This window comes from Sinohyriopsis cumingii, chromosome 1, assembly GCF_028554795.1.
Source record: "Sinohyriopsis cumingii isolate HCF-2022 chromosome 1, ASM2855479v2, whole genome shotgun sequence".
Lineage (NCBI taxonomy): Eukaryota > Metazoa > Mollusca > Bivalvia > Unionida > Unionidae > Sinohyriopsis > Sinohyriopsis cumingii.
The window spans coordinates 64,158,952-64,231,040 of record NC_142961.1 but is presented as its reverse complement, the minus strand read 5'-3'; the positions used below and the strand labels follow the sequence as shown (position 1 = coordinate 64,231,040).

The 72,089-nt window shown below is 34.8% G+C and overlaps 3 protein-coding genes across 3 annotated transcripts in view; all 3 read left to right on the top strand.

Annotated features, from left to right (window-relative positions):
- LOC149807002 (DNA excision repair protein ERCC-8-like) overlaps positions 1–13,920 on the top strand; it is a 15,261-nt gene extending 1,341 nt beyond the window's left edge. The window contains exons 1-3 of the mRNA XM_089960552.1: positions 1–851; positions 1,832–1,926; positions 10,332–13,920. The exon at positions 1–851 is cut by the window's left edge and continues 1,341 nt beyond it. Of these exons, the coding sequence (XP_089816678.1) occupies positions 679–851; positions 1,832–1,926; positions 10,332–10,828 (765 nt within the window). The 5' untranslated portion in view covers positions 1–678 and the 3' untranslated portion in view covers positions 10,829–13,920. The remainder of the gene's footprint in view (positions 852–1,831; positions 1,927–10,331) is intronic.
- Positions 13,921–23,088: 9,168 nt separating this feature from the next.
- Positions 23,089–54,929, top strand: LOC149807001 (protein YIPF1-like). Its single transcript, XM_089960546.1, has 7 exons — positions 23,089–23,186; positions 26,147–26,308; positions 29,068–29,236; positions 30,454–30,567; positions 37,459–37,613; positions 41,581–41,763; positions 50,574–54,929. The coding sequence occupies exons 1-7, from the start codon at positions 23,157–23,159 to the stop codon at positions 50,754–50,756; spliced, it is 996 nt and encodes a 331-aa protein (XP_089816672.1). The 5' UTR covers positions 23,089–23,156; the 3' UTR covers positions 50,757–54,929.
- A 6,025-nt stretch (positions 54,930–60,954) lies between these two features.
- On the top strand, positions 60,955–71,596 carry LOC149807000 (mitochondrial import inner membrane translocase subunit Tim29-like). Its single transcript, XM_089960537.1, has 2 exons — positions 60,955–61,141; positions 65,572–71,596. The coding sequence occupies exons 1-2, from the start codon at positions 61,030–61,032 to the stop codon at positions 66,108–66,110; spliced, it is 651 nt and encodes a 216-aa protein (XP_089816663.1). The 5' UTR covers positions 60,955–61,029; the 3' UTR covers positions 66,111–71,596.
- The last annotated feature ends 493 nt before the right edge of the window (positions 71,597–72,089 follow it).

Here is a 72,089-nt window from a genome sequence, read left to right as displayed (position 1 = left end):
TAAACAAAACCCAAATTCCATACTTAACCTCTCAATTAAACCCACTGTCTCTGTCCAAAAGAAAATAGCAGATTCTTCAGTCTAAAGCATCAGATTAGTGACAAAGTTCCAGCCATATTATTAACATGAATGAAAAGAGCCATGAACCCAGTATTTATCCTCGATGGAACCCAACATGAAATATTAGCACTGGAAGAAAAAGTATTTCAAACATCTACTGGCTGTCACTTGGTCGAATAAGATTTAAATAATTAGACTGACAGAACTGAGACAATGGCTTTCAAGGTCTGTGTCTGTACAAGTATGCAATGAAGGTGTGAAAAGTTTTCTGTTAAGCCTAGTAAAATCAAAGCGGTGAAATTGCCTTTGTTCAGTTGTAGTTCTAAGATAATTTGTTAAATTAATAAAACAAAGATCCATTGAAAAACCATACAGATAACAAGATTGATACTTGGGACAAAGTTTGTTTCTCTTTGGTTTTGGTGTGATAAGACTGAAGCTAATCATAGATTACGCTTTCTAGTGCATTTTAGACAATATTTACCTGCTTCACTTTTGGCATTTTGTTTGTGCATAGACACTATTTGGACAGATTAGAAGTCATCCAGTAATGAAAGATTAAATTCTTTCCAGACAGCAGGTGAGTATGAGTTCACTGGGATTGTGTATAGCCATCACATGTCTCCAGTGGCAACAACCCACTGTCTTGTGGCTGTTGCCTGCCAAAGCTCTACAATCAGACTGGTAGACCTAAAGTCTGGTTCCGACAGTCATGCTCTCCAGGGACACACCAAACCTGTGGTTTGTGTCAAATGGTCCACACAAAAAGAGTTCTGCCTTGCATCTGGCAGGTAAGTACTTAGTAGTAAATAATGTAAAATTTCAATAGCATGCAATATTTCACAAATTAAGGAAGGAAATTGATCTGTGAAAATACAATTCAATACATATATGCAAAAAAATATGTATTTATGGTCTATTTCTCTCATGGATGCCTTGATAATAATAACAACCATGGCATAAATTAATATAATTATTTTTACAGTTGATGAATAATTGACCTAGTTGTAGATCCCTCCGGTGGCCTAGCGGGAAGTCGTGGGTTCAAACTCTGGCCAAGTCATACCAAAGACTTCTAAAAATGGTACTAACAGCTGCCTCGCTAGGCACTCAACATTAAGAGGTTAGTGTTAGGAATGGTTGGCCTGGTGTCAGGATAATGTGACTGGGCGGGACATCATGCTACATGTCTTCGGCATGATGCCCCAGTGCTAATCATCACTTTAATCTGCCCCACTGCAGACATTGTAGCGATATGACTGAATTTTTTAAAAGCTATGTTAATAATCTAAATCATACACATACACAGACCTAGATGTAAGTAGGTTAATGTAGTACACTCTAATCCACTGCATTGCCTGGAAATCGTTATCAATCTTTATCAGTTTTGTGTGTAATTTGATTTATCAATGATAAAAAGCTGGACTATGATATTGTAAAAAATAATTTACTATAGGTATTTTAAATTATTTTAAATACTAAAGGAAACAAGTGCTACTTTTTTGTGTAATTTTTTTTGCCTTGTGTCTAATTTAATATATTTAATTACATCAAAAAAATGTCCAAGTTTTAAGAGTAAATGTTTATCATTCTGTGACTTTTGATATTAAAAAAGATTAATTTTTACTAGGTGGGTTGATACTCCACAAATTGAGAATTTAGGAACACTACCTTTTGTGGTGACAAAATCCTGATGAGAGTGTGGAAGTTAGAGCCTGCTATGAAGCTTTACTGTTGCTATATTTTACCTGCGTATTGTATCACATTTCAGTGCAGACTCCAAGATCCTCTTTTGGGACATCAGGAGAGCCAAAGGGCCTCTTCTGGTCTTTGACCAGCATAATGGAGAAAATGTTGGGGACCAGGGTAAGTTGTAAAAACTTGTTTATTTAAAGTAGCTCATCCTTGCCAGTTTACTATCAGTAAACTAATTTTATTTAGATTATATCCACACTCATTTTGAAAAACATAGTTTGGAAAATAATGATCTAATTGTTGATTAAATTAACACAAAACCTGGCAGACACCTTAAGTTGATAGAGAGTTTGCTATGAATAAACTTATTTGATTTAGATCATATTTGTTTACATGTTCATTCCAGAAATGGAACATTTGGACCCAGTGACTGATTCCAGGTCGGAATGAGGTCTCATTTAGAGGAGAGAAAAATAATGGGTCATAGATATCCTTATGGGTTTCTTATTTACTTTGTAAAAAAAAAACACAGTATGTTTTATTACCTCAGTCGTTTGTTGAATATGATGGCAAAATAAAGTATTTAATAGCAGGAATACATTACCTGCTATTATTGCATTGCTGTATCTTTTCCTGGCCATAGTCTCCAGTTGAAGGACATTATTTCCTTCCTCTCATTAGTAATTGGAGGTTGAAATGCAATAAAGTATTTATATTGTTAAAAATAGTTTTTGCCCCACCCTTGACTACATTTTACAGTCCAAGGAGCACATATAATAAAGGTTGTATTTTACAGAACTTCCCCTTTAATTGTTACAGATTCAGATGTGTATAGACTTATAGGAAGGTTCATTATGATTGTATGGAAGTTTCTTATTTTTTAAAAATGTGTTATCCTTTTGACCAAGATGCCTAAGTTCTGACAGATGATGCTAAGATTTCTGATAAGGCATGTTTATGTGTGGGCATCTCTGTTTTAGGTTTTAGAACATGTCCTACTGTGGGCATACAAGTCTTACAATGGACATAAAATAAAGAGAGCTTCAAGTAGAAGGATAGTCATGATTGGCAAAAAATTCATGATGAAGTTTTATGACCAGTTATATTGAAGGAAAATGCTTGTTTACCTTCACATTAATACCAGAAATCAATATCAGATACAAAATATATTAAATATGTACCTCTGTTTAGGATGTTTGTAAGTGAAATATGTCAATTACCAACTTGTCATTCATAAAACAGAAATATAATGTTCAATGATGAGATCAAGACAGTCTGTGATTTTATTTGCTAAACTGATTGATTTGAAACATACAAAGACTTAATGGATAATGTTTATATGGCAGATGCTGCCAGAGTAGCTCAGATTATGCTTTTAGTCACTTTATGTAGTAAATAGTTGTGATTGTGTTATGAACTTTCATTTGTATCTGAGAAGTTGCTTTCATTTTCAAGAGATTAGTGTAAAATCTTATTTAAAGGGACATATCTTAATGATACTGATTTTCACAAAACCACCAAGATTTTACAATTACTAGCATACTTACAAACCTACACATTATTGAAGTATAAACAATTTCTTGAAGTAAATTATTATTTGAGTGAATGTCTACTTTAACTATGACAGCTCTTAAATACAATTGCTGGCAGTTAATACTCTTTCAAATGGATTTAAATTTGGATTAAGCTAATACATTTTGTCATTAGAGGAAAATATATTCTTTCAACCCAAGAAAATGTCATTCTCTTTTTTTTAAATTTTTAGTTCACATGATCAAAAGCTAAATGAGTTTATAGTGTAGTCCTGTCTGAAAGGTTCATTTGTGTCCCTGTGTGTGTGTGTGTGTGTGTGAGAGAGATTTTGGATTTTTAATGTCTGCAGTGTGGCAGTTTATAGTGATGTCTAGCACACAGGCATGTAACATCATGTCCCACCAAGTCATATTATTCTGACACCAGGCCAACCAATCCTAACAATAAGCTCTTAATGCTGAGCATCAAGCAAGGCAGGTGTTTAGTACCATTTTTATAAATCATTAGTATGACTCTGTGAACTGCAACCTCCCACTTCCAAGGCTGACACTCTAACCACTAGGCCAATGGAACTTGTCTGAGAGACATCTGTGCATATTAATAAGGTGTTCTTACATGCAATTGACTGAACATGTGAACTCTCTAGAAGTTTCCATTTTGAACAGATTGTGATTAGACTTGGTGCATAAGCATATATCACAGATATATTGGCTGATTTCTGTTATGAGTAACATCTGTACAAATTAATGAATCATTCTTACATTTTATTGGCTGAACACTGTAGATGCATTATTTTTAAAGGTGGCATTTGCCACCCTATAGACATGGCTTAGAGAGCAGGAAGTATTTTCTGCACAGAGGCATGCTTTACCAGAAATATAGCTCAGTTTCCTTAGCATACCCCCCTCTCTCTCTCTCTCTCTCTCTCTGCTTATTTACAATACTTTTGGAACATCAAGAGATTAGTCATTTCACATTGAAACTATGTTTTTTACATACTGCATATCAGCATATGGTATTGTACATGTAATTAATTGCCAGTTTGCCAGTTTAAGGAAAGTAAGGGAAGGTACCTGTGATAACGATTATTGAGGGTCACTGGTTTTGGGTTATGCAAGATACTTTCCCATGCAGAGAGAAAGTTAAGACATGATCATTTGGAATATTTCAGTTAAACAAGTTGTAAAAATTAACAATTAACTGACATTTCAGATTATCAAACATAGTTTTAAATAGATGGAAAATTGACTGAAAATCAAGATTTTGTCAGTCTTTCATTATACAGTCAAACCTGTCTTATCAATCACCTTATATAGCAATCACCTGGTCACAGTGGCCATTCTAACTTCCCCTGGCAAATGTACTATAAAAACACTGTTTGTAATGGTCACCTTTACCTTCTATAATCAGGTGCCTCTGGTGTCCAAACTAAATGGTGGTTTTTTGGTGACTTAAGTGGTCACTGGAGTGTATCTACTGTGGCTGATGGGTCTATGATAAACTAAACTTTTGCTTAAAGAGGAAAACATTGTTTAGACAAAGCAGTACCGTGTGAAATGATGTACTGACATTTCACATCTCACTTGCATTCACCATACTTCAGTCCATTGTCAGTGTAACTCAGAGGTGTCAATAGGTCAAAAGTGAACAAGTTTTGATTGTTAGGATAGAAAGTTAAAGCAGCTTTGGGGGTGGGGGTGGAGTGAGGGTAAAAAGTAGTTTTGTTTTTGCAGCAAAAATCGAAATCTACTTTTGTGCCAGTGTGACAAGTATAGTTTGATATATTCATCTATTTCCCAGTGAATTGTGTATAAAGGCAGGCAGTGGTTCAGTTAAACTGTCTTTTGGTCATGGCAAATTGAGCAATGAGCTAATTCTGACATTTTTTAAAAGTGTGAACAGCTGTTTCTCAGTCTAATTTATACAAACTTGTAAATCAAAGGGTCAGTCATTTGTTTTAGTCATACTTAAGCTGTAGCGAAATCAATGATTTGTCATAGATCACAAAATAAACTTATCAGTGATTATTTTAAGTCACTGATGATATAGTTTATTGGATGGATTAAAGGAAATAGGATACAGTAATCTTGTGGGGAATATGTATTTATATTTCGTGTGAGGTCAGAGTCACCTGGATTTGGGAATTTCACATTTTAGGAACACACTCAGTCTACAATGAGTCCAGAATACAATAAATTGTTACAACTTTGTGCAGACCTCATATCATGAATTGGTGTCTATTGAAACTTGAGTTTGACTCAGAAATGATCTTGCGGGAGACTTCTTAGGTTCAAGTGTCATTGGGTTCAACTCCTTTATTATTCAGGGGAAGAAAACATAACATGTAACAACGTTATGGGTCATTGGCATATATTTGTAATCATATAAAGAAAGAGCAAAAGAAGCAGACCTGAAATTACAAAAATTGAAAATGTTCTAGTCTAGCATAATATAAATCACATGTTGTTCATCTGTCGAGTCGACAAGGACTACTCTAGTCATCCGAGGGTTGGAGGGGCTGGTTCTGTTCTGTGTGTGCGCAGGTGGCTGATGAGGCTAATCCTTGCACTGAATGTTTATTTGCATTAGGGACAAGGTATGAATGGGACATCTCCAGGAGGATTGATGGCAAGTGCATTTCATGCTTGCCTCTTCAGCTCTGCTGCTGCTTTTCTGCTAGCTTTGCACAACTTCAAGCTTTTGTGCATGGAGGAACGCCAAGTGACTCTATCGCTTGCTGTTTGCTCCCAGGAATCAGGGTTTATGTTGAACGCTTTCAATGCAGCTTTCAGATTGTCTTTGAAGCATTTCTTCTGACCTCCGTGGGATCGCTGTCCTTGCTGTAGTTTGCCATAGAAGCCGGTGGTCTGGCATGCGTACAACATGTCCCACCCAGCATAGCTGGGACTGCATCAGGATGGTGTGGATGCTGGGGAGACCTGCTTGAGCGAGTACCTCAGTGTCTGGAACCTTGTGATGCCACTTGATGTTGAGGATTTTCCTGAGACTTGTTTTGTGAAAGTGGCTTAGCTTGGCATGGCATTGGTACACCGTCCATGTTTCACATACGTAAAGTAGTGTGGGGAGCACAACTGCCCTGTAGACCTTTAGTTTGGTCTGGATGCTGATGCCTCTTCTATTCCAGACATTGGCATACAGTCTGCCAAAAGTTGCGCTGGCTCTGGCAATGTGGAGGTTCACCTCGTCATCAGTAGTGACACTTTGTGACAGTGTGCTGTCAAGGTAGGTGAAGTGGTTCACTACATTGAGTTTTTGGCTGTTGATGGTGATGTCGGCCTCAACATAGGGCTTTCCAGAGGCCGGCTGATGCAGGACTTCATTTCATGGTACTGATGGTGACACTGAAGCTTGTGCAGGAGCTAGAGAACTTGTTAACACTGCATTGCAGGTCGGCTTCTGAGCCATCATTGAGGGCGCATTCATCAGCAAATAAGAATTCCCTGATGATGTCTGTCATAACCTTGGTTTTCGCTTGAAGCCTCCTGGGGTTGAACAGTTTTCCATCTGTACATTACCTGATGCCGACTTTAACATCTCTGTCTCTGAAAGCATTAGTCAGCATGGCAGAGAAGAATAGGCTGAACAGTGACAGTGGCAGAACACAACCTTGCTTGATGCCATTGGTTACTGGGAATAGCTCAGTTGTCTCTCAGTTGTCCTGGACTTGTGCCTGCATGCCATCATGGAAATGCTGCACTATGGATATAAATTTTCTTGGGCATCCATACTTGGCCATTACCTTCCACAAACCTCTGCTGCCAGTATCAAAGGTCTTTGTCAAATTGACATAGATGGAGAAAAGGTTGGCATTTTGCTCTTGACATTCCTCTTGTAGCTGCCTTGCAGCAAACACCATGTTGATGGTCCCATGTTTTTTCTGGATACCACCCTGACATTCTGGCAGGAGTCCCTGGTCAAGGTGCATAGTGAGGCGCTTCAGTAGGATTCTGGTGAATATCTTTCCTGCAATTGAGAGCAAGGATATACCCTGGTGGTTGTTGCAGGCCTGGCAGTTCCCTTTGCAATTATACAGGTGGATTATGGAAGCATCTTTGAATTCTTGGGTATCGTCTCTTGCTGCTACATCAGTAAAAACAGCTGGTGGAGCCTTTCTATCAGGGCTTGGATAGAGTCTGAACCAGGGGCTTTGCCACAGGAGAGCAGACGTATCACTTTCTGTGTCTTGAGCAATGTTGGAGGATCATCCAGTGCTTTGTTGATGAATAATTCGGGGAAATGACATGGTTTCATCATTGATGGATGAAGGGCGATTCAGGATTCTTCAGCCCATCATTGAAGAATCTTCTCTTTGTCAGTAATTAGTGTGTTCTCTTGGGTCCATGCAATTTGTTATGAGAAATGAGTAGAACAAATAACACAGACCCAGATCTTCTGGCACATTAAGCTTTAGCAGATCAAGGTCCATGGTGCTCACAGTTGGATCCAACTTCCATGTGCAATATTGTGTTTGAAGCAAAACAATTACGCTAATTAATGAGCTGTTTCAGTTTGTATTTAAGAGAAAATTGATGTTATGATCACTTTACAAGTAGTTCTCAAGCAAGCTGATAGTTACTCTGTGGATAAAATTAGTTTGCTAAATTATTTTCGCAAGGAAGGTAATAACAGTGATTTGGAGAAGGTAAATTTGTTTGAAAATGGAGAGATAAAACGTAAGACGGATACTGAGTGTGCGGTAGCTATTTCTGAGTGTGAACGAGGATTTAGTTCAATGAACTTAATCAAGACTTCTTTAAGGAATTCCTTAAACCAAAAGAGCTTAAAAATGCTAATAAACATTTCTGCAAATGTACCAGAGCTTGAGGACTTTGACCCAGACACAGCTATCAACTGCTGGTGCAGGTGGCAGACACATACATGGACATATTTTCAAGTTCATAAGCAAAAACATATATACATGAACCTGAAGAAGCCAAATGTATAACAACCAATGTTTTTGAAAAATTAAATTCTTTTAAGAAATAATTATGTTGTATATTTTTTCTTCTTCTACGGATTAAGTAAATACGTCTCATCAAATCTTGGCAAGTGATTAATATCTTAATCAGATTAATCAGATCTTAATCATAACTTAATAAGAAACTAATATAAAGCAACTTTTCTGCAGAGCCACTTTTGGGATACAACATTTGTACAATTCTGTGACATTCCCTACTGTTCTTGAGTACAAGAAATTTAATACCAAATGTTACATCAACTAGTGTCCATACATTTTAGCTGGTTTTCTCAGACAGTTTAAGTGTATCAACCCATTTTCAGGCCAGAGATTCCCAGTTGCAGTAAGAGATTGTTAGCTAATAGTCTGATTTTGTAGTATGTGAGGATATACGGAATCCTGAGGTGATTCAGAGCACCATTATTATATTGTGTGCTCAACACGTTAACTAATAGACTGATTTTGTGGTATGTGAGGAAATATGGAATCCTGAGGTGATTTAAAGCACCATTGTTATATTTTCTGCTCAACACATTAACTAATAGACTGACTTTGTGGTATGTGAAGAAATATGGAATACTGAGGTGATTCTGAGCACCATTGTTATATTGTGTGCTCAACACGTTAACTAATAGACTGATTTTATGGTATTTGAGGAAATATGGAATTCTGAGGTGATTCAGAGCACCATTGCTATATTGTGTGCTCAACACGTTAACTAATAGACTGATTTTGTGGTATTTGAGGAAATATGGAATTCTGAGGTGATTCACAGCACCATTGTTATATTGTGTGCTCAGCATGTTAACTAATAGACTGATTTTGTGGTATGTGAGGAACTACAGAATCCTGAGGTGATTCAGAGCACCATTGTTATATTGTTTGCTCAACACGTTAACTAATAGACTGATTTTGTGGTGTGTGAGGAAATATGGAATCCTGAGGTGATTCAGAGCACCATTGTTATATTGTGTGCTCAACACATTAACTAATAGACTGATTTTGTGGTATGTGAGGAAATATGGAATTCTGAGGAGATTCAGAGCACAATTATTATATTGTGATCAACATGGGTCTCTTCAACACCTGTTTGGTCTGATTCTGTGTTTACTGAGGAATGAAATATACATCAGTAGAAGCATCAGTCTCAGAGTCATATTTTGGACACAGACTCTGACTCAATCGTTTTATGCACATATTGCTCACCCATCAGACTTGTATGTTCCTCAGTGACCTGATTTGTACTCATTTGCTTCAAAAAATTGCATCATGTTGGTCTTACTTTATCATCATCTTCATTTGAAACAGACATATACAGGAACATCATATTTGAATGGAGTGTTTGTATTGTACCTTTTCCAAATGCTGCATTATGTAATCTCTGAGCCTATAGACAGTAACTTCACAAAGTTATTTATTTTTTCAGTCACTATTCACTGGGGTTGTTTATGTGCATGGCTTATTCAGCCTTGAAAAATCCTTGAAGAGAGGGGTTGCCTTGAAAGCTTCTTATTTACTAAAAACACATTGAATTTATGTGAAAGAATAAAAAGAGTTTCAACTGAATTAAATATACCACTTTTTACATTTTGAATTTTTCAAATTTATTTTATAAAATAAATTGTTCATGAAGTAAAGTGGGATAAAATTGTGTAGATCAAAAGACACTGGTTATTGCCAAAGGAATAGTGTTCCTTTGCTAATGTTGTGCCTCAACATTATATCTATGCAGTGATAAACATAGCAACATATGGAGAAAGTTTAATTTCCATGAGGTTAAATGGTCATGAAACTAAATTTCCAGAATTTGTTTTTAACCTTAATTTGATATTCCTAATAAAATACTTCATGTATATATTTTCCTAGCAGTTTTGAAGTTTCTTTTCCTTGCGATAAAATTGATGTCCTTAAAAAAGGTCGTAAAAGTCGGTGTTGCTTCAGAACAATTTTTTTCCTCTGTTTATGAATAAATGGTTTTATGATGAATATAACAAAAACTAAAATATCAATTTAAAAACAGTTTTTTGGAGTACATCCTTATATTTTTGTACTTTTTTTTTTACAGGGAAAACATCTCATTTAGGACTTATTAATGGAATGAAGTTCACAGCAGATGGATTGCATCTACTTTCCACAGGAACAGATGACAGAATTCGTCTTTGGAACACCACAACAGGGAAAAACACTCTAGTAAATTACAGGAAAACTAAAAATGACTGGAAAAGGGCAATTGAGCTTGGTATTACCACCAACTGTTCACCAGATCTCATCTTCATACCAAATGTTAGTAGCATTGAGGTTTACAACATGTACAGTGGGGAGCATATTAAAACTTTGAGGGGACATTATGCGCAAGTTAACTGTTGCATTTTTCACCCACATTACCAGGAACTTTACAGTGGAGGAAATGATAGAAACATTGTTGTGTGGATACCAAGTTGTGATTCTTGGGCTTATGATGACCATTTGAAATCCCAAAATGGAGAAAAGGATGATGACAAAAAGCTTGGTTATAAAAGAGTTGGTGCTACAGCTGATGCATGGAGTGATGATGAAAGTTGATATATAATTTGAGTGTGAGGTGTTTTTTCATATGACTATATTGTCTATGTGAGAAAGCTTGGAATATATAATTTATTCGATAGAATATCCACTCAAACCTCAATAAGTGCACATCTGTCTCTTTAAAAAAATGTATAGGGAGTGCACATTTTAATCACATTATGGCTTAAGGAATGGAAGCTGGTGCTTTACATCATGATTTTCAAATAATATATCATCATGTATGCCTGGTGTCCTCTCACTAATTCGAGTGTTAAATCAGTGCTAAAAATGGAGCTTGCATGTGCAATGTATTATCTGTAATGACCATATTGGGAGAGAGAAAATGCTCCCCCAATGACGAGGGTGCATAACATGGAGCTAACTGTTGTTCATATGCCTGAGTGTGATGTTTATGACATAGTTGCTATATGCTTATCACAGTAAGATTAACTTTACCAAATGTACATTAATTTGTTAAGGTCACAGCTTGGCTGTTATATTGAATTTGGTTTACTACTTCATGTACTGAAATTTACTCGTAAATATTGACCAGACTTACATTGAATACTTTCCAAAAGATATTGTGTGTCAAGGCTGTTCCACTAAAAAAAATACATGGGACCCAATGAAGGCACTTTTACAGTGGGGTACTCATCCATAGATGCAATTTAAAATTTCTGGTCATTTTAATATGAACTCTGTCACATCAAAGTACCCTGGCATATATTTTTTAAAAACTGCCTTCCCTGGGTACCATGTATGTTTAAATGGAACAGCCCTCAGATAGTTTTGTGGTTTCAAGTAGTTTGTGGTGTTCGATATTTAGATCAGATAAATAGTCTATTTTCTTTCCTCTGTGGAGTGAACATTTATTTGCTGTTGGTTACTTGCTTATAAGTTGGATCCAACTGTGAGCACCATGGACCTTGATCTGCTAAAGCTTAATTTGCCAGAAGATCTGGGTCTGTGTTATTTGTTCTACTGATTTCTCATAAAAAATTGCATGGACCCAAATCTACTGGAACATTTTGCGATGGCAGATATGGGTCCATGCTGTTTGCAGTTGGACATGACTTGTTAGCAAGTATAGATATGTCTTACCCTTGTAGTAGATATTCACAGGCCAATTTTTGTCAATTACATCTACTCATACAGATGCTCATTTTGAAAGGTAAGCTTTCTAAATGATGTCAGTTACAGCATATGTCAAGGACACTACCAGTTAAACATTATTACCATAAAAGGGACATATTTTTAGTCATTTTCACAGTTTTGAATCATGTAGTCCATTTAAAATGTTACCATGAAGTGAAAAATCAAAGACTGCATTATATGATTTTTCATTCCAGTTTATATTTATTTCATTATTTATTTGTGTGATTGATTTGTCAGTTGTTCATGTTAAATATAAAATATTTGTTTCATGTGTGTGATACATTCATAGTTTGTAAAACAAAGATGTAGTATTTGCCATTTGTATCAGTTGCATTAGGATTTGATTGTTTTATGTGACTGATATGTGTCATTTTTTATAATATGATGCAATAACTGTTTGTGGAATTATTTGAATTAAACATTGATTCCATTATGATGATGGTATCAACTCTTTCTTATGCATGAAATCTTGAAGCCATCACACTATATTCTGACTTTGTGGAGAGGTTTATACACAAATTGTGCTAAGGTTTAGATATATGAGAATATTATTTTTTATTGTCAACATGTTAATAGAAAATAAAGTATCAAACATGTACTGTGAATCATAACATTTCACTGCCATTAAATATTTGCTAATTTAAACAAATTTTAAGCATGTGCTGCCAGTCATCTATCCATCAGCACTTGCTTGTAAACATTCAAGAGGCTTCATTTCTAATCAGATTGTGATAGCATGTGATATACAGGCTGATATTGAAATCTCGGGAGTGACATTATGAGTGATATTCTTGCACATAGATTGGCTGTGCTTGTAACCAACCAAGAGGTCATAGTTTTATGACTCTGTGGTCTTATCCTGTGTCACAGAAAGAAGCAAAGTAAGTTTAGTAAAGACAAGTAATTTATTTAAGTTATAGAGTGAAAATTTAAGGGAAACTTTCAGCATTGTCATTTAAATCCCAAATAATCCTAAATGTCCTATCTCAATTCCCTAAGTATAGAATGTTCTGAATGAATTCACTAGTATTGATTGTACTGATGTATCAAAGTGATATAATCCAAAATGTCTTTTAATGAGTTATAGCACTTTTTAATTACAATGAATCATTTAAATAAATAATTATTCTCAAATTTACTAGAGTCATGCAGGCACAGACCTCAATCACAAACAAAAATTAAGCACACAATAATGATATACATAACATTATTTCCAATCAGATTTTAATATTTTTTGTTTAAATCATCAAGATAGGTTGGATGAAGATTGAGATGTACACATATTAGTTAGATCATCTAGCATCTAACTGAGTGAGTTTACCACACTAGACACTTCTTTTGTAAAAAAATTGTAATCACATGGTATATGGCTTTATGTCATGAGTATCTTGATCAGTTTAATTATGACTGGCATTCTTGCATATTGATCAGGTGATCTTCAAATTAGCTTCACTTATTACCCTTTGAAATGTCACATTGAGAGTTTGATCAAACTTAATCTGTATGCTTAGAATATCAAGATTGTGGACAAGTTTGATCATGGACAAGTTTGATTGTGGACAAGTTCTGTGCATATTGATGAGGCATTTGCATGTGATTCACTGAACTTGTCAGCAGTCAAGAGGATCATTTCTGAAAATTATGTAATTTACCCTAAGGCTTACAAGGCAAATATGTGATGGTGACAGCCTTAATCTTTCACATTACAATTGTGTGAATGAAATATTATGGATTTGAATTGACGTGGGCATGAGAGTGTTTCTTTTTTGTATTTAAATTGTTTTTGGGGGTTTTTTCCCTTTAAAACATGTCAGAAATTGTCTGATTTTTTAGAAAATGGCGTGCTAGTAAGAGGAATTAGTTGGGTTCAGAGCTGTTTTTGTTTTGCAAGTTATTCTAACATCTTACATTGTTTGGAATTTTTAATACTCAGAGACATTAAATAGTTTATACAACTGTTTTCCTTGGATTTTTATTTGCATCTGGATTGATGATTTGTAGTGGAATGCATATTGTTGTTGTTGTTGTTATAGGGTTTAATGCCATTTTTCAGCACATGATAGGCTATACATGGTGGCCAGTATTAATGGTGGAGGAAGAACCCAGGAAACCCCCCGGAAAGAACCACTGACCCACGAGAAACTACTGGCAGGAATGCATATTGACTTTATTTATCTTTGATTAAGCCCATGCTTTATTTAAATGTTTGCAAATATTTATTAAGGGTATCTGTTAAATTTAGACCAGCTCCAGTGATTTTCAAAAAATGTATGGCTGCAATAACTAACCTGTAGTGATTACTACTTACACGTTTGGTCATCACAGTATTCAGTTTTAACAGTTAAGGATTTTCAGTTGATTTTAAATAAAGTATTTTTCAACATTACAAAAATGAAAGGGAGGAAGGGACAAAAATGTAGGGTTTTAAATAAATTATTACATGTATCAAAAAATCTCGGTTTAATTCAGAATATAACAGGTACTCAAAACAAAAAGAATAATTTTAATAAAGTAATGCTGATATTTACTGAAATCAAAGCTTTGGTAATTAATGCAATTGCAGTAAGTGTTGAATTGGAATTTGATTATCACCTGTTATAAAACCTCTTCAAAATGTTCCTTAAAACATCAGTTTGAAACTTGCATGACAGTTGCCTTACAAGTAATCAGATAAAAGGAAAAGCAATGTCCTTTCTTTGGATTTATTTTGCAAATATTTTAGCATTACATACAGTTGTTACATTTTTATGATTTTGGAAATCTTGTTGTTCATCCGTCCATTTGGTACAAATGTCATTTCTGTTTTAGTTGTCCTCCATTTAGAGTTACCAAACTTTGTGGATGGCTTGCACATGGGGTAAAGAAGAACCCTGTTTATTTTGGGGCCAAAGGTTTAGGTCAGAGCTTGAAAAGAAAAATAATGGTTTCTGCACAGTTACTAGAGTCCTTCATTATCCATAGTTACCAAATTTTGAAGACAGCATGCAAATGGGTTAAGGAAAAACTCTATTTTGGGGTGCAAAGGTCAAGGTAAATTTTTCTTCACAATAACATTTGTTGCTAACATCAGATCTGGACCAAACTTTGGATGGATGCAATGTGAAAGAATCCTATTGTTTTGTGGTTCAAAGGTCAAGGTCATTGTGGCTGCAAGAATGGATTTTTCAGAATAATTTTTGTGCAAGAGTAAGTTTTTTGATCAAACTATTTTGGATGGCTTGCATTTTGGATAATAAAGAAACCTTTAGATTCTGGGGTTATAGTTCTTGCTCATGGTAAGTGAAATAAGGAATCAATAGTTTTTTGGACTTTGAATTTAGAGTGTTAAATGCCTACATAGGGGTGGGGTGGAGATGTAATGTGACTTTTTATGGTACTCTGTTTGTGTTTAGTTTAGGTTTGAGGGATGCATCTTGATGGCTTCTACACAGTTATCACAAATTCCAAATATTCAAAGCAAAAAGGGTCAGAAATCACATCAAGATTAAAGCTTGATGGCAAGTAAAAGGTGCGATAACAGTAGATATTTTTGAAACTTTACAAAAAGAAATTAGTGTGAAAAACTTGTTTTACAGCTAATAATGAATTGCTCCAAAAATGCATAAATAATACTCAAATTTATATAAGGATACTTGGATGGATGACACTCCTTTTGTAACTAATTTACAAGACTCTGAAGAAGAATCCACTGCAAGGATGAACTTATGATAAATGTTTGATAGTATTACAAAAATGAAAAATGGAACAAGTCCTTGATTATAGTGTAGCCTACTACAGACAATAAAGTTGCATCATTGGCTGTTGCAAACCTCATTAAATGACAAAACTGATTTCTATCAGACAGGCATATTGGTTATTGTACAAGACTTGCAAGACTTGTGACATCTGGCACTAAGCAGGAGGGATGACATTTTGAAAAAGTATTTTATTCTGCAAGTTGGTTAAATACAAAGCTTTGAAATGCTTAACTTGAGAGATTTATTTAAACACTGGAGTAAAAGCCAATACCTGAGGATCTTCAAAAAGGAATTATGCTGATGATTGAACTCTCTCATTATATAATAAACCCACTTCATTGGAAAGTGATCTTCATCTCCCAAATACATTTTAGTTTGAAAGTAAATTTGGATAAAACACAAACATTTTGGTCTGGAAGTTAGTTTGAGTGCTACCAGAAAGAAGTTTGTACTGCTATAATATTTTCTTTGATCAGAGGTAAGCGTGTAAACTATTGTATATATTGAAATGAAAGATAATGGCATACAAAACCCACTGAATATATGCTCTTTGTACCATCATTTATATGTAAGTAAAGTTATCTTCATTAAATCCTATTAACGTTTTACCTAATCCACCAAAATGTTTTATTCAAAAGGTTGAAAAAAATTGTTAGCTCTACTGGTTATAGATTTAAAGAACTTGTGTGTTTCATCTGGCATCCATGAGCATAATTTTGTTACTACTTCTCCAAAACTGGGGCCCCGAGTTGCTGAGTGGTCTGAAGCACTCACCATTATGGATCATTGCCATCTCACCTCTGTCTGCGTGGGTTCGAGTCTCAGGTTCGGCCAATGTGGATATGTGAGAAAGCTTGCCAGTAGCTTCTCGTGGGTCGGTGGGTCTTTCCAGGGTTTTTCCGGGTTCTTCCTCCACCATTAATACTGGTGTATGTATAGCCTATCTTGTGCTGAAAAATGGCATTAAACCTTACAACAACAATAACATCCTCCAAAACTACGGAGGGGGGGGTGACATCTAACTTTGTAAGTGCATTCGATCAAAGTCAAGTTGATCCTAAAACATCAGACACCCAATATGTCCATTGTGGCAGCCATCTTTAAGAATCTTGTTATTGCTGCTGCTTAACAGATGGCAATATCAACATGGGGTCTTCACAAAAAGATATGATGTCTAATCCTAAATTAAAATGGTGCCCCTCAGATATTCAGTTTGGCTGCCATGGCAGCAATCTTGAAAATCTTGTTATCTCTAGAATTGAAAGGTCATAATGACAGATTACTCTTAAGACTTCTTTTAATATCTAGTTGGTCCCAAATGAAAATGGTGCAAATCTAACTTCCATTATGACTGGCATGACAGCCATAGTAAAAGCCTTTTGATTGCTACTTTTGAAAGGATGTTCATATCAACATGGGATTTTGAGAACAAAAAAAATTGAATAGTTGGTCCAGAGTGAAATGACGTCTTTCTGACATCCAATATGGTCACCTTGGTAGCCATCTTGTAAATCTTGTTGTCAGTATTTCTCTTGAATAGATGATTATAATTACATGAAATTTGTGCTAAAATACTTTTTATGATGTTAAGTAAGAATGGTGCCAGTTGAACATAGGATATTTTCACTATTGTGGCCATCTTCAAATTCCCTTTATCACTATTCCATCAATATATATTGTCTTATTAATATGGGGTTATCACTAAAATGTCTTTTATAATCTCAGGTTGATCCAAAATAAAAACTGGTGTTGATCTGACGTCTAATACAGCCATTGATGTTCATCTGAATGGTTTCATATCACCATGGAGTTAGGACCGCTCCAGTGGCCTAGTGGTTAGTGCGTCTGCCTTGGAAGTGGAAAATTGTGGGTTCGATCCCCGGCCGAGTCATACCAAAGACTTATGAAAATGGTACTAACAGCTGCCTCACTAGGTGCTCAGCATTAAGAGTTTAGTGTTAGGACTGGTCCGTCTCGTGTCCGGATAATGTGACTGGGTGGGACATCATGCTACACGTCTGTGGTATGATGCCCCAGTGTTAGACATCACTATAAACTGTCACACTGCAGACATCATAGTGATATGACTGAAAAATTGTTAAAGCTATGTTAAAAATCCAAATCACACACACCCACACATACTTACATATGTATATACGTATGTATCTATGTATGTATGTATGGTTTAATGTTATGTCAGCATTTGCCTTATGACCACTGAGTTTTCTTCATGCTACGTACATACTGTCCTATATAAAATCATAAAATTTCATGAGGGTTGCATCTTAATGGGCACTACTTTCTCATTGCAGAAGTGAGTCATTTTGGCCCCTCTTTTTTATTCTTCAGTGACTGTGGTTAATATTTGTATTGGATGTACATTTTTCAGGTGATGTTCAGGTCAGAATTGTGAAATTTATGGTGATGTGTGTCTCTGCATTTATCTTATTACATTGCATTTTTGGCAAATTATATGCATACTTTACATTTTAGAATCATGAAGTTTTTGAGGTCACACAACTTATAAGTACTACATTTTTATTGAAACGAGATCTTTGTGACTATTTCTTACTTCAGAGAATTTTAAAAAATTGGGATTTACAGTGCATTTATTGGGCTCTGTTTATGTTAGAATCATGAAACTTGATAGTTTCATTCGTCTGTCTTGGTATGATGTCCTTACAACTAAAGAAAGTAACTGTGACCTACATTTTATGCTGTACTGACATAGGATGAATATTTTCATTTAGCTCGTGATATTCTTCCATGTTATATAGATTCTAACACTTCACGTCCTTCCTGACTAGTATAGTTGGAAGTAGGAAAATCTATATTTACTGAACAGTAAACTTTCCATTGTGACGGTTATACATTTATATTGTGATAGGCTACACTCAACATATTAATTCTTTAATTTCATGTGAATGAATATATGAATTAAGTGTGTCGACTGCATGCCTTTCATTTGAGGCCTTTGCTGTAGTGCCTCATCAAGGTAATTACTGATGCATGCACTAAGTTTGTACTAGTGGTAATGCTGGCTGCCACGTTAAGATTAGAGTGTTTGACATTCACCAAGTAAAATCATATTTTATAAACAAAGAAATTATAGTTTTATAAAGTCCAGCCATGAGATTGATTGGGTGATGTTATGACATTTGTGTTTGTAACCTATCTAATTTCCTCACAATAACTTTAGTTCTTCTCCATCTATCATTACCAGATGATAGTCTCTGTATGATAATGTTAGCTCTAGATCACAGACCTGGACTACATTTGGTGGATTGCTAGAATTTGGGATAATGTAGAAGCTTGTTAATTTTGTGGTAAAAGATACAAATTCAAGGTAACCAACACTTGGGTGACAAAGAAATCTGTTGATATTTGGGCCAATATCTATTGGGTCTTTCTGTTGACTTCAGGGTGAGGCAGGGACCAATTGTATACTAATTAAAACACTAAGTCATATTGTAATCTACTGTTTATTTCCAATATACACACTAGTTCTGTCCACCTCTCCAAATTCTACACTAATATTTATCTATATTATTTCTCACTATATTTGTCCACTCATAATATCTATCACCCCATTATGTCTTAATCAGGTATCCTTTCTCTTAACTCCCCATCTTGTATATCTCTGATTCCTATTTCCAACTACATCTTATATATATTGTCCCTTTTTCTTTCTGCTGTTCTTTCTGCTTTGTGCCTTTCTGCCTTCTGCTTTATCTTCTGCACACTATATCTTGTATCTGTCTATATACACCTATCATAATCCCACACCCTTTCCCCACATACAGAATATGATTGGCTAACCATTACTAGATGAATGACAGCAAATCCTTCCCCCCAGATCATACCACAACTAAATGGTGCTGAAACAGCAGGAATATGACCCATTTATCCATATATGTCATGATGCTGACCCGTTTACCCAGATTTTTCAAAGCCTTCCTGAAACCCAAAAACTTGACTGCTATTAATATGTTCTCACATCCAGCTAATATTTGGTCATACATACTACTTAGAATCACTTTGGTCATATATATATATATATGGAGTGTGATGTGGGAGGATGAGTAGATGACAATGAGGGTTTTGGATAATGGATGCAGCCTCCAAATCAAATGGGTTGTGAAGTTCAAATGTCACATTTTCATTTGTAATAAATGGACTCGTGCTTGTAGACTGAACTCCATCTACACTGGCTTGATCATATTTGTTATGCTGTTTCAGAAGGAAGAGTAAATGAAAACAAACTTCTGAGTATAGTCTGTGGGATGGGGTAAAGAATAAAAAGTGCAGATATTTGTATTACTTCCATTACATACAAGGATATAAATGGACAGTCCTGATTTAAAGTAATTGGGCATGCCAGTGTCTCTTTGGTGACAAAGGTGACCAGTCTGTCTAATATGCCTAAGAGAGACCAGGGAGATCTATATCTACTATAACAAAGAGAGACCAGGGAGACATATCTACCATACCCATGTGAGGACAGGAAGACCCATATCTACCATTCAAAAGAGATGCCATGGAGACCTATATCTTCTATACCCAAGATAAGCCAGGGAAATCTATATCTACAATACCAAAGAGAGGCCAGGGAGACCTATATCTACCATATAAAAAGAGAGGCCAGGGAGAACTATACTATACCCAAGAGATGCCAGGGAAACCTCTATCTACCATACCCAAGAGATGCCAGGGAGACCTATATCTACTATACCAAAGGGAGGTCACAGAGACCTATATCTACCATTCCAAAGAGATGCCATAGAGACCTATATCTACCATACTAACAAGAGGCCAGGGAGACCTATATCTGCCATCTGAGTTAGGTCATCATCATCAGTTAAGACTAATCATTGGCACTGAAAAATACAAAGCTCTTGATCTGCTACCATATTAATGAAATTCTTCAGACTTATGCAGTATTGATATTCAATTTAAGTACAGTGCAATTGGACTCATGCAGGTTTGACATTCAGTTTGAGGACAGCACATTCAGACTTGCACAGAATCACTTTGAGTAGTCACTTGGAGTCATGCAATTTTGAAAAGGCCTTTCTAAATGAAGAATATGAAATAACCATTATAGGTGACTTCAATATTGATCTGTTGAAAATCCTCCTCAAAATTGGTGAAATTTCTTCCAGACATATATTTTATCCCAAATGATTTGATAAAAAAAGGAAAATGGAAATCAGTGCTTGAAACAATTCAAAAGAAGTCTGCATTGTTCAGGGGCAAAAATATGGAAATCACCCTTGTTTCATATTTGATCTGCTGATTCAGTTAAATCCTTTAAAAAAATGTACATGCAGTATTTCAAATATACATATTAACAAACAAACTGGAAAATACAAGTTTGATTTCTGGATTTATTACAGTGTTACTCTTCAAATTTATCAAGTTTGTGCTTCCTATTAGCTTATTTGTAAAAGTATGTAAAACAAAGTCTTGTATTTATAAATTTTGTGTGTAAAAATTCAGTTTTTGTACCTAATGTTGTTTTATGAAAAAGTATAGTATAGTACTTGTGTAAACTTTACTATATGCCACATTTATGCCGCATAGTCTAAAGGTATATCTAAGCAGAAGTGATCATCAACTGCTATGTATACATGAAAATGTTACTTAAATCTTTTTTAAAACATAGTTATTGGAGAGATGAAACGAAAATTTATATATTCAGTTAAATCTCCTACTTTGATAAATTTATTTTACTATGTATTTGTAAATATGCTTACTTAAATAGTAGTTTTCATGAGAGAGAAACATTTGCATGAAGATATATGTATATAAACCTTTTTTAGGGGGACTCAATGGAGATCACTTGTATTTTAACTACTTGAGTTACCCTTTATAAATAAAGACCTTATTATTATTATTATTATTATAGCCTTACTTACATTAAATTCCAGGTGTAAGGAAAATGGCATAAAAGTAAACACAGACAAAATAAAAGTATTAATGATTACTACCCAGCAATGCTGGACACCAAGCGAGGAAGCTGTTAGTACCATTTTTGTAAGTCTTTGGTATGACTCAGCCGGGGATTGAACACACGACGTCCCGCATCTGAGGCGGACACTCTAACCACTAGGCCACCAGAGCGGTAGAGCAAAATTGGAAAACAATGATTTGAATCTTAAGTTGAATGAAATCTATATATAAATGGTTACCAATTACAAACTCTGTGGGTTGATAGTTGACACAATCTGCAATGGAATGAACATATTCAAGTCATATGCCATAAAGTCAATTTGTGTCTTTGGTTTTTGAGCAAGATATGGCCATACCTATTAACCATACATATGTTAATATAATACAGAAGCTACAACCATACCTAGACTACTGTAATGTTATTTGAGGAAACACCTCTGTTCGGAATATTTTATATTAATCTGCTTGCAAAAAAGAGCTTGCAGACTCATCCTAGATAATGCCGAAAATATCCCAAATGCAATAAATGATGTTAAAATGTCAACAGTAAATGAATGAATATTTTTTTTATAGAAACTCTAAACTTATGCAAAGTTTCAAATAAAATGTGGCTTGTTATCAATGCTTTTTAAATTCTGACATGCACAACTAAGTTCTATGTATGTAAATGTGTATATGTAATAGAAAAAACTTTTATGGGTGAACTAAATCCAACAGGTAAAGTATGTTCTTTTTATGTAAATATGTATATAATAGATGGCCACAAGGAGGATTAGTTCAAATCAAATAATTGTTTTACCGTCTTTGAATAAAATTATTATTGTTATTGTTAATGTTCCACAAACAGTTATAACAAAATAAAAAATTAAACAAAATAAAATAAAATTCTGAACTAAACTAAATACAACAGGTATTGCAAGAATAGGTATTGAAATTAGAAAACCATGTAGAAAAGTATCGGACAGATGTAAATGATAATTCACAATTTTTTTTAAGTGATACACACACAAAAAAAATACAAGCAGAAATGTTTTTTGTTGCTGCATGCTAAAACCTGTAATCAGTTTCACTCTGATCAGTTCAAAATATAAGGAAAAATACTATCCACTCAACATTATTGGAGATGGACTATTATTATTATTATTATTATTATTATTTTTGTTTGCATCACTAGTAGCATGTCCTATAAATATTTCATTTTAGAAAATTAACTCCAAACAACAAACTAGAAACTAATGGAAATATATAGATATGTCATGAAAAACATATTGTTATTGTCCATTTCCTAAGATGCATCTATACTCATTTTAGCCATTGTTGATTTTTATCAACACAAACTTTAGCATCGAAACAAATCGTTTTTGTTCTCTTTGACTTCCAGGGCACATAGCTCTCCTTGGCGTTGCTTTGTGACAAAACAAACCCGATTTAGATGTGTGGTTTAGTATGTCGAACATTTTGGGACATCTCGGTAGTTTCCCTTAAACATTGTCAATACAGAAATGGATATAGCAATTGACGTGGACGATAGGGTAAGAAATTAAAAAAGCGCAAGCTATATGATTGCACTTTGAGTTGTCAATGATTTTCGTACTTTATACAGTTTAAGATAAACCACGAAAGCTATCGAAAATTTCTCAGTATCTCATTTATATGATACTTATTTTCTCGTTTACAATTTCTATAAAACGCAATCAACAGACTTAAGGCGATTGGGTCATTCCATACCAAATCAACCAAAATATATATTAAAAAAATATTCCCGGGTGACCGTCTCCGATTTCCACGAAATTTTGTCCAGGCGTGCATCATATATAAATGATGTCTGCAGGCAAAAATTAAGCAAAATAAATTGCAGTTACTTTTGAAGTAATGCCGACTGAATCACTGGGGCTCGTATCGTTGCTTACAATCGACCGGTCATACGTGTAGTATTATATAGTACATATATGACCGGTCGATTGTAAGCAACGATACGAGCCCCTGTGGACTGAATTGGGGAAGGGTTAGTCCTACAATGTAAGACCACATAAGTCTGACGTTTTATCAATAAAGTACGGCGAAATCTCTGACAACATGAAATCACCTTATCGGTTATATAAATGAACACATATAACCAATAAGGTGATTTCATGTTGTCAGAGATTTCGCCGTACTTTATTGATAAAACGTCAGACTCCTGTGGTAAGACATATCAGGTGTCGGGTGATGTGTCTTACGTTGTAGGACATGGGAAGGGTAGCATAGGTTTTTTTTAAGTTGCAAATTCATTGGCGTACAATGGATGGTTTACAATTTGCAGTGCTTTTTATTATACAAAATATCATCCATAAAAGGTCTGTTAACATGAAAATGCCATAATCACTCTCTGCTAAAGGAACTAAAGGCATGCTTAATTTCCTAATTGCCGGCATTGTTATTGATGAATAGTATTTTATAAAATTAGAAGTATTTCTGGATGGTGACATGGTACAGTGAACAGCACAAATTGTGATGTTTTGTGGAATTTAACAGCAGATAAGAAATTGATCACTGAATGATGTGGGGGGGGGGAATGAGGAAAGAAAATGATATTTATTAAGTAAATTACCAATAATTTAGGCGACAAAAATTGATATTCCTATTCTGCCCCTCCAATCTGGTGACAGTTGATTAATTTCAAGAGAAAAAAAATCTCCCCGTAATGTTGAATAATAAATATAAGCAAGATACAATATGATAAATACATAATACTGTACAATTTTTCATGTGCAGGTACAACAAAAGATAATGTTTAATTTCACAATTATTCTTTATCACATCAGGACCAGAGGTCTTTTTTTAAGCATTAACTAGATGAAAAGAAAAAAATCTAAATTATATGGTGCATAAAAATGTATTCATCGAATTTGGCATTGAGATTTCATACTCAGATGTATCTGTAAGAGCTTGGAACCATGTGGGTCGGCTTTGTTTGGTGTGTTATGGTACATGAAAACAGGTGGGTTATATAGTGTCAAAACAATTGAAGTAAAGTAGCTTGGTCCAATGATAGGATTCAAAACCACACCCTTTCTTACCAATGAACCACCTTGACTCCATGAAACTATGTAGAGAAAGTAAAATGTAGATTAATTGATAAGTTGCATTATCCATTATTTGCATGATTGGTGGAGGTGGAGGAGAAGCTGAAGCTTACATTTGTTTAATTTTAAAAATGTTACAAGTACATAATCAATGAACATGAGTATGCACAATTGACATGGGATCAATCCAGGACACCCACTACCTATGAGAATTTTCCAAGGAGATTACTGAATGATGCATTCTTAATTAGAAAATATGGATGGTGCATGACCTTCATGACAGACAATTTTTAGGTAATTAAAATCTCGCATAATAAGAAGCAAAATTCTTTAATGCTTGCTTTGGTGTTTAGATAGTTTGCTTTGCATGAGTGCTTGAAAAAAAATTTGTGACAGGTTGTTGAAAGTAGACCCTTTCTTCACTAATGAGATTGTTGTTTACTTTATAATGCACATTTTTTGTTTAGAGCAAGCTTTTTGCCTAGTGCTTATGTATTTTGTGTTTTGGTTAAAGACCAGCAATTATAACATTTATTGAAGTTGACAGAAAAATGAGAACAAAGTACTGTCTAGTGCAGAGTCTTAACATAGGATGTTTTTAGGTGCTTTATGGCACAGTAACCCAAGTAGGTTATTTAGTTTTGAGACAATTGGAGTAAAGTGCCTTACCCAACAACAAGCCACAGTAGCATACCCAGGTTAGTACAATGGTAACATGACATCCTATTGTAAGATTTATGCTTATTTCTAAATATTTGCATCAGAAAATATTAAAAAAATATTTTTCAGACCCTGCCTTTACTTCTTCATTTAATCCTTCCTTTAATCAGAAATGTTTTCCCCTTGTTTCTCATGGAATTTCACCCCATAATTTTCAGCTTTTGAATAGACCCTGCTGATCATGATTGGAGCTAATAATTCAGTCAGAACTTCAGATAATTACTTTAAAACTTTGAAATTTCAAACTTCAGTCACCAGCAGTAGCATCGTTATTCAAAGATGTGCTTAGTCAAGATGTAAAGCACTAATGATATATCTGCAGCTTTAAAAAAATAAAACAATGTAAACCTAAAGTAAAATGTTAAGTCCTCAGCACTCTGAGTAGTTGAAGTCTACATTTGTAATTTCTTGTCTGCATAAGGAATGATATGTTTCGGCTGCCAATAATGGTGTACCCTGCATTTTTGATGATATAGAATTAAGTATGTTTCACAAAGGCTAGAGTTTTGGAAATTTGAACTTTCAGATTTGAAGGTCATCTCATGCATTATCTTTACCTTTCATGACGAGTACTATATTACTGTGATAAAAGTTGTATCATGTGAGCTTAATATGTAGAATATATATAAATAGATTCCATTCATCTAGTGAAAGTGAGGAAGAAAATTGGAAAAATGTGTGGTTAATAATCATTATTTTTCTTGAAGTCATCCAAGAAGAAGTCTGACCTTGGATTCTATGAGGCAGATAATGATGAGACTATATTTGACAAGTCAAAGGTGCAGACACACACATTTACAAGTTTCCCAGAAGGTGCTGAATATGAGCCAGAAGATGATGAGGATGAGACAGAAGGAGATAAATCTCAAGTAAACATTTACTTACCTTGTCACATATACTCACAACATTGCAATAAAGTCTGGTGTTTTATTAAGTTTCTGTAAATCATGACAGAGTATTCATTTTAGAAACTGACAGACAGGAAAATCCACTCTTCACTGTATGAAGCTGAACATTAATAAAATTGACAAGTAACGTGTTCTTTTCCAAAATTGGTGACTTAACATATGCATAAAACTTTCTACTAGGTTGATGTACAGTTTTTGACAATATACTTGTGTTCTTGCATACAAATGAATATTTTCATCTTTTATGTTAATACTGGATATATTTCACTGTGTGGTATCAACAGTATGATATTTTAACCAGTGGCAAAGTAGAGTACAGTAGCACATAATAAAGGCATATTTTTTGGAAGTGAGAAGTTAGTACCCTTTGCAGAAATGAGTTTGCTTGATAAATTTTATGTTCATAAAATAACGTAGTTTTTTAACTTTGAGACACTTGTAGTTTAGGATGGGTGGTTGCTTAATTTTGGCAACCCTTATGGTTCAGTATATGCTTGGTGTGATTGAAATTTGATATTGGAACCCATGTGTCCAGCTTCTGGTCTTAATGATAAAGACTCAGTCTTATACAAATGTGTTTTTTACATCATTCACAAAATAATTCATCAAATAATTTTTTTTTAAAGAAACACCCCACAGAAATTGGATTTAAACTTGGGAGTAAACTATCACATTTATTAAATTTCTTGAGATCTGCCATAAATTTCACCCATCATATACCAGCCTACCAAATACACATTGGCAAATCCATAAATTGAAGTACCAGGAGAAATGTTATTTATTTGCAAAACCACAAAAATGGTGTCTACTATAATAAATGAATGCACAGGTAATACATGCAGTGAAATCTGTCTATTAGTAGCAGTAATAGGCTCATGCAAATGTTTATATCATTTAAAATTTGGCGAAACATATTTCCCTTTTTCACATGTCCAAATTATAGCCTTATATTTTAACGTGGAAATACAAGAGTTGCCATCATGCCATGCAGTACTTGATACATGTTCTTCAGTAATTGTTTTGGCATCACTAAAATGAACATTTTATAACCTAGAGCAATAAATTTTAACTGCCTTTGCTTTTAGGAATGGAAATTTCTTTCTGCTGAAGATATCTGAGTTGCCACCATTTGCTTTTCTCTGAAGTTTTGTCCCCTGTACTACCTTGTCAACAATGTCAAAACAAAGTTTCGTCTCACTTGACTTGCCGTTGCAGAAAATATTTAAATCAATTTCCACAATGGGGTTATTGCAACATCAGGTCATCTGAAACCAACCGCTCTTCTAGATAATTGGCATTTTTATGATAAATCGATCTATGAATATGATTCAAGTCCAGGTGAACTTCTGGGGCAAGGTTGGGATGGAAGGGTGAGTTTAATCTTAAATGCTTTTTTTTTTCAGAAACAAAATTGGTACATAAGAAAAAGAAAATATTCTTTTCTTGCATTAATTCTGGATAATTTTCTTTGTGTGATACAATAAAGGCCATGTGTTAAAAACACAGGTGGGAATTAAATAAAAGAAAGTTGAATTAACAAGATCAGTTAGTATTTGACAACATTTTCAATCATTTAATATATTAATTTTATGGTGTGCTCTTTGAAGCTTTCAAGTAAAAGATAATAATCCTAGATCTCCAGAATCACTCCATCTATAGCTTATAACAATCACTTTGACACTGAATATTCATCAACATAGAACTGTAACACACATAATATTCACTTTAACACTAAATATTCATCAATATAACACTGTAACACACATGACAATCACTTTGACACTGAATATTCACCAACACCAAACTGTCACACACATAACAATCACTTTGACACTGAATATTCACCAAGTTGACATCAAACTGTCACACACATAACAGTCACTTTGACACTGAATATTCACCAACATCAAACTATCACACACATAACAATCATATTGACACTGAATATTCACCAGCATAAAACTGTCACACACATAACAATCACTTTGACACTGAATATTCACCAACGTCAACACCGTAACATGCATAACAATCCTTTTAACAATGAATATTCATCAGCATAAAACTATAACATCCATTATCAATTTGACACTGACTATTCATCGACATAATACTGTAACATGCATAACAATCACTTTGACACCAATATTCATCAACATAACACTGTAACATGCATAGCAATCACTTTCACACCAAATATTCATCAACATAACACTGTAACATCATTTTTGCCTTTGTCCTTAAAGTGTTTCTGTTTAATAATTCAGGAATATCCCTAGCTCAGGAACTCGATCCACTTTCTTATATAAATCAGTGCAAAATCAAGAAAAACAATGGGCTGAATATCTATAAATATTGCTTTTGGGGCAAAACTAATGCTATATTCCATTTGGTGATATATGGGGTGCATTCAAAAATGAATTAATGTTTAACTGTCATTTATACTTGCAGATTGATACCAGTCTCTCTTAGGGAGATCCTGGTATATTGTGGAAAAACATTTGCCTATAAGTAGTTAGAGATTATACCATATGCTTTTGTTAATTTGTTCCATTTTTGTTGGAGCACTTTTGTTTTTACACTTTAAAAAATTATGGTTCCAATCAATTTTGAAGTACCTTGTATCCTAGATATTTGGTGTATCTTATCTTAGGCCAAGTTTGGTTTGATGTTGATATTGCTTTAATCAAATCCTTCATAATCATATACCTTCTTTGCAGTTATTACAGGAGGGTAAAAAGTCGCCGTCTTTTTGGACCTTTGAATACTACCAACAGTTCTTTGACGTGGACACAAATCAACTCTTGTACAGAATTGCTGGTTCCATGACACCAAGACCAAACAGCAAATATCTGAAGGGGTACATCAGGCCAAACCCTGATCTGTATGGTATGTGATAGTCATCTTGATGGTGCTCTGACTTCAGGGACTGATTTATTGAGTGTGTGCATTTCCATTATAGTTGTAGAGAATAAGCAGGATTCACTTGCAGTTAATGCAGATCAGTAGCATTTTTCCCACATTTTATTTCAGTGAGAATCCAAATACTTCAATATATTCTTTGATTTGTTTAAAAACATATCACAGCAAGCAAGTCAAGGGTTCCATAATGAAAATCAGTGAAGATTTACAATTTTTCTATAGTGATAAGATAGAATGACCTTTCTGATGGCAAAAATTAATATTTATGACAAATATGATCTTTTTACCTACATTTATCCTTTAGACGGAGAATAATTACTATAATTTCTCGATGACAATACCACTTTTATAGAATATTTACATTACAAGACCCTTCCGCTTATTACTACAAATCAAATATTGTACATATAGGATTTTCTGGTTATTCCAAAAATTGCACCCAGCCCTTTCATGTTAGCTTAGGGATGTAGAATAACTCTCATGCACTCTCTTGCATGTTGTAAGAATTGATTAGTGTTGGCAGGAGTCAAGGTGGCTGAGTGTTGAACATGCACACACAATTAAATACATATGCAGACTGTATTTACATATGAACGTATAAGAATTTGAAATAGGAATGAAATCAGTTGCTCAGTTTTCACCTTATATACTCCTGCAAGAGTCTGTTAAAATAATATCACAATATACCCAACATGACTGATCTTACTACTCAGTCTAATATTTCACAATACCTATTAACATCACCTAAGTCACCATGCTCAACTACCTGACTTTAACTAGCCAACCATAAATAACTCCAAACTTGAAAACATGTTTATTATAACAAACTTGACAACATCTATTTATAGTTACCATGCAATATACAGGCACTATTAATATCATAAAATAGAATCTGTACCTGTGTATAAAATTAAATATGTAATATCTTTTTTATAGATAGTCACAACAATTTACAGTCATGAACAAAAATTACAAAATGTATAGATGTACATAACAATTATTAACGTGCTGTCTTTACATGGAGGTGTCCTGGTGAGTACTTTTGATTAAATTTGCTCTATTTTTAAGCAATGTTTCTTTGTGCTCAGACTAATAATACAGCCTTTGCATATTATAGATGATGACTAGAGACAATATAATAATTTTTTAAGGCCAGTATATAAGAGTGTAATCTCTGTTGCCAGGCCCATTTTGGATTTGTTGTACGCTGGTATTCACGACAGCCATCACAGGGAATCTAGCAAACTACCTCCAGACTGCTGGCAAAGACTACAAGTGGAAATACAACTTTCATAAGGGTGAGTATCAGCATTAAAAATTCTGAGATTCATTTTGCAGAATGTTCAGACTTGTTGAAATTAATGTTACAGGGCTCAAAATACTCCAGGGCAATTTGAATTGTGCAAATACCATAATTTGTGACTGGGAATAATCAGCAGAGGTAATATTTTGCTAGTGCAATTTCTGAGTATCAGGTTTACAATTTAATCAAAGATAACCCCATCCCAGTGGCTCCCTAGATCCCTGTTATGTTCCATATAATCCTCCTGCAGTAAATGTATGATTCTAGTTTACCATTGACTTATTCCTATATTCAGTTATTTCACCATTACCATGCAAATATGTAAATGTGCCAAAATAAGAACTTAAAATGGGATCATTCCAGCAGTTGCACAATTTATGTAAGGCGAGGAAAATTTAGTGATTGTGGATTACTGATAATTTCATTAAAACGCTTAGTAATTTGCCAATGTACGTCAAAAATCAAAATAAGTTTGGGTGATCCAACATATTTTTTCAGTGGTGTATTAAATCACAAGTTTCGTATAACTTGTGTTTGCAACATTTATGCATTCTGGGCTCAGTTTATTCATATTTATTTATAATAATTATCCAAGTGATATTAGTTAGTCATGCTTACATGTAGTTTTCATTGATGTATTTGTATTATTCTGTTCAACTTCATTTTATTATGCATTTCTTATTGGTTGTCTCAGTAAAGTTAGTTCTCTAATTGAATAGTTTGTATATTTGTTACATGCCTGGGTTTTTTTTCTTAGTCATTTTGAAGACTTACAGGCATAAGAAATGTGAGTGCTCTAAAGCTGCTGAGGATGATTTTAAAATGTGCCTTGCCAGCACAAAATGTACATCATTACACCCATGCTTGTTTGTGCTTTGTGGGCAGAGGACATTTGGTCCCATACAGTAGAAAGTAGATGAAGGGTCGTGAAGAAAGGGAATGTGTGAAAGTGACTGCCAACCAACTGGTCCTGCCATCCAGACAGTCAGTGTATCAGCTGTATTGTTAATGCATTGTAAACATCCTCCACCAGGACATTTATTTCACTGAGGGAGTTTCTTCAACTCCTCCCCCTGCTCATTGTGGCAGCAAACCTGCTCTGCCTAAGCCACCTTTACTTGTGGCCCTACTAGCACAGTGGCAGCCTATCTTGGGTCATCTAGATGACCAGGTTATGATCTGTGATCAAAATCAAACACATACCACTACAGTGGCAAGACAGGGGGTAGCTAATGGCAAGAATATATTCAAAAGTCCCACTTCTGGAAGTCACGATTTGTACAGATGCCATTGGGTTGGGTTGTGGGGATGACACCTGCAACAGGACTATGCAGTTGGATGGTGCAGGAGAAAGCTCTTCTTATCAGTCCTTAGGAAATTATGGTCATTCTCCATACTTCATATGCATGGATGAAGCAGAGTCATGTATAAATGTGTACTATTTCATTCATAAAATTTCCAAGATTGCTGATCTGGAGGACTGTAGTAAACATCACATGATCCGTGGATGACATTTGTACTTTAGAAAGGTCAGACTCATAGTTTCTCATTGGTTCCAACTGGAACAGCTTGTTGACTGTAAATGTGTTATTTTGAAATATTTAGATGATTCTCTGGAAACCTGGAATCATATTCTAGAAATGATGTATTAGATATAGTGTTGTTTGCTTAATATATCTTTCTATATAAGCGATGTAGAATATGAAATCACTCATTCTTAAAGTCTATATCAGTCTTGAAAGAGTGTTGAAGAGATTTGTTAATTTACAACCATTCATTTGTATTACATTGTGTGGAACGTTTATTTTAACACACACTACAGTATATTGTAATGTTGTAAACATATTCCAAGACTTGGATATTTTTATATTTTTGGATTTACCATGAAACATTCAAGAACATTTAGGATTTACTATGAATTCACTTAAAGATATTTGGATTTAAAACTGTGACTTTTTCTGTACTGTTAATACATAAGTACATTATAGTTATCATAGGGAATACCTTTTAGGAAGTATTCAGGTTACATTGTATCTGTTGGAATTGATAGAACATTTTAGGAAATAGGAATTCTTACCATGCTGTAAGTTTGTTTAAATTTTTTTACCTTTTATTTTAGGGAAATAAATTAATACAGTTGATACAATTAATATTTTTAATTTTACAGAACTTGTTGATTGTTGCACTTTCTTGTTATGTAGTTTAAGCCCTTAGGTTCTAACAATATGTATTGACATAAGTAAGGATAGAGAGAAATGCTGAAAATTATAAGGTAATCAGATACTGTATTACTGAAAATGAGAGAAAGAAAAATAAATGATACTAGTATATGAAAATTTCACTAAATACATACTTCAAAAAATTCATCATTAAGGTGAAACTATTGTCAAAAATATAAGTCCTGATGATCAGGGATCTAAGTTTTAATTTACCACTCTTAAGTCACTGTGTTAATGCAGTGGTCATCAGAAGGTGATTGATGGTACAGTTTTATGGACATTGTTTTAAGAGAGAGATCATACACGTATTTTAATAACCAGTTAGCTTAGCGTTGTTGGCTACGTCAACTCTCTTTGATATTGACTATAATTGCTTGATGTTAACAGGTGTTTGATTTGTGCTCATGCAGGTGTTGTGTTATGTAACATTGAATCAACCACCAGTTCTTGTATACATAGGTTTATTCTTTTGTATCCTTTACTTGGGTATTTGCAGAGGTTATTCCATGAAATTAAAGTATCCATGAAAAATGTATTTTCTAACACAACCCCAGAATTTGAGTCCCATGAGAGGTCTTGAGTTGGTGATCTGCTCAGTATAGACAAACATACCTTAAAGAATTGTTGCATCGCCAATGTTACTGAAGCAAAACAGATCTTTAGAATTCCATCATGCCTAGTTTTAGTCAGAGACATCCTGCAGGACAAGGAATTATGCACTTAAGTTGTGGAGAGGTTATCAACAGTTGGACAAATGTCCACTTTGAATGTATATGATGGGAAATGGCACATTTTCAATGATTTGTGTCATGTTAAAATCACACCACTCTTGGCCTCCACCCACCAGTTGGCTAAGTTCATTTTTTGTTTGAGGCCCCTGTCACAATCAAGGATACCATTTTATGTGTGAGGCATGTTTTCACATCATGGAAGACACTGTTGGCTGCAACAAAGATCTTTTGGATATGTTGTCAAATTTTTACATATTCAGGTCCCATGTTGCTCACCTTGTTCCCAAAAGTCATGAAATACAAGCCTTGACTTTGAATGTAATATCACAATTTGAGACACAGTGGAATCAGTGATATGTCTGCTTTCTGCAGCCACTATTTACAAGACACTACCCCTCACTGGGCCACTGGTAGCTGCCCAGAATACTACCACGCCCATTCATGACAGCACAGCCCCATCCCCTGGCATGATCTTGCAACTTTTGCTACATTTGCCTGGGAAAGTTTTGCATACATAACAAAATCCAGGTGCATGATCTCACAGAAATCTTTCTTGCAAGAGTATAAATGCACTTGGGTTGCTGCCTTTACATTAGGAAAAGTTCATTTCTTCAGTGGAGCAGTCATTGTGCTCCTAAAGGGTGATATGGGTAGAGACTGGATGCTCAAGCATTTCCTTTTCCTGTTATTTATTCTTCTGTTATTTACATGCTTAGGTAATGTGTTTTCAGAAAAAGGAAATTTGTTAGTAAATTAATTTCTCTGAAAACACTTAACCAGTAACACTGCTGTTAATCCCTCCCATCCCCACAAATCCAAGCATCTTGTTACAGGTCTCAAACTGGTAAACATCTGGCAAATGAGTGGCCACCTGGCAGCATGAAGGTTAGTTAATTTGGAATAGTTACTTCCCTTTGTCTTGATGATATATTGATGGAAGACAGCTTTTCGTCTTTCAGGGAGTGCTGGTTTCAAAGGTAGCAGAGGTTATTTCCTAATGTTAATGTGATTGGGCAGGTATTTGTGGAAAAACAATTTACTAAGAGCTTTCCTTTCACAGCAATCCACTGAAAACTAAAATAGCCATTGCATATAGCACCCAGCTGCAAAACGTTCAATAACTCTTATACCAAAATCATGGGATCACAAAGATTTGTCAGTATGACTGCCTTTTGATGATGGCCATAATATGTACCAGGTTTGACAGCAATCTGTTAAAAAAAAACCTTCTGTTGTTCATTGCATTCCACTGCAGCACAGAAGCAGCAATAACTCCATCAAAGTGATTTGTCAGTATGCATCTTAAGATCATGACCTTGACATATAGAGAAGGTCATGGCAATCCATTAAAAACTGAGACTTGCTGTATTTTAAAGATTATGTCACACATTATGTTTCAAGTAAAAATTGGTATTAATTCTAAAAAGTACTACAGAAAAAGTGACTTGCTGATATCAAAAGATGATGACTTACCATTTTGCAGGTTTCATGGTGATAAGTTAAAAACTTGAGACTAGTTTCATTCATGAGAAACTGTCATACAGCTACATCCAGCTGAAATTAAAAGGGGCAAACCAATACATTGACTTGCAGGATGATTGCCATACCATTTACCAAGTTTCATGGTGCTCCATTGAAAACTAAGACCTGTTGCATTCACAAGATGTAGTCATATAGTAAATTTAGCAACAAGTTGGAAAAAGCATCAATAAAAATAGCATGAACAAATTTGTCAATATCTTCAGGCGATGACCATAATATTTACCAAGTTTCATGACTATCCATCAAAAATGGCACTTATTGTGCCCACTAGATTGTGTGGAAGGATAAATTGGATGAACAGAAACAATGCCTTTAAGGTTTAAAAATACTAAATAAGATATCTTTCAAAAAGCTTGTGGAATCAAACACTATGATCAAGAAAGTAGCTAACTTAACAAGTAAGTAATTATATTTAGTTTGCTTTTTTCATGCATATTTATATATTTTTTAGCAATTTTTATTGTTGTTTGAACTGAAGTTTATTTATGTCCAAAATTACTTGGATTATTGCCATGAAATGTTATGCAAATGTTTATCCCAATGTCTAGTTCCTCCAAAATGAAAAATGGTGCTGCTTGGACATCTGATATCTAATATGGCCACCACAGCAGCCATCTTGAAAATATTTGTATCACTACTCCAAATGATTGGACGGCCATATCAGCATAGGGTTTTCACTAAAAGATGTCTTATAGTGCCTAGTTTGGAAATGGTTATACTTGGTGAAAATGGTGCCAATCTGATGTTCATTATGGCTACAATGGCAGTCATCTTGATCATCTTGTAATAGCTTCTCAGCCTGAACAGAACATTGTATCGACATGGGAATTTTTCACCAAAAAGAGTTCTTTTTATGTCAAGTTGGACCTAAATGACCTGGTGTTGCAAAAAATCCAATATGGCCACCACAGTGGCCATCTTGACTTCTTGTTATTACTATTCCATCTGGATGGATGGTCATATCAGCTTGGGGTTTTCACTAAAAGACTTTAAGAAATTTAGTTGGTCTGAAATGAAAATGGTGCCATTCTGATATCCAGTATTGCTACTACATCAGCCATCTTGAAAATCTTATCAGTACTCCAAGATGGAAAGTATTACCAGCATCAGGTTTTCACCAGAAGACTTCTTCTGACATTTATTTAGTACTAAATGAAAATGTTGCCTCTCTGACTATTCAGTATGGCAGTCATCTTGTTACTGCTATTCAGTATGGCAGACATCTTGTTACTGCTATTCAGCCTGAATAGAAAGTTACATCAACATTTGGTTTTCACCAGAAAACTAATTATGTGGGACTGGAATATAAATGATACCAATAAGACTTCAGATATGGATACCACAATCAAAAATGTTGCCAAAAATTCTCCATAATGAATGGTTATATCAACATATGGGTTTCACCAAATGTTTTCTAATGGTGTCTGATTTGTCCACAATGAAAATGGTGGTGATCTTAAATCCAACATGGCTGCCACAGTTTATAATTTGAAAATCATAATACTTGGGAATATCAGAGATGATTTCAACAATTAGTACTTAAAATGAAATGCAATTTCTGGAAATTCTTTTCAGACTCTTGTTAAGAAATACTTTTAGAAGACATCAAACTGATCAAAACTACACTTTAGAAGATGGTCCAGATTCCAGTGAAACTCAACTTAAAATATAATTTATATTCTTTTTTGGAATTTCCTAAATCAGGCACACTCCAACTTGTATCTGTTTAGATTGACTGCATATTTCAGTCCCAGTATGAATTGAAACCTTTGTATACTAGCCACTTGGCCATCCACTATAAAATGGCCAACATTATATGACCCAACAGTGTCCAATGTGTGGATGTACTTGTGTGATTTCTTGCATATTTGTTATTTGATAATAATACTTGGGACAAATGAGAATATTGAAATATGTTACCAAAGTGCATAAAAGATAGAATAATGAAAATTAAGAGCTTTTGGTTGACATATTTTTTTTTAAATTTGGTTTTATTGGTTTGTGGGAAGTCTTTCATTATACCATTTAAACTAAATAAAGTGTAAAAAAAATAAAAAGTAACCAAAATAATGCAGTTCTTGCATATTTGTTAAAAATTCCCTCTGTTCTCAGTTTTATCATAACCCAAAAGACAATTAACTTAAAATGATATCTGAGTGAAATTGCTGGTGCACAAGAAGAATGCATGCATTGTTTATTTAGGTCTTCATTCTTTCTCCAAACACACTAGCACTTTCCCAGACAGATACTGATGTGCCATATATTTATCAAAGATTTCTGTCTGGCAAAGTTTTTATAAATTTCTTAATTTTTATGTTTAAAAATTTGCAACTTTGCTGCTTTATTAAATGATTTTGGTCAAAATTATAAGCAGTTGTAATTTTTTAATTTCAGTTACATATGCAGCAGCTGCAATTTTTGGCTACTGGTGGGTGTTACCTGCAGCAATATTCGGACTTCTATGGTGGAGAAAGTCCCAAGCTGGCATAACTTTCTTGGAAATACTTTGTGTTTATGGATACTCTCTGGCAATTTATATTCCTATTTCTGTAAGTATATATATGTGGAAGAACGTTGAAAGCTGTACCAGAATTGCAAGTCATATCTTGGTGTGTGCATTGTCTTCACAGTTGTTGTTGTTTTAGGGTTTAACACCATTTTTCAGCACACGATAGGCTATACATGGCAGCCAGTATTAATGGTGGAGGAAGAACCCGGGAAAACCCCGGAAAGAACCACCGACCCATGAGAACCTACTGGCAAGCTTTCTCGCATACCCACATTAGCCGAATCCGAGACTCGAACCGACGCAGACAGAGGTGAGATGGCAGTGATCTGTAATGGAGAGCGCTTTAGACCACTTGGCCACTCGGGCCCCGTCTTCACAGTAATTGATACTCATACAGCTAAGCAATGGAATCTTGGCAGTTCAGTAATTAGCATGTTGAATTCATTACCAAATGGTCTGAATTCAGCCATCAGATAATAAATATACATGACAATTCATTTACAATGGTCTTGATATGTTTTGCCTAGGCGTTTTGGGTCCTTAAGATATAGTTTTTAGTTCACCTGTCCATAAGGCCAGATGAGTTTGTGGTATGACCTAGCATCCATTATTCATTCATTGTGTTTCCCTCAACAAGTGCTATTTTAAACTTTGCAGAAACCACCAGACCAGTTTTGATCAAATCTGGCACAGAGCACCCTGACATTTTGAGCTTGTACAAATGATGCCAATTGACCATTAGTAATGGCCACCATTACTAAAAGTACAAAACTTTACATGACTTGTTCTCATAACCTGCCGAGCAGAAATTGATAACAGTTTTGACAGAAAGCATTCTGGTGGGAAGTATGTTTTAGTTTGACAGAAAGCATTCTGGTGGGAAGTCTGTTTTAGTTTATACAAAGGATGCAGATCCACCTTTATTTATGACCACCATTACTAAAAGTAGAAAAGCCACAGTTTCTAAAAATAGAACACCATTTAAATGATTTTTTTTCTTCAAAACCTGCTTTACAGAATTTGACTAAGAGCATCCTTACATGCAAGACTTTCAAGTTGTACAACTGACGCTAATCTTCCATCAGATATGGCTACCATTTTAAAAAAAAGAATAAATGTAAATGTTGTTTTCTACAAAACCACTATTTGGATCCTATTGGTCATAAAGCATACTGGCATGAAGTCCTTCAGATTTGTTCAAATGATGCCAGTCTTGTCATAAATTTGGCCAGTGTTACTAAAAATTGAAAAACTTTTAAATGACTTTTTCAGAACTGTTGAATAGAACTTGACCAAATTGATCAAAAACATTGTTCTTATACAAATGATCCTGATTCATCATCTGATATAGCCACCATTACTAAATATAAAACAATCTTTCAGTAAATGCATCTCCCAGACCACTGAATAAAATTTGAACAAAACTTGATAGAAAGCATACAAGCATGATAAACCTGATTTGTACAAAAATGTGGAATTTTCATATATAGCCTTCATTGCTAAAAATAGAAAGATTGTTACATGTCTAGGCTCTAATAAACAGTAACAAAAGAGTGAAAACAACAACCTTTGAAAAATTTAGCAAATAATTTATTTCCCTGGAAACACACTGTAAAAATGGGGGTGAAAAACCTAAGGTTTTAGGAATCAGATCCAAAAATAATCCAAGAATATTCCATGAATTAAATTTTAGCAGTCCTAGTTATGAAATGTTCTCAATGAATTCAAGTTCAAGTTCTGACAAAAATCCAAAATGGAAGGCAGTGGTGTATACAATAGCCTTTATGGTATCGTATTGTCTACAGTTATTTTTTTTATTCATAGTCACTAATATTCCGGTGTTTGAATTTATGAAAAAAATTTAAATAAATGTCTTTGTCCAAGAATTCTGTATGAACACTCAAATGTTTCCAGGAAAAAGAATTAATCTTTTAGAATCCAAATAATTTGAATAAAAAGTATAACTCCAAACTGCTGCAACAGACACTTTCCAGTGCAAAGACAAAAGCCCAACTGAGAAATATCTCTCTAAACATCACTAATAAATCTAACTACTGCGCAAAAATTTGGAAAACCCAGAATTGCAAAATAGGGCTGTTTACAATGTAAAATTACGTACTCCCAGTATGGCTTTGATAAAAACCAATCATTTTACTTGAGAATAAAATAAAAATAAAAAGTTGTTTACTTGTATCAGTGATTTCTGAATCAAGGTCGGGAAGTAAGTCAGAAAAAGAAACAGTGTTTCTATTATTAGGTATTTATGAGAAGATTCAGATCAAACTGAATTTTCTGGAAAATAGAAAATTCCTAGTAAACAAAATTACATTACATTGACATGTAATGAAATTAAAAATAAACAAATTTCAGACTTACAAACAAACAATTAAATGAAATAAAATATAAATTAAATCAAATATACATAACAAGTTCTTTGCAAATAATCCTGGTATAAAGTGCTTCCAGGTTTATTTAACTGCTATTAGTTGCACCATGAAGTGACTTCTTCATATAAATCACTGAATTTGACCAAACTGGACAAAAATCATCCTGGCATATAGAATATTCAATCTTATGGTTCTAAGATAAAGCAAAGAATGAAAACCTGTTGCAATATTGGATGCATATCTTTCCAATTTATGTTTGTTTCTTAATAAGGGTTGTTAAATGGCTCTTAAAAAGGGCTGTTATAAGGTTCATCTTGTTGATCTAATTCACTCGTTTGCATTAGATCATTCAAATTCATCTTTATCATCGTTAAGCTTTAAACATCATGGTATATCCTCGTCGGTCATTGTTCTCTGCTCCTACCAAAAGACCTCTCTCCCTGTGGCTCTGTTACCATGTGCTCCAGCTTAAGCAGTTTAGGTCAGCTTGTCTATTGCACTCTACGATTTTGCTCACATGGCCCATGTTAACATTTGGTATGATTTTTCTCACATGGCCCATGTTAATGTTTGGTACGATTTTCCCCACATGGCCCATGTTAACGTTTTGGTACAATTTTTCTCACATGGCCCATGTTAATATTTGGTATGATTTTTCTCACATGGCCCATGTTAATGTTTGGACTATATTTGCTCAGATTCAGGATGTTGTCAGAAAGTTCAGGTCCAGTATTTATTGGACCTTCTTGATTCCTGAAATATATCGAAGTGTCCAAGGTAGAATTTACAAAGAAAGTTGTAATCGTGTTTGGCATATCAAAGTGTTAGTCAGCATTGATCACCTTTAAAAACACCATGCCAAGTCAATTAAACATTGATCACTATATAGTCATAAAGAAATATAAAATATGGTGATTGAAGATCAGAAATAAAACTTGGAATTGGGTTCATTTTCCAGAGAAAAAAAGTATTTTCCAATTTCATGTATTAACTTATTATTTTGATTCACAATATGTGACAGTGTTACTGTAACAGACAAATTGCTGTCTTGAAAACATATCCCCATAATGTTCCTCTGATGTGAATATTAACACTGCTTGAATTCAGAATATTATATTTCAGTTCAATCATGAATAAGAAATAATTATTAATAAATGATGAAAAATTTTATTAGTTATTGAGCATTTTTGGTTATGGTGCCTTACTTGTCTTGAACATAAACATGTATGTACATTTATCTCCATTTGTCATAAAACAAAAGCTACACAGTTATGTGAAATGAATTAATTAACATAAGCAATCAAAGAACAAGACTATTGAGGACGGTAAGATTTTTTTTTAATCTCGTAAACAGTTTAGTTACAATGACACAGATTTCATATTTCACAGGGAATGAATGTGACCTGTAGGCAGCTTTACTCCCTTGATCCATTCATCAGATCAACCTGGAAAAAAAAATATTTTTGTTGTTTGGTCTTCAGTAGAATGCACACACCCTCATAATAATTAGGAAATTTAGTTAAAAAATGCACCAATATATGGCATACATGCACGCATGCATGCACGCAAACAGACACACACACACGTACACATATATAACAGCTCTTTAAATGTTTACAGATACTTTGGGTGATAAATGTGATGTGGTTGCGATGGATACTGGTGGTGGTGGCAGCAGTGCTGTCTGGGCTAGTCCTTGTACAGACCTTCTGGCCAGCTGTTAGTGAAGACAACAGGAAGGTGGCCATAGCAGTCGTAGGCCTTATCTTTATATTCCATGCCCTTCTTGCTGCAGGATTTGTGGTAATTTCTGATTTTACATAGATATTTTTACATATTTCTATTGTTTTTCATTTCCAAAGTTTATCTGATATTACATCAACAAATGCTAAATACTAAAGCGGGGGCATCCAACTTTTTTGGGCTGGGGGCCAAAACAGATAAAATTCTTAAGGGACACATTAGCAAGAATAGATCCATATCACTAATTATGCATATTAATTAAAATGCATATTTTCAAAAGGACTGCCTACATGGCTGCATAACACACTATGTGAAGGACTGGACAGCATGTATGAAGGGGTTGGACAGGCCTGTACTAAAGTGCTTAAAAGAGGTGGTACAGTTTCTTCTTGTATGATTCACTTTTCACTTTTTTCAGTGCCAAAGAAGTCTTTGCTGTTCATATTGTCTTGTTTTCTGTTTGTTGTTGTTGTTGTTGTAGGGTTTAACGCCATTTTTCAACACACGATAGGCTATATATGGCGGCCAGATTTAATGGTGGAGGAAGAACCCGAGAAAACCCCGGAAAGAACCACCAACCCATGAGAAGCTACTGGCAAGCTTTCTCACATACCCACATTGGCTGAATCTGAGACTCGAACTGACGCAGACAGGTGAGATGGCAGTGATCCTTAACGGAGAGCACGTTAGACCACTCGGCCACTCGGGGCCCCGTTTTCTGTTTGAAAAGAAAGCAGACAACATGATGGATAATAAATAATATTATTTTACTGGCTTTGGTTAAGTTTGGCTTGTAAGCTCAAGACCACATATGCGTTTTGCACCATGTATACATACTGTTTGTTATACCTAGAAATGTATAACTTTATGATGGGATGCATCTGGGATTTGGAATTTTAATGTAGCTTTAAAAAGAATATCAGTCATTTCACTACAATGTTTGCAGTGTTGCAGTTCATAGTGATGTCTAGCACTGGGGCATTGTGTCACAGGCATCTGTCATGATATCCCACCCAGTCACATTATCCTCACACCAGGCGTACCAGCCCTAACACTAACAGCTTAATGCTGGGTACCTAGTGAGGCAGCTGTTAGTACCATTTTTATAAGTCTTTGATATGATTTGGCTGGGGTTCAAACCTGCCACCTCCCACATCTTAGGTAGACACTCAAACCACTAGGTCACCAGAGTCGTGATCACCCTCATCATAAAAGTTAGTTGCTGACATATTTCACACTTCACTGACTTGAATACAATTGTATTTCAAGTTTATTTCTCAAGCATTGTTCATGCTAGAATCATCAGAGTATATGGTTGTATTCATCCCTAGTATTCCACACAAAAGAAGGTCACTGTGACCTATATGTCATATTTTCTTCCTTAAGTTTCCATGTTTGGTTCATGAACAAATAGATTTATGTATGCATCTTGTTGAAAACTATGCAGTCATTACAAAAGTAGTACAGGGGCCCCGAGTGGTCTAAAGCGCTGTACATTACTGATCACTATCATCTCACCTCTGTCTGCATGGGTTCGAGTCTCGGATTCAGCCAGCGTGGGTATGTGAGAAAGCTTGCCAGTAGCTTCTCATGGGTAGGTGGTTCTTTCCGGGGTTTTCCCAGGTTCTTCCTCCACCATTAATACTGGCCGCTATGTATGGCCTATCGTGTGCTGAAAAATGGCATTAAACCCTACAACAACAACAACAACAACAAAAGTAGTACATGGTCCATATTTTATCTGTCACTGACTTTGGTTACATTTCGTCTTTTAATGTTCATTTCTCAGACACTGCACATGTTAGAATCATGAAACATGATAATGGTCTGCATCTTTTTTACTATGACACTAAACTCAGAGTGACTATATTTCACCTTTTGCTGGTTTTTATTACTTTTTGCCTGTATACATTTTATTTGACATTAAGGAATGTGTACATCAGCATTAATAGGTGTGACATGATCCACATTGGGTGTCCTGTTTTCCAAGTAAAGGTCATGACTCAGTATTTTAAATTTGTCATCACACTTTCTGTTTTACAGCAGTTTGAGGTTAATGACTGAAACTAGAAGGTATATTGCATAACGTGTTAGGTCATGTTCACATCTAAAAGGTCAAGGTCACAGTTTAGTATTTTAAATTTTCCATCACACTTTCAGTTTTGGTCTGTAAATTCTGATCTGTTACAGATCAAAAGATGAAACATGATGAATTTTTATATCATCATTAGAAGATTTTTTTTTTTATTACATTGGTTGTCCAGTCTTCAAGATGAAGGGTACATGTCAAGTATAAATTGGCAGCTGGTTTTCTTCAACCTGTCATATGCTTCTAACCATAAACCAGACAATAGTACATTATAATAAATGCCATGGTACTGCAGAAGTACATTACTTCAATTAACTATTCCGTCTTTAAGGGAGGCACTGGTGGATGTATTCTGAGGTTTGTCTTATTTCTTTTTTAAAAACCCAGCACACTGACTAGTACATTGTTTGTCTTTGGAGGTAAAATGCAATGCCTGGGATGAATGAGATTTTTGTCTCTTAAAAAGATACCTGAGCTGGTGTTTTCTGGATAAATTAATTCTCAAGTCATTGTAAAATTGTAAAGGTTTGTTTGTTGCTTAATTGGTGTTACAAGCACCAAGCCAAAAGTGCCACAGTAGAGATCTCATTTTCTGTCCACTATTGTATGTTGGCTGTGTTATGGGTTTAATGAGTTAATCCATTTATATTATTGGTGAATATCTCTAAATGTAGGCATATATCTTTATTACTGTATATAGTTATTCTGCGATAAATGCATTTAGTACTTTAACAATAGCTGTAAATAAGTAATACATACACTGTCATTGTCTGGTATTTTTCTTTCATAAACCCAGTTGAACATCTTGAACTGTTATGAGACCACTTTCTGTTGGTAGATGGGATGGTCTCTTAAGAAACACTGTATATTGTCAGTAGAAGATGTATTGCATTCCACATTTGGGGTCCAGCCAAAATGAACTTATGATATTGTCCATTCTCTGTCATCCAACTGTTCATAATTGCTATTTACAAGTTCTTCTCAAAAACCATTCAACACAAATTGACCAAATTGGACAGCATACTGGCATGATGCTGTTTCAAATCTTTTCAGACGATGCTAATCAACCATCAAATATTGCCACCAATACTAAAACATAAAAACCCTTTAAGCAACAACTTCTAAAATAGCTGCTAAACAGAATTGCCCAAATTTGACAGAAAACAGCTTTGCATGAAGTTCTTTCAAATTTGTTCAAATTACGCCAAAACAGAAAAACCTTTAAAGGGCCTTTTTTATATCTAAAAACCATTCAACTAAATTTGACCAAATTTTGCAGAAAGCTTCCATGCATGAAAATCTGTCAGATGGCCACCGTTACTAAAAACACTAAAAGCTAAGTGACTTTAACTGTGATACAAGAGATACTGTCAGATAGAGAAATGTAAGTATCCCATGGTTCATCACTGAACCTCAAACAACTTTTAAGATAAAATATTAAACAAAAGCAAAATTGAAGATACACCAGCTTGTGAATGTAATCTCATATACATATTTCAACCGGAATGGAAAGCAAAGTTTGGAGCACTTTGTTTTCTACGTTGTCAGTTACTGTTGGTTCTTCGTTTTTAGGCTAGATAAATATGAGATTAAAACATGTCTGATTATTTTGCTTTATGTAGAATAAAAAAATAAATGAAACAAGGCAAGTAATGTTGTTTGCATTCAGTAATGTACAGGTAAAGTGTGGTTACTTTACTGTATTACTTATGGGATAATCTAATACCGTATGCCTGGGTTTGTTTGCCAGAGCTAGGATTTTTCATTTGTTTTCAAATACTGAGTTAAATATATACGTTTCTTTTCTGACAAGTATTTGTTTTTATGCAAAAGTATTTATTTTTGTGTAAAATAAATAATAAAAAAAATACATTGTATTGGCATGAAAAGTCAGTCATACACTTTTTTGGCATGAAAAGGGAATCATTTATGCAACTAACCTTGACCTTTGGGTTTATACCTGCCCACATGTGACTAGTCCCTGGGTTATAACTTAGAAACTGTTCCTGACCCTACCTTAAAGTGTATATACTCTTACTTGGCAGCACATGGGGAGAAAACTTGTGCAATCAGCAGATTCCTAGGTCTGTCCTTATCCCACTGGAGCCATTTCTTGGAACCACTGAGATACATGGTGGCTTAATGGTTAATACATTAGGCTTGAGACCAGAAAAGTGTTGAATCAGTCCCCACCATCAGATCATCCCACATCTACTACCAATTTTCATCTTTGAATACATTACCCAATCATAATACCTTAGGATAACTACCACTGCCTCACAAATCCAGCCCTGGGAGCTAAAAGTTGTCTGCCGACCTATTTGGTGGTTGGGCAGAGTGATCTCCCCTTACATATAAGCCTTTACGGAACAGTGTACACATATCCAGTTATTACTTCCACTCATGCCAAGAAGCATGCTCTCATCTTGAGAGCCCTTGCAAAAGTCCGAAGCTACATGGAAGATATATCACTACAAGCTGGAGTAGCTTTTCACTTCCACAGAAACTAGACTCCATCTATATTTCCAACTTTTTCTCACTTTCTATCACGACGAACATTTGCCTTTACAAGTTGCCTCACTTCGTCATCATCACACATTTAAGTACTTGCATGTGGAGCCTAAGCAACTTCACAGTCAGTTCATTCATTGCTTATTTTATACATGCAAATCTCTAGTGCTATTATAACTCCTATATATGTTTAATTCCTTTACAAGCAGGTACATATTGGCAAGTTTCTGTCCAAGGCTTTCGTAGCATCCGGGCACCAGCTTTAATGTAATTTACTTATATGGATGGTCTCTGGGCATTTTTCCTACAAGTACTGTCTCATAATGGATTTTGTCGTACCTACTGTGTATGTCTTAATAACAGTGCCTTAGTTCCCTTTCATGCGAAGGTTTTTTGTGTGTAATGTAGACACTCTGGTAGATTTCTGTATTTCTTCCTTTCTGGTCAGACAAGTTCAGATCAGCGCTCTATGCATGGTTTATTCTGTCACCTCCTGCACATAAACTTTAATCATACTAATCGAGCACTTTGTCGCTTGCACTTGTTAGGTTCGGGCTACATTATTTACATGTGTGCATGTCTTTATGCTCTGAAGAACCCCTTATTTATGTGTAATTCCATCCTTTCTTGTATATAAAAGGGAGTTCTTTTACCACAGTATTTTCAGCCTTGGAACACCATGCTTCAGTGATTCTACCTGTACAGTCCATCCTTGACCTTCCCTACAGGTAAACATTGTCATTGAAATCATTGGCAGTCATTTTTTCCAGGTAACCATCATTTTGTATAGCTCTGCACCCACATGGTATTCAGACATAAAATGTGCAGACACACAGTTTTATAAACGGGTTGTATTATCATTATATTTTACCTGTATGCTTCCTTACCTTATTAGACTTACCAATTTCTGGGTCACCCTTTTAATGATTTAGCTCTGCATGGACATTGCATTCTAAGGCAGGTGCTCGGCTACTGTTTATGTTTTGCTCTATTTTGTCTTACAGATTAGAACTATAGGCAAAGCGCAAAAAAACATACAGCTCAGACCAAAAACATCACCATTCTGCATGATGATTTTTTCCTCAGTTTGAATCTTTCTGGGTACAAGGAAGATAATTTAACTTACCCGTTAGCCACAAGGCATTAGACATTGACATGCTTGGAAACAACTTCCGGCATCCAAGTAACCACCACAGGACTCATCATTTTTTAACTCCTCCTACCTTGCCTCCTTGGGGTCCCACTTGATTCCTCCTATATAATAGGACAAAGCTAACAAACAGCCAAGTTCCCTCTCATTCAGCAGACATACGGACAGGTTACATGGATCAGATATACCATAACCTGCCCCAAACTGATGATCCTAATGATATCCTCCTCACACTGATGGGTATTTCCGTTGTGACCAGCCCAGGACATATACTAGAGATCATGAAGGGCCAAACATCAATCAATAACAGCCCGGGCTTCCAGTACGTCAAACCCAACTTTTGCCGACATGTGCAGGGACCAGTCTAACTCATAACACCTCATGATACCACGAGTAGATCCTTGCACCTCAACATATGTCGCTTTGCAGTTTCTCTACACTCGGCCACTAGAAGAGCCTCTTTACTCAGCGACTTTCTTGAAGTGACAGTACCTAATTCAGGGCATCGCATAGGACTGTAGCCTCACTTCACACAATCAAGATAATATTGCTTGTTCTCACAGTACCTTCATCTATTTTACCTAACACAAGGGCATGGGAAGATTCTGCCTTCCAAGCCTCCATTGAGGACATTTTTCCTCTGACTCCATCAACAACATGCATCAGCGCTCCAGCATCTGTTGATCTTCAGTGAATGGAAAGTTCTGACTTGAGTTGCATTCACAGTCTAAAGGGAGAGCTACAGACTTTCAGACCCACCTTCGTCATCATTTTATTGATGGTTCTAACATTTACTCTTCCACCAGCTTTTCATTTGGAACCCCAGCATTGACAGTGATCTTGCTGTGTTGGGGATGACATAGCCTCATTCCAAATATATGGATCGGATGGCCTTTATTGACACTTCATTGTTGGACTTTTGTTCTTTCTGGCTATCTTCCAACCAACAAAATATAGCTTCTCTTCTCCCACTCAGAACACCTCAGTGCATGCATGGAAGAGAGTCTCAAGCTTAGAGCACTGCCTTTGTCTGCTTCCTTAAGTCCCGATGGATGAAGTACACTAACAAGCCATCAAGGAAACAAGATTCTTTTCCTTCTGCAACCACAGTGTTGATACAGGGATAGTAAGGGGACTCAACAAAAGGACCCAAGGGCCACTCATAGGACACGAACCTCTGAAAGCCATCCTATCGAAGCTCTACCAATCGCGTACCATGCGGATATAACACCAAGAGGGTTCTATCATTCGTTCCACACCTTTTTCTTGGTCCCAACAGCAAACAACTCTCTTCATCTGGTCATTGGCCTAAGCACCCTCAGTCCATTTATCCACTCCCCTTGGTTCCCACTGGAAACACCACAGCACATTTTGAACAATATCATCAAGAAAGACTTTGCCATCACTGTGGGTTTAGGCGGCACATACCTTCGTATCTCTATTCCTAAGGCTCCCAGAACATTCCTGCGATTTGCCTACATCATATATCTCTATTCAATTCACCCCCATGGAGGCTCCACGTCGTTCCTGGGGTCTTCCGTTATCTGATGAATCGAGTAATGGCGCATGCCTGGATCATTTATATGGTGATAACCTCAGGTTACCTGGACAATATTCAGCAATAACATCAATGAGTTAGCTCCAACACATCATGATAGCCCTTGTTACCAATCTGGACATTTTTTTCCCTTTTGAAGCTGCGCCCCAACAGACGGAGTTTTCTCCAGTCTGGCTACCTGGAAGCTGTCTCAATACCTTAGGGGACCAGAGATGGTATCTCCAAGATAAGGGGATGTACCTCCTTCCACCTCTTACATATTCTCCTAAGGTATTATGATTGGGTAACATAATGGAAGAAGAAACCAATTTTTCCTAGTAAAATATGTTTCTTTGAAAATACTTACCCAATAATAATACACATCCAGCCTCCCAGCAGTTACATCCATACCGAGCGTGCCCTCTGCTTCAGTAATAACTGGGATATTACACTGTTCCACCAAGTCTTATATGTACAGGGAGATCACTCTGCTAGACCACCAAATAGGTTGGCAAGCAACTTTTAGCTCCCTTAGCTAAAAGTAGTATCTGGGAGGGGATGGATCTGCAAGGTAGTGGTAGTTCTTTTCAGGTATTATGATTGGGTAAGTATTTTCGAAGAAACTGGTTTTTCTGGATTTTCTTTTAAGCCAAGTGGTTTTTTTAATTATTTTAGTAAGTAAATTTGTGACAATATTAAAAACAACAAATCTCTCAGGTACTTTAATAAGGTAATACCATTTTAAAGTGTTTAGTAACCTTTATTAGGTTTGGTTCAGCAGTGCATAAAGTGACCTGCTGAAGGTTATTGGTGTACTTAAGAAATGTACAAACAGTAACTGATTTGGTTAGGCTGTGCCCACTAGACGATGTTGTGCCCAAAAGGCACAATATAGTAAATTCGTTCCCAAAATGGGCGATGAGAGTAAAGCCAGTTGGCACAATACAGCCAATTCGTCCACAAGATTTTACACACTCTACTCTTTTCCGAACTAATCTTATCCATAATTTATTTTATCTACTTGATGTTATTTCTGTTCCATATTTTTTCCTCAGCATGACTTAGTCAGTTTAATTCCATGGAAGAATTATTTTGCTAATTTTTATAACTGGTTCCTGTATTTTAAAATTATTTGTTTTGTTCTGTTTTAAATTTGTTTTTCAGAGAGGAAAACTTTGCATAGCCTTAAACCAGTGAATCTCAATTGTCTGCATCATACCTCTACTTTAATAGGCAAACTGGCTCACAAGTTTGGTCAAATTCTTTTCAGTGGTTTTTGTTTACCCAAATATTCTTGGGGATAGAGACATGAAAATTTGCAACTTTCTTTGTCTGCCTAGAAAATCTAAAGCTCCGTCACATGGGTCACAGCAATATTTTAGTATCACGTGCTTTTGGTAACCTCACCACAGTAGACAGGGGACAAATATTCACTGAATTTGATTTTTAATGTTTACACTGGTTGCTGGAGACTTCTAAAAGTTTTGTAGAGACTGGCTATGTAATTATTGATCATATTGTGGTACATGTAATAAAGTATATTGTGACAAGGTTTTAATGATAGAATATCTGAAATTTTTCAGCTTTACTTTTTCCATTCCCCTGCACCATCAACTACAGCAGCACCATTCGTTCCAGTATCCCCTGTGACAACAACCCAAAATGCTTTATCATCAGAGATGCTAAAATCAACAAATCAGACTGTGACCAACATGCCCACTAAAGCTAACATTACAGGAGAAAGCCGCAGTAAATTATCAATTTAACTTTGTGAGATCACAAACACTCTACTTCAGATGAGGAGTGAAGAGGGATACATACAGGACAAATTGTGTTGTGTTCAAAAATACACATGACTTTTGTGATGCTGCAGTTCAGAATTGTATCAAGATCTTTTTACCCAGAAAACAACTGGGAGTCATGTGGAGAATGAAAGGATACATTCCTAAATCTCTGTTCATCAATTTTTCATGCATTTCTGTTTTAACAGAGATGTTAAAGGAAAGCCCATGAAGATTTTTTTTAAATTTAAAATTAAATAAATGTGTTAACCATTTCTGTGAAATTGGGGACCCCCAGGTCAAAATTAGGTGAATTTGAATGGTCAAACTTTGTATATCAGGAGTAAAAAATTTTAAGTTTAAAAAATGTATCATAGTATGTTTATCATTATGTAAACAACAATATCCAATAAAAAGGCTTTGAAATTTATTGACTAATTTTGATGTATGTGATTGCAGAATCTTTGAACTTATCTTGCAGCTGAGAGAAGTATTTTTTTAAATATTTGATGAACATGGCTGTCTCTGTTCATTTAGTCAACTCATTGTTCTTCCTGTTGTTAGAGAAAAAGAAACAGACGGTGAATCAGATGTGCTTGTATGTGTGTGTCTGTGTGACTTTTCAGCACTTGAAAATAGGAGTCAGGAACATTGATGATAAAATATTATTGTTTTAACTCCTTGAATTGAATGGTATCAAAAGAAAGAGTGATCAGACTTTTATGAAAATAGAAATTTTTTCTCATTTTGAATGTGCATGGATGCTTTATAACTGACTTAGATACTAACCTTGAAAATAAGTGTCTCTGACTATTAAGAATACTTATAGTGGAAGTCCTGATTTCCTACTGTAAAAATATGAATATTTGACTCATTCATTTAATTTTTTAGTAGTTCTCCTCTTATATAACCCACCTCACCAGCGGCTACATCAAATTTTCTCTGCACTGATAATGTGTGCAAACGTACCTATTGTGGGAGGCCACCCCTCTGATGAAGCCATCATTTTAGGCCAAAAATATCAAATTTAGCCTTTACGAGTGGCCACATTTTATCAACTATGTGTTAAAAACTAATATTTAATTCATACAGTACAGAAATTAATTTGATTATCTCTACCAATGTCTGTTTCCCGATGTCATTACTGAGAAGTATTGGCTACAGTACATTATGACATGTATGCTATGGTTAATATTATATCATTATCTATGTTTACAGGAAATGCACTCAACAATGTTGTGATAGAGTTTAGGGTTTCACACAGCTGTAGAGTTCTTCTCTTTGATGATTATGATTGGAGGTAATTGTCAAGATCATAATGTGGTAAAATTTGCTAAATATAGCTTTTGTGGATTCAAACACAAAAAGAAATGAACCTTAAAAAAACATGGTACCATGACTGAAAAATCGTGTCAGTACATGTATCACTTCGTTAACAAACAAGGAATTTCTTCTACCATACAAAACTTTCATCTACATAATTAAATTACATTACAGATATCAACATAGGAATAAATCATCATAAAATTTTAAGATTTATTCTCATAAATGGAATACTCTAACTTTAGAAGAAAATCTAAAAGGTTTTTGACTCAACAACAATGGGTAGAGTTAAAGAAATCTTTTTTTTAAAAATTGATAATGGAAAGACAAATAAACAACATCGTAATAGATAAGGAGAATATTCTGCAGCATTAGAAAAGTGGACTTAATGGAAAGAGAAATGATTCTAAATACCACGTGATGTTTATATCAAGATTTAAAAAAATACTTTTTTAATGATTTTGCGCTGCATGTGTCAACAATACCCTACTCATATTTCATGCTTAATGTATGTTCACTTGAAATAAGTCTTTTCTTAAGACAAGAAGAACCTTTTAGAAATGAATGTTACTTTTAAATGAAGATGTTGAATGATTTGAAGTTATTTGTAGCTTTCTTACTACATACACATAATGTACTATTCACAAATATAGTCCTCCACTGGAAAGACCACCTTTCTGATAAGGTCACTTTCTCTGTGCAGAAGAGGTGGCCATATAAGAGGGGGACCACTGTATCCCTAAAACACTCGACACTGGAGCTTCACTTATGACTCTTTGATGAGATTCTTGTAGATGCAAATAGCTACTAAATCATGACTAACATTGATTACAAAACAATACTGTAGAGAAGGAACTGTGTAGATTGCTCTCTTGTCTAATACGTGATACGAAAGTTGACTTTGTATGTAAACAGCAATAGCATAGAGTGAAGGCGGGAGAAGGGGATCTGGACATTGGCTCCGTGCAAACCAATGTCAACCTGGAATTCTCAGGTTATTGAAGTGGCAATGACAAGACTGGGAGTAACTATTAGACCTAATTCCCTCCATAGGGTGGACCCAAAATTTAATTGATTAAAAACTTCAGATTCATATATGGTCTTCATATTGTCGTTGTACTTCACTCATTGTTGTTTGCCAATTGAGACATGTTTGATGGGCTGCCTCATTGAAGTTGGCAGGTGTATCTGGTCCCTAGCTAACGGTTTATCACCCTTTTGATTAAAGTACACATTGTTGGTTTCAGGTATGGGCTTATTGCATAATTAACACCTACCCTTAGTATTTTTCATCAATATCATGAGAATTAAACCCCAGCTAAATATAGATGCTATACAGTCATTAATATCATGAAAAATTACATGTACACTATTTATTATTTTTAAGCTTTGTGTTGTCTTTATTTATAAATCTTTTGAAATCTGTCTGTCTGTAATTCTGATTCCTCCCAATCTGCAGGGTGGAAATTCACCAAGTGTTGTACAAATGTTACCTGTCAGGTACTCATCAAAAACTGAAGTAAAATGGCTTTCTCCCCTAGAATTTCTAAAAGAGGCTCAGAGGTCCAGTATACAAAAATATCAGTTACAGAGACGTTTTTGAACATTCTTTTACCAAAATTTCGTAAATAAAATTACAGCAGGAAGATGCATTGTATCTTTAAAATGTTTGGAGTCAAGACCCTTGACTCTGGGGTGGGGGCAGATTGTAATAAAAGGCCTGCATGCCATGGCAAACCATGGAATGATCTTGGGTTTTAATTCTAATATTAATTCTGTTGAGAAAAATTCTGGGCAATAAATTATCTTTGCATAAAATTCATTTTTCTGTAGAACTTTATTTCAAACTCAACTAATCATGGGAAATTTATCAGGTCTTTGAGAAACTTTTTCTACTTTGTGGATACATAATGACAAAATTGATGACATTGTTTCAGTTTGATAGTATTGTTTCATTGGTTACTTAGAGGCTATTTTGGTATTTACAACTTACATAATCTCCAATGGCAATGAAAATTTTCATAGTTCATATCAAAACATATTTGGTGATGGAAAATTTAAGGTTTTTTTTATTTTGTTTGCTGGTATAAAACGTTTTTGGAGGATGAATAAATGGTATTAAGGTCAAATTTTAGGACAAAAGAACATGCAGTAATTCTCAGTTTAACAATCAATCCGAAATTTTATTTAGAGAGAAAATTTGTTAGAGAAAGAGAGGAATTATGAGGGAAGATGTTAGCTAATCCATATGGATTATGATGGGCTAATGCTGAACAGGAGCTAGGTCAAGCCAGTTTCTGCTATGTTTAATAATCAGGCACATCAGTATTTTTAACGGACAATATGGTGACTACTTGGGAAATTCTCATACCAAAAATTGCTGTGAAAGTCTTTTGCATTTTGTTTGGCTTTTAATGCATCAAGTATCAGGGAGGCTGAAAGTCAAGGAAATAAAAACTTCAAATCACACTCATGGAATGTCGCTAGAAGTGGATGAAAATTTCACTCAGAACTGCATGAGATTGCCCTGAAAATTTTGCCAACAATAATTACCAGCAAGTATGGATCATTGAAATTAAATGCTAAATATATTAAACATTTTTCAAGGGGAAGACATCTGAAAGCATTACTGATTTTTTTAATTACTTTAGTATTGTATTTGTTATATTTTTACTAATATTTATTAGAAATGACTTGCATTTAAATATGTCTTATACACATAACTTAAAATGCCTTGTGAAAAATATGTTTGCCATCTTTATTTCTATGAATAACCTATTTCTTTTGTGCATCTTTTCTTTCTTTCTATGGGAATTAAAGACTTATGAGGAACAATTTAGTTTTTGTCATTTCCTATCAACAAAGGGACATGTACCCATTGTTCTGACTGCTAATTAAAGCAAAAACAAACATCACTGACTCTGCTAACTGAAAATCATTTCTCACCTACACGTGTACAAATGAGGGAGGTAGAGGCATTGTGCAAATCTGTCCATAAGACATACTTTTCAGTCAAATGCTGGAGACATGTTGAAAAGGTTGCTCTAAATTTCAAATCTAATGAAGAAGATTATAATAAACCTTCCTCTCTGAGAGAGTTACGAGACTCTTGACCGAGCCCATGCCACTTAAGCAGGACCAGCTGATATCCACAATCGAATTTGGAAGCACTTACCTAACACAGCTGTAACTACTAGGCAGTAATTCACATTATGGGTATGGAAGGGCAGATAATGCAGCCAAAGATGCACTGCAGTCACCTGTTTCCAAATGGAAGGTTCTATGTACTAACTTCAAATATTGTATATATTGGCATGTTCCTTTTATTTGGCAAAATATGTGGAATGAAAACTCTATGGATTTCAAAATGCCAAACCCACTATTGTACAACTTCATCCCTGGTATAGAACAAATTGGAGAGACAAGGCAGTATTGTTCAAATTGCATATTGGACTCCTGCATATCTTTTGAAGGGTGAATCTCAACTTAAGTGTGTACCATTCCAAAGTACCCTGACACATTCTTATCACGTTGATTTTCACCCTGTGAGATGCAAGTATTTTGATGTGAACTGCTTGAAGGAATTATATCAGAACATACTACCTGAGAAAATCTTTGACATTAACTGAATGGGGTTTATGCAACATCGTGCTTCATGATTTGACATGTTTTACCTTTATCTGTTACTTGTAAAATCTTTTGCATTGTACATATTTCCTTGTACTTAAGTGTATATTTATTGGAAGCTTTATCTTCCAAAATTTACGTGCAATTCAGTTTTACATTTATTTAACTTAACCTTTCATTGGCACTACATAGCCACATTTGTGCTGAGTTGTCATAAAACACTACCGTGTACATACATACTAGAAAAATGCCACATCCTACACACCCTTCTCTGATATAACATGTCTCACTGACTTTGATTCATGTTTGTATTTATGTTTATATGATTTGCTATGCACTGTTTGAGATGAAACTGTTCAAAAAGAACTGTTTCTTTGTATTACACTATTACAAAAAGGGAACTGGTGGGACAATTTGGACTGGACTTTACAAATAAATACACCTCATTCTAAGTTATGGCCAGTATGAAATTCTTGGAAAACAAAATACATGTCCTGGCCTTTCACTTGTATGTCAGCTTCTTTTAGTGTTTCTCCAGCTAATATTTTAACATGTAGAAGAGTTTGTATCCTACTTGTGCGAATAGCATTGAAATTTGGAGTGATTTATTGTAAATCTAATTTCAGCTTTTTTCCATTTGCATTCAGATATTTTTGTAAGTATGCTGTTCTAAGATGAGGAGATCCTATGTAGATTGTCCTGTTGTGTAAATTTTAAAATGAGTGAGCTGTTCTACTGTATAGCAGCTTTCATACAGTTGTACTTATCACAATCAATATATACTCAAAAACGGTCACAATTTTCTACTATATATTTTTTATAAATGCGCATTCGTTCTTTCTGAATACTAATCAAATCTCATTGTTCTTTATGATTTTTGAGACCAAACTTTTCTGTGAAATTCTTTATATTTACCTTTCAAGAACTTTAATGTTTATCAGCACCATGTAGCCATTATTGTGTTGATGTGCCAGTTAACCTCAATACATACATCTCATTCTTCAGAGATGCTGTTTAAATAAAATGGTGATTTCGTGGTATTTACTTAATGATGAAAATTAACTCAGAAATGTTTTTGGTTAGAGAAAAAAACTAGAAAATTTTGATAACATAAATGGACAGAGTACTGCATCCATTATAGTATAGTATCATAAATTATATACAGTGGTATATGTCATAAAGAGCAAATAAAAGATATTTTAAATTGCCCAAGAAAGGCACATGCCCAAACATATACATATCTGAGGAGTTGGGACTGTGTGAAATAAGCAAACACAATTTTCCAAAACTTTAAAATGCCTTGAACAAATTATTATCTTTAAAGAACAAATTCTATATTGATCTTTTGTTCACTATACTGCAGATCTTGTTTTCCTTTCATTGATGCTGCAGTTGAATTGAAGCAAAAATCTGGATTATAGTATAATATGTACTTAATAAAGTTAATTTTATTTATTACATGTGTAAAATTTTAGCACAAGGGTCCCACCAGTTTAGGAAAATTCAGCTGTAACTTTTATATTTTTCCAAACACTAGAATGAACCATAATCAAAAATTGGGGAACAGTGCAGACTATCAACCCCTTCATCCCATAATATTCCATAGCCTTCACCCTATTACTCCACTAACCCAATAACTATGATCTATTCAACTCATAAAATCCTTTACAACCTTTCCACTATTACTCCACTAACCAAATAACTGATCTGTACAACACATAAACTCTCTACAACCTTTGCACTATTCTTCCGCTTGCCAAACAACTCTGATCTAGCATATAAAATGATCGATGACCCAGATCATCAGACCCACCACTCAAGGCGGCAATGCATATGACTCAAATACAGGATCCAATAACCCGATTACTAAAACAAAAGTAGGAAGATAAGGTGGTCCAAAGTCCAAGAATATCAAAGTCCACCACACAAAGCAGTACAAACTTGAAATCCCCACTGCCCAACACAAAAAAGGTAAGCATTGGCAACACATGTTTGAATCGCAAAAACTCTGCTCATAAAATTATACAGCATAAGGTGGTTAATAACTCAACTATCAGGCCCAACTTCAGATGGTGACATAAACTGTATGTAACTCAAAATATAAAACCCACAACAAACCTACCATTAATGTCCAATACTTACTGTTTTAAAACTGTCACAAACAGTGCAAACCATGTCTGAAACCATTTATTCAAAAGAATTCTCGCCACTCTGATTTCCACCACTAGCCATAGGTACAGAGAACTTTTATTCAAAATTCTGTTCAAGACGACACTTTAAAATTTGGGAGAAGATAAAAATTCTTCAACCCAAGATCAATAAGACATCAAGACGTGAATCTCCTGCCCCCTCCTCTCCATTCCTCCTTCTACACATAACAGAGAAATATGCAGTGCACACATTAAGGGACTCAGGACACTGTTATTTCTGGTTCAGTACCCATGAATGTAGTCCCAGTCTATTTTAAGAGCATTTTTCCCCTTTCATTTTGGTGATAATACAAGAGTTAGATTAAGGCATTCTTGGTATCGATTTTAAGGTAATTCTTATTCCATAGAATTTGAGCATTATTGAGTAGTTGTCTGTGTGTATTTCAGTCACAGTATACAGTGAGTAATGAGGTGTTGATGCTGATCCAAAAGTGAAATCTGTGACACACTGCATCATGCTTTGCTTAGTCACCCTCTAAAAAAAAACCAGATAACCTTTGATAAGAACTTAACCATAACTTCATCTTTGAAGGTATTTTAAATTAAAGAACACTGGCCATACTCCAATATTCTTCTTTTTACATCTGATTTGCATTACATGATTAAAAGTAGTTATACTCGCACAAAAAGAATAACAAAATTATCAAGTGTACGGAAGAAAAAAAATAATTACTCAAAATAGAAGTATTCAATGCTGTTACTTCCCTTAGCTATGATTTCCCACCTATAGAAGATGCCAACCGATAATGCCGTACATTTATCCCCACAAGACGAAGTACATGCTTTTTGTTGTCGAAATATAAAACACTAAAACTATGGATAGGGAACATTTAGATGAAACTATTGAAACTAATTTACTGTTCAGCTTTATATCAATGTGCTTGCACAATGCACTAGATTGTGTCGCTTTCAAAAATGTTCCATTGTTTCAATTTATTTTCAAAATTCCTGTTAATACAGGTAAAAAGGAACCAAAGATAGCTACCTTATGTCGGCTGACTCCATAAAAAAATCGGCACACTTAAAAGAATCCAAAGTCAGTTTCTGGGGTTGGCTTGCTTAGTAATAAAATAACCTTTGTATTTGATATCCTGTTGGTAAGTTTAAGCAAGGAGTTTATTGCTCACTGCCAGTTCTTTTTATTCATCACCTGGGCTTGTATTTGTTTGCCATATGTAATCATAAATGATATTTGCAGGGTAAATAGTATGCACAGCAATAACTTGCTTTAATAATACTTTTTTATGCTAGCAAAAAGATTATCAGTTGCACTCCAGTGAATGTATTTTAAAATAATGATATTAATTTGCAAGATACCTTTGTATAGTTAACCTGGATACAATATAATCACACAGTCACATGTTACTTGAAATTTGGCCATCATTTTATTCTTGTGCACATTTACTGGGTATTTTGAACACTTTGATTAAATAGACACATAGACTTTGCTTTAGAGCCCTTTCGAGGAAACACCACCACCACCCCATCCCACCCCCCACCACCCCCCGCTTAATCTGGCCCTTTATGGGTTTTTGGATAGGATAGGTGATTTGTTGAATAGTATGTTTGGGTAATTTCACCTCTTTCTTTTATATCATAACTTGCTTTTGTCGGATAGTATGTTAGTATGTTTGTGTGAAAATGTGTATCAAAACATCTTCCCTTCGGTTGGATGGTGGGGGTGGGGGTTTGGATAGTAATCAAAAAGCTGTGTATATGTAGTGTATTTGGATAGTAGATAAAAAATATCATTCCATTTCCCATATGCCTTCATACATTTTCAACATGGAAACAGCCTATAACAATCCAAAGTGACCATTACATTTTCTCTGGTCCCTACAAACACTTTTGTCCCTACAATACAATTTCCATTTTAAACCAATGAGTAATGTTAACATATGATTTCCCCATACACACCTACAGTGGTCATAATGAGGCCAGCTCAAACACTGTTACTATGCAACCCCTATTTTAGTCCCCTATGTTAATCCTTAGAGCAACAAGTATGTCTCCACTTTATTTTTTCTGACATTACTGGTGCCGTTCCCATGAGTTAAATCAGAAAAAAGCGAAGACCTACTTGTTGGTCTATGTTAATTCTATGACCAGTTTAATATGGGATTTCTCCGTGTTGCTTGGGCGCCTGTGTAGTTTTGATATGTACCCCCAAACCTAGACCAACAAGTAGGTCTACTTTTTTCCGACATTACTGGTAGCTACCACTAATGTTAGAAAAAAGGAGGAGACCTACCAACAAGGTCTGTTGGCTTAGATTGATGACTGAAATTTTATATGGATATTCCTCAACATTTCAGAGATTACTTTCATAGGTTCTTTTTTTTATATCTCTGTCGCATGCTTAGTACATGTATTTTTATAGGCGTAACTTTCTTTTGTCATTGTGCTTTGGTTATGTAGTAGCTGTCAGTTACTGTTTCATTTTCTGCATACCGTTCTTATATGCATCTCTCTCTGATATTTATGATTCTGGATTCTGTAAGTATGATCAAAGTCTGTCAAACTCCTTGTCCTTGTGTACTTATATATGCATGTTAAATGTCATCATAATTGTGCAATGATCAGCCATTTCACACTGCATGTAACTGTAAAATAGAATCTGTTAAAGTAAACCAATTTCTCTGCATGGAAATAAAAAGATACCACATCACCCAACAGACAGAAATACAAAGTAAAAATATTGTCCAGTGGGGAGTAATTATATATCTCACCCAGAATTGCAGACCACATGAGCCTGACGTTTTATCAATAAAATGCGACGGAAATTGTGACAAAACGAAATAACCTTAACTGTTGCATAATCTACATATGAATATTTATATTTATAGATAGATTATTTAGTATTGCTATAAACGTTCATCGTATTTTATTGATAAAAAGTCCGACTCGTGTGATCAAACTATGCCAGGTTATAATTCCGAGACCGGATTCGAAGCTGGGACAAAATAATATCTCCTTATTCCGGTCTGGTTCCCTGATTCTATGCTCCCTGCGTTGCACTCCGCTATAGCGAACCAGACTGTCCAATATCCTTGAATCTCGAACTTGAAAACTAAGACCGGCAAGGTGCATTTAAAAATATGGCTCGAGCGATGTTCTTGCGTAACACATTATCAAAACCCGTTGATGTTTACAAGAATTTTAAGTTTTCTTTTCCGGAAAGGTGGAAGGGAACAAGAAAGGAAAAGATATGTACGTTTAAAACAAATCCTAAACGTCTACTGAGTGCTGTAAACTTTGTCCCGAGTCATGTTCGGGTTTTGGAAAGTTAGAATCCCACCACATTTGGGGCCGATTTTTTTAATTAAATTTGAGACATAGTTTAAGAGTACGTTCCCTCTCGTCAAAAATTGTAACTCTTTTGGTCAGGGAACCAAGCACACTGTCCTGTGTTATTGTTAATACTAGCCAAAACAAAACGGCTGATTTAAAAACTGTAGAACGTAATTACCACCCCTAATATAGTTAAGTCCGTGACAACAGCGTTTAAAATTTACATGGCAACTTCTTCAAAGAGATTTTTTTTTACATTTGCATTTAGAAACATAGATCAAACCTTTGCATTTTTTTAAATATTAATTAATATAGATTTTGATCATGTTTTAGAGTTTACAGTAACTCCGATTTCTATAAATGGTCACTCTTTCCGAAGTAGCGGTTTATTTCTAAAATCCCACTGTATAATAATAATAGAAGTACTCCTCATGGTTATATTTTCAAGATCCCACACTCTGATAATGATAGAAGGATTCCTCGTGTTTATATTTCCAAAGTCCCACTCTTTAATTGTGATGCAGGTATTCCTCGTGTTAATATTTTAAAAACCCACTCTATGATATTGATGCAAGCATTCCTTGTGTTTATATTTCCAGAGTCCCACTCTAATAATTATGCAAGTAATTCTTTTGGCCGATAAATCAGCCCCACACTCGTGATGATTTTAATTGGGTTTAGGGGCGAATATTACCTATTCATTAAAACATGAAAAAATATGCAGCTAATTTTGATGTACACATCATTATACATTTTATACACTTAGTGGTAATTCTAGCTGCTGTGGAGCTACAGTTGCCACAAGGGTTCATTTGATGACATGCACACTGTTTCCTGAGCAAATCTTATGTTTGGTGCCTTATAAATCCACATGGAATCTCTTTTTCGCTAGATATGGCTGTTACCATACGCTGATAAGTGTTTTACAGTGCACATAGATTTGTTCTGGAAATATCTGCATACAGTAAAATGGTAAAGTTTAATAAACAGGTGACATCAGACCCACATATCATCCATCAGTATCAACACAGATTTTGCGGGTTGATTTATCCTCATGTTTATATTTCCAAAGTCCCACTGAATAATAATGATGCAAGTATTGGTCGTGTTTATTTTTCCAAAATCCCACACTTTAATAGTGATGCAAGTATTCATGGAATGTTTTCTGCATAATCGGGTTATGCAGAATTGAAATAATCTCCTATTTATGAGATATATTTTGAAATAAATTCAAAAGAAACATTCAATGCTTCATCCACAATTTTTAATATTAGTGTTGCAACATTTTTTGAAATCCTTAACCCATTGGTATTTCATGCTGAAATTTGCATATTTCTTACAGATGATCATATTGAAAAGTGTGAACATTCAGCTTTAGAAATAAATTGACTTTTCAATGCTTCAGATATTTCTGAAGCATTTCCTTGCACTTTTACAAGTGCCTACAAATATTTTTTGCATGAATTACATCATTTTTGAGTCATACACAAGTTGACATCATATAGTCAGTAGTGCATAATCATGACAATGTTCTTTTTTTTTTTACATTTAACTGAATTTGCAATTTAGTAAATAACGGCTGTAGTTTCAAAAGTTGGTTATCAGATAATTTTTAGTAATTTTTCGTTGCATTAAAGTAAATTCAATAAATAAGAATAATTTAATGTTTTCATAGTTCTGTTTTTGTTTCTAAGCTTTTTTTCTCATTCAACTTTTATGTTGCAGTTTTCTGTACTCTTTTATTACAGTATGTTAGGACTTTTAAGGTGTAAATTTTAGAAGTCTCGACATTAAAGATTGCAAGTCCCAAATTTTTGATATTTTCTACTTAATTATATCCATTACTGTGAGCAGTGTTACACAGTTTATGAATGAGCAATCAGAGGCAAGTATTAAAATGTAAAATCGGAGATAATTTACTGCTTATATTCTTTTTCATGTTGTCTTGGTTCTCATTTAAATTACTTTTTAGTTCTCGATAATTGTTTAACATTTCCCTGTTATACACATATAAAAATAAAATTTTCGTTTGAAAGTCACGTTTATCTTCTTGCACTTTACTTAATTTGATGCTGAATTGGTTCAGTATTATTATCCTTTGATGAAATATAAGGACATGTATATGACAAGTCTAATCTCAAAAATATATTGCACCACAAATGTGATACCAAAAGTTTCCAATACATTTATTATAAAGAATGACAATATGTTTTTATAACCTGTTCCCTTGGTTTAAACACATACTTTGCAGAAAATGATATATGTCTTATTGTTTTCATTTACATTTTGTACTTGGCTAATGGAAAGTTTCCTTTTAGAAGGCTCTAGATGTTTACGAGATAAAACCTTGGTTTTTAACTAGAAGTCTGTTTCTAAAATTATATTATAAAATGTTGTAAACAACAGGTGACCCAGCATTTCATGGAGAATTTCCAAACTTCAGGACTCAGAGATAAACATGTTTACTACAAAACCAAAATCAGTGTTCAGGTCAGGTAGAAAATGAACTTGATTTTGGACCAGATCAAGTCCAAATTACAATTATCCGTAGCATATAATGGAAATTAAAAAAACTAACAAACAAACAATGCAAATTATATATATATATATATATATATATATATATATATATATATATATATATATATATATATATTTAAAACAAAGTGTTTTTTACAAATATTCACAGACATCACTATTGTAAAAACAACTCCAGACTTTAAAAAGCATGTTATCCTTGTAAAAACAACTCCACACTTTTTAAAAAACCCATCTTTAGATGAGTGTATATGGTCATTTACTGTGGGGTTTTTTTGTTTGTTTTTTTTTGCCATGTCAAAATTTCAGTTGACTTGAATGCTAAATATGTTGTGGAAATTCCCTAACACTCGTATAATCCAGAGTGTCTGTAGAATTGAAAAGGGTCACAAATACTTTGAAGGACTGTATTTTGTTTGATGCATATGTACTTTTAAATATGATACCGTTATGCTTATGATCAATTCCTTATCGAAAGATTAGTGACGTTCCATTCAGATATACATTTTACATTAGAAACAGTTACATAATTAGCACTGTATTTCAAAGTACAGTAATCTCCATATGCATTTCTGGCTTCTTCAATGAGAGTAGCATATGTGGTGTCTTTATCACTTTTTTAATATCCTGAAAAACTGCTATCCTTAAATCTGTCAGGAGCTTGCAGACTCATCATAGATAATGCTGAAAACATCCCAAATACAATGAATGATATTAAGATGTTAACAAGTGAAAAAATATTTCTGAGAAAGGCTATACAAAATTTCAAACAATATGGTCCTATTATATCTTTTCAGACATTATGGCCCTATTATATCTCGATGAACTATTTCATGCTAGAAAACACGGCAACACTCCCAATTTAAGATCAGTTTCAACTAACCACCTTTCCTTCCCAGAACCAGATAAAGAAGACTAGTTTGAAATATCCAGGATCACTAATTTGGAACAGAATCCAAAAGAAATTTAGAGAAAGTACAAATATAAATTTATTTAGTTATAATCCAATTCAATGGATGAAAAGTGGAACCTATTCGATTTGACAGATTTATTACAATTTAAAGTAAAAATTCACTAAACTTTCACTTTGTTGTCTCACTATTTTTGTACTGTATATACACAATGTACCTAATTGGAGCATGTTCATGCAAATTTTCTGTTTATCATGTCCATATATAAATGTAACTTATTATCAGTGCTATGGGTATGTGGGTGTAACTGTGCACATGTACTCTGAATGTCAATACATAATAGAGGGCCACAAGGAGGATTAGTTCTATGCAACTAATTGTGTCAATTAAAGTCATTATTATTTTTCTTTGTGATTTTTTGGGAGCACCTTATTTGACCTATTAAAATAAAGCATTTGTTTTGTTTCAAGAAAAAAATTACAGATACTTGGTCCACAAAATGTTCATTGTTTTTTTTTCTTTCTGAATTAGGGAAATCTCTGCACATACATTTATAAAATCTGGCATACTATTTATTCATCTGGGGTGGGGGGACTAATTGGATAAGTGGTTATAGTGACTGATGAAAAGGTGTGGGTTGGAAGCCTGTGTTGGTTACTGTGGCAATCCTTGGGTTAGGCACTTTACTCTAGTTGCCTTGTCATTAACAGGTCCTACTTGCATGGCTGCACCACAAAACACCAAATCAGTTGTTTAAAAAAATCTTTACAAAAAGTTTGGGAGAGTTATCTTCTTTCAGGACTGCTGAAATGCAAGTTAATGAAAATCTTAGATTACACTGTATATGTTTATTTTTTTTCTTTGTTCACTCTTAATGGCTTTCCCACTTTCTCATTTCAGGCAACTATTTCTTAAATATACTACACGATTATAAAATGGCAATGGCAGATATTGGAGCAGATATGAAAAAAAAGCCTTTGAAAGCTTCTGTCTATCTAGCTGGACTTGCTACACTTGGTATAATGGTGAAAACAAATCCCAATGAACAAAGTTTCCGGTGCCAGCTAATAGATAATACAACTGATTTAATGATGATTGGGCATGCAGTAAGAAATCCCACAAGCAGTTCTCACATGGAGGACCAAAATAAACTAGCCATTAAGGGCTGCTTGAAGTACCAGAGTTTGGTATTTTTCTCAGTAATGTACAGAACAGACTTTAGTTCAGAGGTTGGACTGTATGAAGCTCGGTGCAAGTTTGTAAAGCCACACTGGACAGAGTTTCACAAGAGTGTAGTAGATGTTGGATTATTTGGAAGATGGATTTATCTTGATAAAGCCATGAAAGACTTTGATATTAACCCCAATGACTGGAAAGAAGATGGGAGACCTAAACGGACTGACTTTATTCCAATGACTGAAATAAAAGTACTGCAATAGATTGTCAGTATTCATTTTAATACATCCACCATATGACAAGATGATGTCTTTCCATACATATCTACAAACTTCTGTTCCATCTGTGTATCCCTCCACCTTTTGAAGATCATCAGCTTAATTGTATCAGAATTATAAACTCTGTATAAAGCTTAAGCATGTTACCTGTGTATGGCAAACATTCATAAATTTTGTTCTCTTTGTTTTATGATTACCTATAATTAGTCATCATTTGCCCTGCGTGAATAAGTCGCTTGCATATGCAGACTTGGTAATACTTGATGAATTAAATACTTATACGATTATTTGACAGTTAAGATGAGCTTGGGAATTAGTGACTTGTGAAACCTCCAATAAAATGTTTTTCACCCAAAGGGGACTGAAATGCATTGAATCTGAATTACCGGGTAGGTTAGTTCAGAGGGTTGGAAGCCATTGATTCTTTTGATATATTGAGCGATTTTTTTTTTTCTGTAATTGTGACATATCCATAGTACTATGGCATGAACTACTGACAAAACTTGAAGGTGAGGTTTTTACTGATTGATACTTTTATTTTAAAAGACCAATGTCCGTCTGACTTTGTTTCTGTTTTCAGCTTTTATACAGAAATATGTGCATTTCATATTGTTAACTAGTCCGAAGAGTTAAGGCAAGTGCCTTTTTTTTTTTGAAAGCAGCTTGAACTGGGCTTTTGTCTTAAAAACATTTCTTTGAGCGCCATTGATTCTATTATCCCTAGTGTCAGCACACACAGATTAATGCATGTACATGTGTACCCCCTTGCTGAATGCAGCCATTCTTTCTTCTTCTTCGGTCCAGTTGAAGTGGGTTTCATGTCACATATCCCATGGGTGGTGGGCTCACTTTGTAAACGCATGTTAATTAGTTTTATATTCTGGTTGAGAATTTGCATTTTTTCATGTTTCACTGACTACCGGTAGTTCAATGTTTTACTGACTACTGGTACTTCAATTGCATGCATTAAGCTTATTTTCAAAACTCGGTTTATGTGAGAATCATTAAACTCAATTACACTGGTCTACAGCCAAAACGCTTCTGAAATAAATGTAGTCAAACTTTACTAATTCTGGGTCAGTGAAAATGATGCATGAAATTGTTGATTGGCTCTGGTTTTAACAATATGATACATTATATATGACCCTTGACTTGGGGATGGTGTTATATATTGAGTTATAAAGGGAAGGGATGACAATTTAAACCAGAAATGACTAAATTACATCATTGATTGGATCTATGAATAAATCTATGACTGGGTTTGGACAGTATTGCTTTTTAGGCAAAACAATGAATGATGCAATCTGAAGCTGGTATTGCATCATGCATGATATGAATTGCATCATTTTATTCCTTGAAGTCATGGATAATATAACCGTAACTAAGCTTACATCACTCTGCTGAGCAAATTGCCCTTTGTCATCTCTGGAAATGATACACTGTCATGCTCTCTTATTTCTGTTTAGCCAAAGTGAGCAGAAATGCCTTGTACTTGTGTGAACAATGCAGATAACTTATGCTGTGTTCGTGTTAAACTGACTTTTGCATCACAAAAGTGCAGTATAACTACTATGGTTAAGAAAGCCTATCACCTTTATTTTGGCTGCAAAATTGGAGATCAGGACAAAGACGTTGGCCCCACACATATGCTGCAACACTTGTGCAAAAAATATTCACCAGTGGTTGAACAGAAAAAGGAAATCTATGCCTTTTGCAGTGCCAATGATTTGGAGAGAGCCAATAGATCATATCAGAAATTGTACATATCCAAACATTCCATCAGCTATATGCACAGTACCCCCCAGAAAAGGACTGCTGGTTCCTGCTGCACCAGAATCATTCTCACTTGTGGCAGACAAGGAAGAGGTTGAAACTTCTAGTCCTGAACCATCAGTGTTACGTGACCCATATTTTCTCCCATCAGCCTTCTCTGAACCACACCTCATAACACAAGGTGAACTAAATGACCTTTTCAGGGATCTGAACTGTCTAAGAGTAAGACAGAGCTGTTCGGCTCCAGACTACAACAGTGGAACCTCCTGGCAGGTGACGTTAGGGTTACCGTGTTCTGTGACCGTCAAAAGGATCTTGTCCCATTCTTCATCATGGAAGGCGATCTTGTAGCCTGCAACAACATTGATGGTGTGATGGCAGCCCTCAACATCGTTCAAGATCCAAATGAGTGGAGACTGTTTATTGATTCATCGAAGATGAATATTAATCTGTTTTATTGCATAATGGCACTCTTTTGTCATCAGTTCCAGTTGGTCATGCAGTTCGTATGAAGGAAACCTATGAAAACATGAAACAACTTTTGAGGTGCATTAACTATGACCATCATCAGTGGCACCTTTGTGGAAATTTGAATGTTCTTGCTCTCATGCTTGGTCTGCAGACTGGATACACAAAGTACTGCTGTCTTCTCTGCAAATGAGATAGTCGTGCGAGAGGTTCCCACTACATCAAAAGAGGTTGGCCACTCTGGCAGTCATTGGAGCCCAGGAGGAAAGGTGTTCAGCATCCACTGCTTGTTTAAAGGAAGATTTTGTTACCATCCTTGCACATCGGGCTGGGTCTGATGAAGAACTTTGTCAAGGCCATGTACAAAACACAAGCAGCTTTCAAATACTTCCATGGAAAATTTCCAAGGCTAAATGAAGCTAAGATAAAGGAAGGTGTCTGTGTTGGTCTTCAGATTGAGATGATGCATTTGACTGTGCACTGCTTTACAAGGAAATGACGGCATGGAAAGCCTTCCAGTTAGTGGCAACAATTTTTTGGGGAAACAACAAGGCAGACAACTATCGGGAGTTTGTGGAAAAGCTCAAGTCATACAAAAGCTTTGGTTGCAACATGTCACTAAAGATACATTTTTTGCACTCTCATCTAGATTTTTTTCAACCAAACTGGAGCAGTGAGCGGCGAGGACAGTGAGTGATTTCACCAGAACATTGCAGCAATAGAGAAATGCTCTCAGGGAAAATGGAGCCCATCAGTGTTTGCAGACTACTGCTGGACATTGACAAGAGATGCTCCATTTAATGAATCCAAGAGACAAGCCAAGAAGCATAGAGTAGACAATGAATAAGGACTAAACTATGTACTTACATATACATAATAGTTTTTTGCCTTTCTTTTAATAGTAAATTTTCTTTATATAACCCTTGTGCTGCTTTTTAAAGTGATATATAAACAGGACAGGTGAAATATTATGTAAAGCAACCATTAACACAAGAAAAGACCTAGGTTTACAATTTATGATTAAAACTCAACTATCTTCATAATAAACATCAATGTAAAATCTGAATTAAATATCTGGGAAACAGTAGCCAATTTTTTTTTTAAATTGTCATATTTTAATTCAGCAATCAAAATCCAGATAAAAAATTTTTTACCTCAGAAGCAGACTACTTATAAAAAATTGCAGATCATTGTTATTGTTTGCATCACTGTTACCATACCATTACAACCAATGAAGGTCACATCAACCTGGAATTAACTTTTTTTTCTGGCTTCGGTTAAGTGAATACATTCAGCTCATATCCATATATGTTTTTTCACCCTGTATTTATACTGTTATATCTAGAATTGTGAAACTTGATGAGGGAATGCATTTTGATAAATGCTACATCCTCATCACATAAATAGGCCACTTTGACCATATTTCCAAGCCACTGGGTGGCCAAGTGGTTGAAGTCACTCACCCTTACAGATCACTGACATCTTACCTCTTGGTGTGAGTTCAGTGTTTTGGGTTTGACCAACATGGATATGAGAAAGCTTGCCATTATCTTCTTATGAGAAAGTGATTCTTCCCAGGGTTTTCCAGGGTTCTTCTTCCACCAAATATATGCTGAAAAATGGCATTAAACCCATACCAACTGCAACAACTTGCATTTCACACTTCATTCATCTTAAGCTCTGTTCATGCCAGAATTATCAAACAAGATGATTATGTGCATCTGTTAGTACCACACCATTGCAGCAGAAGCAGTTAATTGTGACCTACATTTTACAATTTACTGGTTTATGTTCAGTTTTTGCATTTAGCTCATGACCAGTCCTTTTTTATCTCCTGTATTTTGCTGTTATGCCTGGAATCATGAAACATGGTGAGAAATTGAATCTTCTAGAGTATTGCACCCTCATCCAAGTTTTATTACATTTTTTATTTAGGTAGCAGTAATAGATAATCTGTCACTATTGCCTTGCTTACCTCTTCTGGTAAGCAAAGTACCTATTCCAGGCTCCCATTTGATGAAACATTCTATAAATATGAAACAGAACACTCTGAACTGATTTGACTCCTGTGTCACTTTCTTTTTTCCTTGGATGATATTCATATTAAGTGTGTAATTTGTCTTCAGCAAGTTACCTCATTTCCATGTTCAAAGACTTCCCTTTTAAAATTATTCTTATTTTTTTAATTACCAAGTGATTTTCCACTCAGTCCCAGCAAATTTTGATTGCAATATGAGTTCTCCTTTTAGCTAACAGACTTGATTGTGCTGTGTGATAATCTAACTTTCTCCTGTCAGTTCTTCCCCATTCCTTTACCCAGTGTTAGAGTAAGTATTTGTTCCTGTATTTTAATTCTGGAATGTTTTATGTTAATAGTTACTTTGGCTGTACTCATATTCTTGCCTAGGGTAAGTAATTCTACCAAGCTGTAGTTCCAGTAATCTCATAAGTTGTGGCAATTGAATAATTATTAAGTACTTACTATGGGTAGTACTATTATAATTGCTGTTAAGTACTTACTATGGGCAGTACTATTATAATTACTGCCATTAAGTACTTACTATGGGCAGTAATATTATAATTGCTGTTATTAAGTACTTACTGTGGGCAGTACTATTATAATTGCAGTTATTAAGTACTTAATATGGGCAGTACTATTATAATTGCTGTTATTAGATACTTACTGTGGGCAGTACTATTATAATTGTTGTTATTAAGTACTTACTATGGACAGTACTATTATAATTGCTGTTATTAAATACTTACTATGGGCAGTACTATTATAATTGCTGTTATTAAGTACTTACTATGGGCAGTACTATTATAATTGCTGTTAAGTACTTACTATGGGCAGTACTATTATAATTACTGCCATTAAGTACTTACTATGGGCAGTAATATTATAATTGCTGTTATTAAGTACTTACTGTGGGCAGTACTATTATAATTGCAGTTATTAAGTACTTACTATGGGCAGTACTATTATAATTGTTGTTATTAAGTACTTACTATGGACAGTACTATTATAATTGTTGTTATTAAGTACTTACTATGGGCAGTACTATTATAATTGCTGTTATTAAATACTTACTATGGGCAGTACTATTATAATTGTTTCTTTAAATACCTTTATAGCAATGCTTCATCAGTACATTTTTGAATAAGCACTCACATATGTGGTGTGATTATACTTGGTGATTATACTTGTTGCATTAAATAATTTTACAGCACTGCTTTGTCAATACATTTCGAAATCAAATATTCGATACTTTCATTTCAGATTACAGGAGTACATATTATTCATTTTAGGAATGTAGCAAAAATATGGGCATATGAAAGCCACGTGGGATTCTCACCCTCCATGTTTATCTTGCTCCTTGTTCATTTAAACATTTTGTTGTGTATGGTCCGATGTTGTTTGGGATCACTATGTGTTGCTCATTGTATTCTTGTTCATATATTTCATCGTTGAATTTCATGGATTCAGTTTTAGAATTGAAAACTGAAAATTTCCATAACCTTTAAATTATCTTTCCTTAAATGTAATGAATAATATTTTAACTGCATGTGGTAACTCTCTGCTTGTAACTTTTTCCTCGGTATTTGTCAATTATAGTTGTGGCTTCAACTGCTCATTTGTGCCTATTGTTTGCATTTCAGACACTTGTATTGGTTGACTTTGTTCAACAGTACATTCAAGTTGGTATTAGGTTGCGTCTCAGA

What these genes read in the sequence shown, in the direction of transcription:
- LOC149807001 (XM_089960546.1), top strand. Translation starts at nt 23,157, where the DNA reads ATGGATATAGCAATTGACGTGGACGATAGG. An exon ending in CAATTGACGTGGACGATAGG is followed by an intron (nt 23,187 to 26,146) that starts GTAAGAAATTAA and finishes TTTTTCTTGAAG; the next exon opens with TCATCCAAGAAGAAGTCTGA. An exon ending in GCCAAACCCTGATCTGTATG is followed by an intron (nt 29,237 to 30,453) that starts GTATGTGATAGT and finishes CTCTGTTGCCAG; the next exon opens with GCCCATTTTGGATTTGTTGT.
- LOC149807000 (XM_089960537.1), top strand. Translation starts at nt 61,030, where the DNA reads ATGGCTCGAGCGATGTTCTTGCGTAACACATTATCAAAACCCGTTGAT. An exon ending in AACAAGAAAGGAAAAGATAT is followed by an intron (nt 61,142 to 65,571) that starts GTACGTTTAAAA and finishes TTCTCATTTCAG; the next exon opens with GCAACTATTTCTTAAATATA.